Consider the following 72,089-nt stretch of genomic DNA (forward strand, 5'->3'; position numbering starts at 1 on the left):
TTTCCAGGGCATCCTCCCCACCATAAACCCTGGAAGTATTTCCATAAAGATGAGAAGATTGTGATTTCCAAGGGGTTTATAATGGAACAGAACAACCTGGAGATTGAATTTAGGGTTTATGGAGGAATCCAATGCATGCTTGAGATGAAAATCTGAAGCTACAAATGTTGGGTCACCCAGAACATATGTAGGAGTTTCTGAAAACTCTGTTAACAGATTTGGGACCAGTCGTCCAAGCACCCTGGGGTCACAATCAAAGGATAGGCGTATCTGATTCAGATCCCAAAGTGTCTAAAACATTGACCAATGATGTAGCCTCATAGAAGAGCCCACCTGGACAAGATTTCAGGCCACTTCTTACCCTCCACACATGGATGACAAAACTGAAAGCCAGACAGGATGAAGGAGATGCTCTGGTCTTACAGAGTCTGAACTAGAAACCAGGTCTCCTAACTCTCTAGCTAGTTCTTTCTTTGATCATAGTTCCTTGTTTCTAACTTGCTTGAAATCTACTAGCTTTCTTCCCACCAGCAACCTTTCCTAGTTTGCTTTTCTTAGTTCATCATTTCAACCACATTTTGGCCAACATATTACGGATGTGAGAATTTGACCATAAGGAAAACCAAGTGCTGAAGAATTGATGCTTTTGAACAGTGGCACTGAAGAAGACTCTTGAGAGTCCCTTGGACTGCAAGGATATCAAACCAATCAATCCTAAGGAAATCAACCCTGAATATTCATTGAAATGACTGATGTTGAAGCTTCATTACTTTGGCCACCTGATGTGAAGAGCCAGCTTGCTGGGAAGTATCCTGATGCTGGGAAAGATTGAAGGCAAGTGGAAAAGGGGGCGGCAGAGGATGAGTTGGTTGGATGGCATCATCGACTCAGTGGACAAGAGTTTGAGCAAACTCTGGGAGATGGTGATGGACAGGAAAGCCTGGTGTACTGCGGTCCACAGAGTCACAAAGAATCAGGCATGATTTAGCAACTGAACAACAACAATAAATAAGCTTTCTTGCACCTTTAGCTTGTCAATGCACTTGACTGACAAAACTCCAACCTTGGCTGAATCTTCCCTGCTATGCCTTGCTGCTATAAAAATAAAAACAAAACAGATGCTCTGGATGGTTGGCATCATCACTAGATCTTAATCATCCTCTCAATGTCTTAGTTGAGCCCAAATCACTGCTTGGCAATCCCATATACTCTGTACTTACTCTACACAAACATCATGACCTCCCTCCTCTCCTGAACCTTCAAAACATTCACTGTTGCCTCTAGGTAGATGATGCTGCCTCCACTTCTTGGGGCAGACAGTAGCTGTCAAGTGTAAAATGTTCCACTTCCCACCACCAAGTCTTCAAACCTATCCATGCCTGCAATTATCTTCTGTGACTTCCTGTGTTAGAGAAGGATCAGCTCTTTTTCTTTTCTAATGCCTCTCTACTCCTTTGCTCCAGACTCTTCTAGCTCCTACAAAATGTCATTGTAGCTTCCTGTACTTCTCATTGCACCATGCTTGCATTTGTTTTTCAATATCTGTCATCCTGGATCACTGACTCAATGGACATGAGTTTGAATAAGCTCTGAGAGATGGTGAAGAACAGGGAAGCCTGGTGTGCTGCAGTCCATGGGGTTGCAAATAGTTGGAGACAACTAAGCAACTGAACAACTACAGCCTAGATAGAATGAAATCTCAGTATTTGCTAGTTCACTGTTTATCCTCAGTGCCTACAATGCCTGACATCTTGTAAGGCCTCCAAAAAAAAAAAAAAAAAGCACATTTGCTCAGTGAATTAATGAGCTATTTGTGGTTGAGGCAAAGGTCTCCCTCCTTTCACTCCTGGAGAAAGAGTACCTTGGGAGGCCAGGTCAGTGCCAGGTAAATAGGTCAGATTTGGAGGCTGCTCCCAGGGTAGAGTCATTATTGCCAATCAGCCATAAGAGTTTGGCAGTGGAAGTCAGGCCTCTGGTTCTGGCTCTGCTACTCCTCCTGGGTTTCAAAGGAGACTGGACCTGTACATCTTCAAATGTGTGTTTTGCTCATTAGCATCAGACCTTCAAGGGCTTTTCCTGGTTTGCTATTGTCCCTGAACTTATTTCATCTGGGGTCGTGAGTGGTGGTGAACTTGATGAAGAAGGAGGAGAGGATGGCTAGTGTGTATGTGAGGATATGAAACACTGGGAGGTAAGACTCATGACAAGGAAGCAATTCCTTATATATTTAGTTCATCCCATTTAATAGAGGAAATTACTTAAGTCGTCTGGCTGTGACAAAGCAGAGTATTGTGTATATATGTGACTCTCGCTTAATCATTTCTCTCCTAGCTAAGAGTTTGAGCCACTGAAGCCCAGATCTGTGGGATGGGCAACATTATGCCCCTTCTCTGCATGGCCCCCACTAAAACATTACAAATAATTTTCAAAGGTTGAAAAACATTGTTCTATGGCATTGATCTAATATCATCAATGAACCATTGATTCAATCATGAAAAATTATTTATCCCAAAGAAAGTCCTTTCTAACCATAACTTGGAAATGATCATTTTAATGACATTAATTTGTTCACTGAGTACCTATTGGGTGCAGAGTTTTGTGAATTCACAAAAAATGTTAAGATACGTCTTTGCCCTTAAGGAATGATACAGGTGGGTTGATATGAGGGAAAGGAAGGGAATTGAGATTTATTCTTAACCTGTTGTCCGTCAAACTTGTTATTTTCATTATTCCAATACATTATCTCATTGAGTTTCTTGCTGTTAACCCCATGTTACAACATAAAATAAGACTGAAGCTCAAAAACAGAGTGGGAGTTAGGGGATGAGAGGGAAACTGAACACCTGCATAGGCACGAGATGTGAAAGGGCTTAATCTTTTCTGGAAACAGAGTGACCTTACTGTTGGATAAGAGCCAGAAGCAGGACACTAGCTGGACAGAAAGGAGGGGCGGGCCCGGAGCATCAAGAGAGTTACATACTGGGTTGTGTACTTTAGCCTATAGATTGAAAGTGAAAAGTGAAAGTGAAGTCGCTCGGTCGTGTCTGACTCTTTGCAACTCCATGGACTGTAGTCTACCAGGCTCCTCCATCCATGGGATTTTCCAGGCAAGAATACTGGAGTGGGTTGCCATTTCCTTCTCCAGGAGATCTTCCTGACCCAGGGATTGAATTCAGATCTCCCGCATTGTAGGCTGATGCTTTACCATCTGAGCCACTAGGGAACTCTATAGATTAATGGCTTCCAAAATCATATCCCTGGAAACTCTATTGCCTGGGAGGTTCAAACATCACCTCCTTGGAGGGCCACACCTGCAGACAGTATGAGTTGTTCTATCTTGGGTCACTTCCAGTCCTCCCTCCCTGCCACCACCATTGCTATTGTGTTAATTTCATGTCTTCGCGGGCATAGAAGCTGGAAGAAGATGGTTCTCAGGGTCAGGGCACTAGCCTTTGAATCATGGGTATGTTATTTACTGCTTTTGAGCCTCATCTCTTTTTCTTAACCTGCAAAATGAGGTTAATCTGTAAAATAAGAACCCTATAGAACTATTTACTGTGATAATGAGAGTAACGTTGAACAGGTAGTAGATTGAAAATACATTTTTGTTTCCTTCCTTTGCCTCACCATCTTACTGACAAGAGGATTCCTTGAAAACTTTGAGTCAGGTTTTGAAAGATTGTTTATCTTTAATTCTTGACTGTTTGGGCTATGTGGGGGCAGGGGTTCTGAGGAGACATCAGTCTGGACCTTCCACTTATCACTTGCTACAATCAAAGTCATTACACCTTTACCTGCTGTATATATTGGAGGTAAAAAATCAATTTCATCTGAAAACTAGATTATGCTGCCTAAAATAGTTTGACCTTTTTAAGAGACAAGTGGGCATCATTGACCATTTAAGCAAAGAAGGGACATGATGAGATTTACACTTTAGAAAGATTCTTCAGTTTAGGTGGCCTTAGGTGCCTTGACTTGATTACATGAGCTGATGTCTGTGGTAACAACCAGGCTACAAGTCTGACGTGAGGATCAGAGTGGGACTAGGGGGAGCTCTTTTGTTAATGAGCTTGTAGATAAAGGGACTGGTTGAAAGGTGATGGAAGGTCTTCCCTTGGCAGAGGCCTGTCTGGACTAGAGAATTTCTTGTGCATTTCTGGACTGTATTCTCATCTGCCCAAACACCTCCTCACCATCCTGCTTGCCTGAGGATGCAGGCATGCTTAGGATTCCTTCTGTCTTGGGTGTGCCCTTAATAGAAGGGTGAGGAAACAACCAGGCCAGCCCTGGCATGTGTGAGATTCTTATCAAGTTAATTCCTAAGAGATGAAATAAAGGAAAACAAGGATCTTCATTCTGACTGAGCAGTGAGATCTTGGAACCATCTTCCTATGGGGCAGAACACCAGCGGATGGGCAGACTGGTGGCTAACAGCCTAGGGAGAGGATTCACGGTCCTCTCAAGGGCAATGGGATTCACATTTGGACTGTTGAAGGACCCATGATGCTTGTGCTTGGCTTGGGATGGAAGCCATGAACTGCATTCAATGATGGCCCTGTGGGTCTGAACCCATCCCAATTAGGGGATAGAAGAAAGGGACATGATCTACTCAGCATAACACATCCCCAACTCTTGCTTCTGGGACTGACATGGCCTCAAATCCAGTCCCACTCCCCTGTCTGTACAGTGTGGACTAGAGACATAGGCCCACCTTGTCGTATAGGATGGTGGTTTGAAAGAAGAAAACATCACCGACATTGAGTGGGGTTCTGTGAGCTGTAGGTAGAGCATAAGCGCTATCATTCTTTATTACATTTTCCAGTGTTTGCCAGCTGTTGAGTCTTATTCCTGTGGGACCAGGGAACACACAGCAATGTCATCTGGTACTAACATGGCCCCTATTTTCTCTAGGCTCCCATTGTAGAAAACTCCCTTGGAATGAAGTAGCAGGTCATCCCTAGGGCACAGGCCCAGTCCAGTCCGGATGTTGACCAGCTGTGGGTCACTTCCCTCTTCCAGGCTGCAGTGTCTTCACTTGTAAAATGAGTGGTGTTGTTGTTCTTATCTTGATCTCTCAGGTAATTATGGGGGCTGCTTGATCTTATTAGGACCTGAGTGACTTTCTGATTTATCATCTTTGATGGTTGTGTTGGTAACAAATGTAAGCATCCTTCTTTGAATCCTGGGCTCCACCCTGACCCTGCAGTTGACCTCAGTGAGTCGAGGAATAACTAAGAACTTCTGAGTGTGTGCTCTATCACGCAGTTGTGTCTGAGTCTTTGCAACCTATGGACTATACAGCCTGCCAGGCTCCTCTTCCATGGGATTCTCCAGGCAAGAATACTGGAGAGGTTGCCATCTTCTCCTCCAGTGGATCTTCCTCACCCAGGAATTGAAAACTGCATCTCTTGCATCCCCTGCATTGGCAGGTGGATTCTTTACCACTGAGCCACTGGGAAGGCTGCTAAGACCTCTAGGGCTTACATTTACAAATGCCACCATCAAATGACACCTTGTAGTCCTAAGGTCAGAAAAGATACCTTGTAGTCCTAAGGTCAGAAAAGACACCTTGTAGTCCTAAGGTCAGAAAAGACACCTTGTAGTCCTAAGGTCAGAAAAGATACCTTGTAGTCCTAAGGTCAGAAAAGACACCTTGTAGTCCTAAGGTCAGAAAAGATACCTTGTAGTCCTAAGGTCAGAAAAGACACCTTGTAGTCCTAAGGTCAGAAAAGACACCTTGTAGTCCTAAGGTCAGAAAAGATTCACTTTGCTAACTCCCTTCCTCCAGGCAATGATACCAAGAAGATATTTCTGAATCTTCCAGAAAATGAGACACCACAGCCTATAGTGACAGGGCTTTCCTGCTCCTATATAGCTTCATCCCTCTCTTCTGATGCTCACCAAAGTGAAAAGAACAGATCTTTGACTCTGTCATCCTACCATTCTTAGAGATTTCTGTACTCATAATATCTCTGGTTCATCACAACCCCATGCAAAAGACTATACCATCATTCTCTCTACTGTGCCAAAGAGATAGAGTCCAGTAGATCGTATCCTTCAGCTTGCAATGAACACATCTTAAAAACATCCAGTACAATATTGTAAAGCCATTAACCTCCAATTAAAAATAAATAATTATTAAAAAAGAAGAAGAAAAAGGCAGGGATAGTGATACCACCCCTCCCCCAAAAAGTCAGCTTCAAGTTGGATCAGGAGGTTATCTTTACCTAGGAAGGCCTGTACTCTAAACTGTTAGATAGGGCTCAGACATTAAGAAGCCTTAGGCAAGTTGCTCAGAGTGTGGGGCCTGCCATTCTCCTCTGTGGCATTAGGACTTTCTGCTGTAGTTCTAAGCCATTCAAGGTTTAGGGAAGTAGTCCCATAAGGGAAGTCTGTCACATTCCTCCACATTTACACTATATTTCACCAGTTTTACTCTCTCCTCTGAACAATGCTATGAGTTTAGTGTTACTGGCTATGAAAAAACAGAATATTGGAAAGTTTATGTGTAGTGAAGATCATACAATTTTAGGTTTGTGAGCAAGAAGGCCAACCCAGCAAGGAATTTAATGAAGCAAGGAAAGATTTCTTTCATTCTTGCCCTTGGTGCTGTTACAGATCAGAGCGTTGAAACCTGGCTGTGCTTTTGAGCCATTTGTGGGAAGGACTTTTAAAACGCACATTCCCGGCTATGACCTATTGAGTTGTCTCTGAGAAGTGGGTCCTAAGCATTCTCACTGCTTAAATATTCTCTGGGTGATGCTGCTAGTTTGAGAAACATAGGTCTAAAGGGTCCTGGTAGTACCTTGGAATCAAAGTCAGCCCATGGAATATTCTGGCAAGACTACTACCTTTCTCCAAGCTCCTCCAGGGATCTTCGTAGGCTATTAAAAGATATAAGGAGCACAGGCAAATCACAAACCCATTCAGCCTTGGAGGAGTCTTAGCAAACATCTAGTTAGGTACCTACATCCTGTCTCCCATGTGCCTGATGCTGTGCTTTCTGGCCTCAAATAAAATGCTTACATTTGGATAACTCATTACCTCACAAACTAGGCCATTACTCTTCTGCTATTTTTGTTAGAAAATAACTCTACTTTTATAAGCCCATCAATATATCTGACTTGGCAAACCAAAAACTTACAGGTCCCTGCCTTTACTTACCATCTTGGAATCTACCAAATTGTGTTGTTTTTTCTCCCCAGTAAATATCAGTTGAATATACAAATAAAATTGGTAATGGGCTTCCCAGGTGACTCAGAGGTAAAGAATTCACCTGCCAATGCAGGAGATGCAAGTTTGATCTCTGGGTTGGGAGGATCCCCTGGAGAAGGAAATGGCAACCCACTCCAGTATTCTTGCCTGGAGAATTCTATGGACAGAGGACCCTGGTGGGCTACAGTCCCTGGGGTCACAAAAGTGTCAGACACAACTTAGCAACTAAAAAATGCAAAAAAAAAAAAGAAAGAAAGAAATAATGATAGTACCTCAAGAAGCAGTTCTTGATATATTAGTCAGTAGAATGAGGGAATTAATTACAAATAAAATATGTCATCTGACTTGGTTAAGTGTCTATATTTCACACCTGAGAGTTGGAGGACCAGATAAATCATTTCAGTGTTAAAATCGTGACAGAATTAGGATGAAGTTCAAGGTCAGTTGATTTTACCCAGTGTTCATGCTTGGGGTGGAGAGGTGCATGGGGTTGAGAGGGGAGCGCCGTCATTTAGAGAGCGTGGCACAGGGGCTAAATGTCCAGTATCTGCACTCAGACCACCCACCTTCGAATCTGGGTTTCCTCACTTAGTAGTTGTACAGTGTTAGGTTCGTCACTTCTCTGTAATATGATCACTCATTTGTAAAAGGATGATAAAATTACATCTGCTTCATAGAGCTGTGAAAAGTCACTCAAGTCAGGTCTGACTCTTTGTGATCCCATGGACTGTAGCCTGCCAGGCTCCTCTGTCCATAGAATTCTCCAACCAAGGGTTTGCAGGTGGATTCTTTACCAGCTGAGCCACCAGGGAAGCCCAAGAATACTGAGTGGTATTCCTTCTGCAGGATAACTTCCCCACCCAGCAATTGAACCTGCACTGCAGGTGGACTCTTTGCCAGCTGAGCTGCCAGGGATGTCTGGCATGCTGTACTCCACGGGGTCACAAGGAGTTGAACACCACTGAGCGACAGAAGAGCAATGGCATAGAGCTGTCTTTAGGATTAAGTAAATAATATGTGTACAGAGATTAGAAGTGTGCTTGTACATAGGAGGCTGTCTATAAACACAGATTGTTGCTGTTGCTTTTGGTGTTGCAGTTCTTATTATATTATTGTCTGGCTAGTCCAGTGTCCCTCAGTAATTACGATCTATATTTTTATTTCTCTAAAGATTTATAAATACTAGTGGATATCACAAGAACACGTCAGTGACTCGGAAAGGCTGGTTTCACAACATTCTTCCACAACCTCTAACAGGACCACCACCACCTCCTACAAATGTCCCCGTGAGTCATGCTTGGGTTGGGCTAGAGCCGTGACAGTGGACATTGGGTTGACTGGAGCCATATATTTGAAGACTCACTCTCGTAAAGCTATAATGAGGAAAGTTCCCTAAAAATCATTTGTCTGTGTTCTCTGAGAGCAAACTTCTTAACTCAGCACTAGAGAAATGAGTAGAGTTAGTGGTAGATCCAGGCAGACACTGAGTTTTCCTGGGGTTCAGAATGTGTCAATCCCTCCACTCCATGGGTAATCAAAGCAGGACAGAGAGAACTTGTCAGAGATAAGGGGAGAACTTCTAGGACCTCGATCAGAAGAAGAATGGAGACATCCAAAGGTCCATGTTGGGAGGGCATATTGAAGCTCCAGAGAGGATGATTGGGATCAGTGAGAATCTAAGGACTTGAAAGGACTGGCAGAGCTGCTGAAGACAGAGCAGTCTAGGAGTTAGACTCTGTGCTTGGGTATTAGATGATGCCTCAGCAGGATGGATAAAGGAGCAGAAACAATAACTCACTCCAGTATTCTTGCCTGGAAAACTCCATAGACAGAGGATTCTGGCAGATTACTGTCCATGGAGTCACAAAGAGTCGGACATGACTGGCATGCATGAACAAAAATGATTTATTTAGACCCCTTTATCTTTTTTGAGCATCATTTCACACCAGAATGAAGAACAAGGGTATTTTATTATCGGTATTTCACATATAGATGAATTATAATCCTTGTGAACCAAGCAATGACTAGACTTGTAAGACCTTCCTTTTTCAGGTTTCCTTACACTTTCCATTGACCCTCTGAGCATTTTGTTTTAATATGATTTGCTTTTCTCAGTGGGAGGTAAAACAATACTGGTTGTTATCCATCTATAATTTTGTTCTAGTAATGTTTTTAAGTGTATCACTGATCATTGCAAGCAATTTCTTTTAGACTCCATTGTTAGGAAGAACAAGCCTTCTCTTGAAGACTATGTCAGATAATTTGTATCTAGATTTTACCTGTTAAGAAGTTCAGAACTACCCACCATTCTGAGATATAGTAACTACTCAGGTCACAAGTTTAATACTTGTGTTCTTTTATCAACTCACAGGCTTTCCTGTATTGCTTTCTGATGTGCTATAATACTTGCAGTTTTATGACAGAGATGCTATGTCCTCTCCTGTTCTGGTTCATAGAGAGAATCCAGACTGGTCCTAACCCATGCCCAGGAATGGAACGAGGCTTTCTCATGCCCACAGTCCCACACAAGGTGTTCATGATCTCATGCTTCTTGCACAAGCCATGTGATGAACTTGTTCACGGAAAATGAGTATGCTAAGGTGGGATGCCAGGAGGAGGAAGCTGAGCCACCTATGTTTGGCAGATGATTTCTAGGGGTGGGGAGTGGAAGTCCTCGTGGAATGACAATCCATTTCAGTTTAGTGCCTTGGTTTTCAGGATGTCTGGTCTTTATCTTGACCCATACTTATCCAACTTCAAGGACTCTGGCTCACCATTCTTTCCTCTTTAATCAGTAGTTTATATAGTCTCCAGAGGCAAGAAAAAAAGTTTCTTACATAGCATGAACTTCCTCCTGGGCTTTCATAATTTTGTTTTCAAAACAGAATGCACACTATTCTTGCATACTAGGAATGAACAAATAAGTGAACGTGTGACAGAAGGTGGGAACTGGATTTCTCAGCGTTGGAGGAGAAGATTATAGATAAGCAAAAAATGAGGCTAGGACAAACCATGTGACACTGAATTAGAGTTGAAGACATAGGTATGAATATATATTCAGCTGAATATAGAGATAGATGGAAAACTAGTGAAAGAATTACAGACACATGACTATACACTTGTTAGTATACACATATATATTTCAAATCTCCATCCATTGAGAAGGATAAGAAGCAGTGATGTCCCAGTAGCACTGAACATAACCAACATTCAGATCTTAGTTTATAATATAATTTCCCAATAAAACAAACTAAGATTCACAAGACAAATAGATGAATCTAGGTCTGGGGTAAAGGATACACAAAATGAACCCGAATCATCTTAAAATGTCATAAAATAAGGAAGTGCTTAAAAAAGAGTCTGGTAGTTTGTTACCAAAGGAATGTTGAAGCTCACTGAAAAAGCTGCCAAATTTGAATGACAAATATGAACAACAAAATAAATAAATTGGCAATGGATTAGAACTCAAAGTATCATATAAATGGATGCCAGTGTCTGTGAGTACATACTGATACAAATAAATGATTGAATAAACTGGGGGAGGGTACTCTTCCTACAGAAAAATTCCAAAGAATTGGTGTAGATACTGACCCCTCAAGAAGATGAGCCGAACTCTCTACTCCTTTGAATGGGTTGCTTATAATGACATCCTTCCAGAGAAGAATACAGAAATGGAAGGAAAAAGAGTGACTTTAAAGTGGAGAAACCTGACAAACACTACGTCAGCTGGGTGATCAAGGTCATTGTCAACAGTGATGTCACATGGATAGTATCTACCCTGGATATGATGGGATGAGAATGGCATTTTACCCCTGCCTTATCCTCATTCCCCGAATCCATAATCTCATTCTAATCATGAGAAAAACACCACACAAATCCCAACTGAGAGACATCCTCCAAGAAGCCCGACTGGTACTCCTCACGACTGTACAGGTCATCCAGGATAAGGAGTCTGAGAAACCGTCACAGTGGAGAGGAGCCTAAGGAGACAAGACGAATGAATGTAGTGTGGTGTCCTGGATGGAATCCAGGAACGTGAAATAGACACTAGTTAAAAATTAAGGAAATCTGAATTCAGTAAGGACTTCAGTTAATAATAATGTATTGATACTGATTCTTTAATTGTAACAAAAGTACCATACTAATGTAAGATCTCAACAACAAAGGCAACTGTTACAGGGGACATGGACTCTCTGGACTGTCTTTGCAACTTTCTTATAAATCTAAAATTATTCTAAATACAAAGCCTATTTTAAGAAAAAAACAGACATAGAGAACAGACTTCTGAACACAATGGGGGAAGGAGAGAATGAGATGAATTGAGAGAGTAGCATGGAAACATATACATTACCATATGTAAAATAGATAACTAGTGGAAATTTGCTGTGTGTGTAGGGAGCTCAAATCAGATGGTCTGCGACAATCTAGATGGGTGGGATGGGATGGGAGGGAGATTCAGGAGGGAAGGGACATATGTGTACCTATGGCTGATTCAAGTTGATATTTGGCAGAGACCAACACAAAATTGTAAAGCAATTATCTTCCAATTAAACTAAATAAATTAAAAAATAGAGTATGCCCCAAATGTAAGGTACAGCTAACAATTGAGCTAAATGTGTCAAAACATGTTATCTGCAATATCACACATAACCCCCTCCACAGTTTCGGAAACAGATCCACTTATTTTACTTTATTTCTAAGTGAGGAAACTGAGGCACAGAAAAGTATAGAAATTTGAGTAAGATGACAGAGTTATTAGAGATTTGAAATGGGTTCCATCTGACCAAGAACTGAACTTACGCTTGGTCTGTTAACGAAGGTTTGACCTAGGACTCATACAAGGGTGTAGAAATGGGATGTGGTTTTATTGATTTTTAGAAAAAGTAATGTATTTAAGTAAAAATTAAAAACCAAGTTATTCAATAGCTTGTAATATGAAGAAATGTCTCATTCTAAATAACCTGTTTATACCTTACAGACATGTCTGTATACTTCCCCCAGTGAAACACAGTGAATAAAGCTCATGTTCATCAACCCTTTCCTCCCTCCTCCTTATTTAGACATGGTTTTATTTTTCAAGTACCCTGTACATTCGTGCTAAGTCACTTCAGTCGTGACTCTTTGCAACCCTATGGACTACAGCCAGCCAGGCTCCTCTGTCCATGGGATTCTCCTGGCAAGAAAACTGGAGTGGGTTGCCAGTCCTTCTCCAGGAGATCTTCCTGATCCAGGGATTAGACCTGCGTCTCTTGTGTCTTCTGCATCTGCAGGTGAGTTCTTTACCACTAGAGCCACCCTACCGCTGTAACTTTAAACATTATAACTAAAATTCTATCTCTTCACTTGCCAAGTTTAGACAGTATTTCTTGACTTCCTACTAAAGAAGAGAGAAAATTAGCACCCCATACTTTCTTTCACCATAGGATGATTTTATTTTGTTTTATTTGTGACAGTTTTATGGACAGAAACAAAAACAGCTTTTATTGCTGTTTTTGCTGAATCATGACATGTACAGTATCCAGTAATAAAATTTGGCCTGCAGATGTTGTAAACTAAGAGCTGTTTAAATCTCATTAGACTGAGGGAGTAGGCTTGGGCAGAGGAGCCTGGCAGGCTACAGACCATGGAGTCACAAAGTCAGACACAATTGAGCAGACACACATCACACCCGCTACAATACTGCGCTTGACACTTTGAAAATTAGATAAAAGAACATATTAAATTTCAAATGCTCTGCCAGCATAATTTTCTTCTAATTAGAAAGTACTTAAAATGTGTAAATGTTAAAACCATAAAGTTAGATACAGTCTAAAAAAAAAATGATGTTACCGCTTACTGATTTTTGCTGGCCCTATAAACTTGTTAAGATTTTGAATATACGACATTTTGCACAAAATGTGAAGTCTGTTTTTTGTTGTTACTATAAAATAAATACAATGTGTGTGGCTTCCCAGGTGGCTCAGTGGTGAAGACTCCACCTGCCAAAGCAGGAGATGTAGGAGGCCAGGGTTTGATTTCTGGGTCAGGAAGATCCCCTGGAGGAGGAAATGGCAACCCACTCCATATTCTGGCTTGAAAACCTGGTGGGCTACAGTCCATGGGGTCACAAAGAGTTGGACAAGCCTGAGCGACTGAGTATGGATGCACAATGAATGTACAATGTTAAAATGAATCAGTACTAAAGCCACATGACAAAGACATTCACAGTATTGGTATTTTCGATGTACAAACATTTGGAAAATGTGAAGATGCCAAATGTAGACCTTTACGAAGAAACAATATCAAATTACTAGTTTATTTTCAATGTAGTAATCTTGAAGTCAATTTGATACAGACTAAACAGTATGTCAAGAAAATATTATATAAATTGAACAATTAGCACAGGGAATCCAAGTACTGAATAGGGAAATCTGAATAGGGCAAAATATTAAGGATTACTCTTGTCAAAGGAAATTTGTTTCTGTTAAAACTTTAAAAAAGTCTTTTTTTTTTTTTTTTGGTTTGGAAAATGTCTGTTTTCAATAAAGAGCAGAAATAAAAAATAGAAAAAACATATTCTTAGATATTAAGCTTTACACAATCAACTAAGCATTAATATTTTGCTTTTTTTCCTAGGGAAAAATGAGATTTCATTTTCAGAAATCTTTCACACAAATGTAAATGAATATCTAAAGTAAAAAATATTTTAAAATCTATCAACTAAATATGAAAGTTTAAGCAATGGCATATCAAAATTTCTAAGACACTGCTCTATACAACATAAAGCACACTTTTTCCCTCAAAAGGAGAAAGCATCTAATCTTTTTCTGAGAATATGAATTTCATGACAGTAAAGTAGGTAGACACTTGTCAAGTTTCTCAAAAAGTGTTTCTTCACAAGACAGATTTTTTTCTGTAGCTAGGGTAATTTTTTAACATAGTACTCCTTGCTCCCAAACAAAAACATTCCCCAAAGTCATTTTCTTAAATGGAAGCATGGTAACTGCTAGCAAGATGCAGTTTTCATGGAGGGTCTGAAAGAAAAAAAAACTTCATAATTTCTGGCATTGAATGAACTATTTACAAAACAGAAAAAGACTCACAGACAGAAAACAAACTATGGTCACCAAAAGGGAAAGAGGATAGAGAAGGGATGAGTTAGAAGTTTGGGATTAACAGATACAAACTACATATAAAATAATTAACAGGGTTTTACTCTATACCATAGGGACCTATATTCAATATCTTGTAATGAGCCATAATGGAAAAGAATATAAAAAAGAATATAACATACATGTATGTAAATGCATCACTTTACTGTAGACTTGAAACTGACATAGCACTGTAATCACTGTACCTCAATAAAAAATTAAAGTAGAATTCCAATTCTAAAAATTTATCTTAGAAAAATTACTACTAACAATCACCAACAACAGTGTTTATTTTACTGCTGTTTAAACAGCAGAAGAGTGGAAACAACATAAGTGCCAGGTATCAAAGAACTAGTGGCACAAATTTATGGTGTATTTATCCAATAGAGTAAAATAGTGTTTATCAATATTTATGAGCATAGAAGGATATTATACATTAAAAAATGTTATAAAATATTCTGAAATAATCTTATTTTGTGATTTTTATAAAGTATGGAAATAGATCCATAAAATTATTAGCAGTGGTTGTTTTTAGGTGATAAGATTTTTGGTTGGTCTTAATCATTTTCCTTATCTACACTGACATATCTTGCATACATAAAAGTATATATTACTTGTTTAATGAGAAAAATATACATTTAAAATTATAATTATATGTAATTATGCTGTTGATGTTCTGTTGCTAAGTCATGTCCAACTCTTTGTGATCCCATGGACTGCAGTGTGCCAGGCTTCCCTGTCCTACACTATCTCTCGGAGTTTGCTCAAACTCATGTCCATTGAGTCGGTGATGCTATCTATATATCTAGGTATAGATGTTTCACAACAGAGGCAGAATTAGGTCCTAGCAATCGGGAAGATGGTTATACTCTGGAAATAAGCATCCTATTTATAGGAAATGATAGGATGATATTCTGCTCTGAGCCTGGGCAATATAGCCTACTGAGTTGGGTACCTGATTAAAAAACAGATGTTCAGCATCCCCCAGAAAATGAGAATCAGCTAAAATTTTCACATGAAACTTATATTGATATGCAACATGGTTGCTCCTCAAGGCCCTTCAGTCCTTTATACTTTACCTCAGGTACTCCCAGTCCCAGACTGAGAGACCCTGAGCTTGGGTACAATCTTTTGCTTGCTGGAGTTTTATATCTTAAGTTCAGCAAATTCAGCCAGGTTGAGTTTTCACCAGGAATTGGAGTTACGGACTGCCCCACATTATCATTTCACACCTGGCAATCCAGCCAAATTGAAAATCATGTCATTAGGAAATACTCCATTTACCTTGCATTTGGCATCTGTGCTGCATCCTCTCGAAAGAAGATTCTTCCTTCTCATCCCACCCCCAGCATCAAAGTCTGCTTATCTGTTTCTTTTTTTTTAAGATTTTTTTTTAATGTGGACTATGTTTAAAGTCTTTAATTTGTTACAATATTGCTTCTGTCTTTTGTTTCATTTTTTTTTTTTGCCAAGAAGCATGTGAGATCTTAGCTCCCTAAACCTGCTTGTGTGTGCATGCTCAGTCGTGTTCAATTCTGTGGGACCCCATGTACTGTAGCCCGCCAGGCTCTTCTGTCCATGGGATTATCCTGGCAAGAATACTAGAGTAGGTTGCAGTTGCCATTTCCTCCTCCAGGGGAGCTTCTGGTCCAGGGCTTGAATCTGCATCTCTTTGTGTCTCCTACACTGCAGGCAGATTCTATTCCATTCAGCCACCAAGGAAGCCCAGGGATCAAACACACACCCCCTGCATTGAAAGCGAAGTCTCAACCACTGAACCACCAGGAAAGTATCAAAGTATTCTCTTTAGGTGGTGGTAGTTTAGTCACTAAATCGAGTCCGACTCTTGTAACCCCATGGACTGTAGCCTGTTAGGCTCCTCTGTCCATGGGATTCTCCAGGCAAGAATACTGGAGTGGGTTGCCATTTCCAGGGACCTGTTTAAATGCTTCCTACCCCAGGAAGCCTGTTCTCTTCTCCCACAAGTGGTGTGCTCTGTTTTGAATTTTCCCTTCCGAGGTCCAGGAAGCCACCTTAGATTTACACCATCAGGATGAGCCTCCCCTGCTGTACTTGACCTTTCATACTATTTTTTCTCCTTTAAGTTCTTTTAGACACAAAGTAAGAAAAAAATAAGTATGTCAATCAATTTAAAATTATATTAATCCACCTATTTCCATCCGGAGTGTGCATTGCTTCTTCCAGTAGATTGTAAGATTCTCTAGAGCAGAGACAAATCTCCTACTTACATCTGTGAACACAGAGCCCAGTACACGGTAGGTTTTGAACACTTGTTTATTACACTGAAGCCTTCAAGGCTAGGATCGGGGGGTGACACAGGACAACGGCAGTGAGGATACTGAGAATTCAGACAGAAGTCTCAAACCACCTGTCTCTCTTAGGAGGAAAGCAGGAGAGGCAGCCTGCACCAGCAGGGGTGTTAGCATGTCTGAGCAGAAACCCCAGGTGTTCACAGCAGCTGGGGCTCCAGAGCAGCGGTGTCGGTGCTGAGCTGAAGGGGTGGGTGGAAGACGGAAGTAGAAGTACAGCTTAGCAGAGTTTCGCCTCCTAAGTGTAGGGGCGCCAGGAGCCCAAGCGAGAGGGAGGAGACTGTGCTTCCCGAAGAATGAGTGCAGGAGACCAGGGTGGGCCAGTCACCTTAACACTCCTTAACATTCCTCCTCCTTGATATGGTGGGTTGTGCCACCCCTGAGGCAGCGGGGCTTCCGGAGAGCCCTCCAAGAGCCAGCTGGGCTCTGATTCTGGGGCCTTTGGGAACCAGAACCACAGTGCCCTGCATAAGGAGGGCAAGGAGCAGAGCAGGAAACTGGGAAAGGACTTGGGCGTTGGGGAGGGGGAAATCTGAGAGCACTCGGAGACCCCTGATTTTGCTGATTCTGTTGTGACATGGCTTGGCTAGCCCGTGGAAGCTGGAAGGAAAAAGGACATTTGGTTAGATCAGGAACCCAGTGGCCTTGGGTGTCTGTTTCTCTGCTTCATGAGCTGGAGCTGTCGCATGGAGCCTAGCATTTACAACCTGCTAAAATCCACCCCAGGAGGGGAATAATGAATTTGAAAGGGGAGTGAATTGTGGTGAGAACTCTCAGGGGACCCTATAGGCAACAACCAAGCAAATCACCTACTCTTTATCTTAGACAAAAAAATAAAATAAAATAAACTGCAACCCAGTTGAGCTGGCAGTCCACATTTCCCAGGTCAATGTCCATAATGGTCAGGGGTTAAGGAGGTCCAAGTCTCTACCCATTCGTTACTCAGTCTTGCTTTACCCTGAAGTTCCTAAGCCTGCATATACCTTCCCTGCTCTTCTAGCTTCTGTGGCTTTCTTCCATCATGTGGGGTCTTTTAAAGGGATCTGTTTCCCTTCCCTTCTCCCTGCCCCAAACCTCTCGTTCCTGGTGTATCTATTCCCTTAGAAGAAACCAGAGAAGGAAATGGGGCTCCCTTAGTGACCTCTGAGTGAGGGACCTCCGTGCATCTCCCTACCCAGACGTAGCTTTGCTCTAGAGGAAGACGTGTGGACAACTTACCCCGGGAAGAGTCTCGAGGCTGTGGGGCTGGGAAGGAAGAGGTGTTTTATACCTACTCCAATCAAAGCCTCCGGGCTACTTGCTATTGGAGGGCAGCCATGGAGTGGTTTATTTATCCGGATGTTTCACAATTCCCAGGGCTGGATTCCTCAGCTACACACACGCAACTGGATCTACGTCAAAGGGATCTGCATGTCAGTGAGTAACCGAAGGTTGGGGCCTTCAGGTTGGCTTGAGTGGAGGTGTACACTGACCAAGTCTAGATGACATCCCTGGGGGCGTTGAATGGGGACATCAGTTCTATCTGGGATTGGATGTGGAAGGATCAAGTTCAATACCATCCAAGTGTGAGGACGATCCTCCTGTACACCCTGCTCCTATCACCTGTGACTTTCATCATCCAGCTCAGTGCCGTCGCCTCCATGGAGACTTGCCTGGTCTCCCAGCCACATGCAAGCCCTCCATCCTCTGAACTTCACAGATGCCTCTCACAGCATTTACAGCTGCTCATGGTCAAGATGACCTAAATTCTTGTCCTAAATCCACTATTAAACAGTTTCTTGATGACAGGGACCTTGTCTTTATCACATCTGCATTCCTAGAACCTGATGCTGTCCCTGATATAAAGAGGATACACATAAATATTTGTCAAATGAAATAATCTAAGTGCCATTAGCACAGACTTTGAGTTTTGGGAGAACAAAAGACAGGAGGAAAACAAGATCCTGCTCATGTTTACTTTGTGGATCAGATCTCAACTACTTGCATTGACATCCTTGCCTGATACTGTTTCATAATGAGTGCAGGGAACACTGTGGATAGACCACATCTTATAGAACAGGCTGAAAATAGTGTGGAGAGTGAAACACTAATACAGCCTGCCATCTCTTAAAGGCAAAAAGGGAGCTATTTATGTCATCATCAAGAGAATTTAGGGAAAAGTTGTCCAGAGGGAAAATTTTTTCTTCATCTTTCATGAAAATGTGTATCAGCACATGTTGTCTGTCCTTAGAGTGGGGACACTCTCACCTAAATACAGTCCCTAACTTCTGGATGCTTCCATCTCAGAATTACTGCTGACATGCACAGTTAAGTTAAAAAGGTCCTGATGAAATTCCTTGATCTTAGGGATGATGTTTTGCCTGACTCTGCATTTGCAATGCTTGACACCCAGTAGGGACTCAGGAAACTGTTGAGTAAAAGAAAAAGATGAGCAATTACAGAGGATATTCTGATTAAAGGAGCAGTCTTCAAAGGCTTCAGTCACATAGTAGGTAGGATTTAGATGTGGGGTGAGGGATTTGTACCTAACCAGAGTGGTAAACAGGACAAGAATAGGAGCAGCTGTTGGGACCCGAAGCTCAACAGGTCAGGATTGTCAGGGCTTACTTGCTTCATCTGAGAAGGCTCCCTGGAGGGGGCAGCCTTGATGTGTAGCTTGGATGAAGTAGAGAAAGGTCCTTGTGAGTAGGACAGAGAGAATGATTTGAAACCCATCCAATCTCATTAGAACAAGACCCTAGAGAGAGAGCTTCCCAGGTGCCACTAGTGGTAAAGAACCCGCCCGCCAATGCAGGTGATGTAAGAAATGCAGGTTCAATCCCTGGGCAGGGAAGATCTCCTGGAGGAGGGCTGGGTTGGGAAGATCTCCTGGAGGAGGGCATGGCAACCCACTCCAGTATTCTTGCCTGGAGAATCCCATGGACAGAGGAGTCTGGCGATCTACAGTCCATAGGATTGCAAAGAGTCAGACATGACTGAGCAACTTTCAGTTTCATTAGAGACAAGAGAGCACCTGGTTAATGGGGCCTTGGAGATTAGACCCTTCTTTCCTCACATCCTCCCTCTCTTCCTCTTTCTTCTTCTCTTACTCTTCTCCTTCCCCTCAGACATCAGAAAAAACCCAAACTGCTCTTCAGAAAGGCTGCAGACACACCAAACATTAGCAGGAGGGCAAAGGAATGCTGTCTCAGTTTACCAGTTGTTCCTTATCCCCACCCAGAACCCATCACGTAAACCTACACTCACAAATGAGTTTCCTTGAGGTCAACTAGAATCTGCCCAACCCCTATTGCCCCTCTGTAAGGGCTAAAGAGTCTTTCTGGGGCTCTGCCCTGGATGAGCTAGGCTTCCCTGTTACCTCTCCAGCACCCTGAGCCACTCCTCATAATTGCCCACAAGAGTCTCTAGGTACCATCATTTTCAGCACAATGAAATTTCATAACATGTGGGATGGTACCGGGGATTGACATCACCAGAATTGGCCTTTTCAATGGAGGAAATTAGCATCTAGCTTTGCTCATCCCCTTAAGGGAGCTTGCTTGAGGCCAGCAGAGCTGTCTCGTCCTCCAAGTAGACTTATAAGTCCAGTCAGTTCCAGGTCAAGACTCCAGAAAGTTGATGTTCTCCTTCTCTTTTCCTGGTTCAGATTGTATTTATGAGTTTGATATTTATTAAGACCTGAAGCCAAATCTGGCCTCTGTACCCCAACACAGAATTAAATCTCAGAGACAAGTTTGGGATGAAGTAGAAAATAATTTTCTTAGTTTTGGCTTTTCTTCAGTTTTGGCAGGCAAAGGGGGCCACAGTGGGCTAATGCCCTTATAACTGTGTGTCTCCACTTGGGGAGTGTAGTGAGTTTTATGCTAATGATTCAGAGAGGGAGTGATCATTTTGTCAATATTCTTCTGACCGGTTGGTGGTGGGCTAAGTGGGAGTTAGCATCATCAACCTTCAGCTTCCAACTGGTCTGGGGTCTTCACGCTTGAGGATAGCATGCCATCATTGATCTTCATTAATTTCTCCCACCTGAGGAGTTTCAATATCTGCAAAACAGCTCAAAGATATTGTTTTGTGTACACCTTGATGGGGAGTCAGGACCTTGCCCCAGGGCTGCACCATTGTTTCTCTTGACTGTTTGCTTCTCCCTGTCTCTCATCCTTCCCTTCCCTGATTAACAATTGTTTGAATCTGCACATTGGAACTCAGGGAAGGTCATAGAGGCTGAATGAAGGCTGTTTCCTGTAATCAAAGAAATGGGGGACACAGAAAGGCTTTGTGCCCAGGAGCCCCTTCGGGCCTTGCTTGGTATCAGCACCATATTCTGGATACAAACAGAATATAAGTCCCGTCTTATTCTTCAGAGTTTTCACTCTAGAGATAATATAGACACATTGGTATCTAACACAAGACAGTAAGTGAGAGACGGGCAAACAGAGAGAGGCAGGTGAATTCTGGTTATGAGTTGAGAATAGAAATGTACCACGTTAGAGTGATGGCATTTTGAGTAATGTGGTTCCCACTATTATTGGCATCCAGCCTTGTCTGGGGATAGGACAACCTGTTGCTGAGAATTACCCATTCCCTTCTCACTCCTTAATCCCTGCTTGTGACTCTATTTCTCTGGGCAATAGACATTTCCTTTCTTTCTCCCTCCCTCCCTCCCTTCTTCCCTTCTTCACTCTCTCTTTCCCCTTTTTCTTTCTTTCCTATCCCTTATTTTTCTTTCTTTCTCCCTCTCTTCCTTCCTCCCTCCCTCTCTTCTTTCCTTTGTTCCTTCCTATCTTTCTTTCTGCCTTTTTCTTTTGTTCTGAATCCTTTTCTGAGAGTTCCTTTTCTGTAATGGGCTCCCTGACAATACCTGATCAGGAAAATCTTCAGAATACTTATTGCTTGCCATGCATACAACTTATCACACACAATTGCTTTTATGTGAGAGTGTAAACATTTCAAGCACAGGCCTTAAAATATAGTCACAACCTAAAAGTTAAGAATTATGTTTTATGTGATGGGAATTTTTAGGACTTCAAGCCCAAGAGATAGCATCTCAAGTAACCCTGAGAGAACTACCCCAAGGAGATGGGAGGAGGAGTCAGGTTGCATAGAAGTTTGCAACAAAGGACAGGTAGTCTGAACATCAGAAGTATTTTGTGAATTAAAGAAAACCAGATATCCCAAGTTAAGGAATTAGCACTTTTCTATGTATGGGGATATGCAAGAGTCTGGGCTCACTGAAACCATTTCTTTCATATGCATCTCGGCTATCTGGGGCCAGCATCCTGTGTTTTTCACATCCTGAGTTCCTCAGTGCTCACAGTAGGGACCAGCTGCAGTCTAATGGCTGCCAGTTTGCACAAGTATTCTCCTTCCTGAATGCTCTTCGGGCTCAGGAATTCACATTTGGAGGACTGGAATGGCTGATGAATGTGAAATCCTTGTTTACTGATATGGCAGGAAATACTCCATTTCTCAGAGCTATGTCTCATACATCTTCCATCTCCTTCCAGGGTGCACAATGGTTAATTGCCATACTAGTTTAATAACTAGTTTCAAAAAATTTCTATCACAAACTTTTGCCAAAAGGAAAACAAAAAGATTTACCCAGAATGCATTTCAAATATTATGTCCTAAGTTGATTAGTTTCAGGTGAATATGAACTCAACCATGGCAAGATCAGACACAGTGAGGTGGGGTGGTCTGCATCACACTGTGAACACCTCAACTACATTTCCTGAATACTGTGATATTTTCACTTAGAATGTGTCAACAAATATAGTTTAGAGGGAGTGTTCGGGACATCTATCCTATGGCTCTCACAGTTACTTCTTATTTCAGAGCCCATCCATGTTCTTTTTTCCTAGAAAGAAAGGCTAGGAGATTTTCTGGTCCTAGAGTTTTCCTCCAAGTAGGACCATAGCCAAATCACCAATTATGCTGACTTGTACACAAGGCTATAATGTTATGAGGATTAGCTAGTTAATGGAGACCATAGGGTCTAAATGCTTGGTTTCAATTTTAGTAGAAGAAATTATTAGCAAAAAGTGAACTTAGTGTAAGCTTTCCTTCACCAGAGGGGTCAGTCTCTTTTCTTCTCCTTGCACCATCCAAGAAAGAAAGGAAAAGCTCCTAGGATTTAGAGAAAAAGAATTAAAGCTGTGCTCAGAGGTTAGATTGTTTAAACTCCTCATAAAATAACTTTTAAAGAATAAATTATTAAAGAAATGTATAAATACTTAAAATCTTGAGACACAGTCTTTTTAAACCTCAAAGGAAACCTAAATCAGATTAAACAAAAGACCTTAAAGGAAGGCTTCCAGAGCATGAAGAGCTCCATGGACCCTTCCCCCCTCCGAAAAACATTTGTAATTGTTGAAAATTACTTTCAAAAAGTATTTAAAGTCTATGTAAATTGTCCTGGAGACATACAACAAATGCAGAAACTTTTACTCAAGTGTGTGAGTGCATGCTTAGTCACTCAATTATGTTCAACTCTTAGCAACGCATTGGACTGTAGCATGCCAGGCTCCTCTGTCTATGGGATTTTTCAGGCAAGAATACTGGAGTGCGTTGCCGTTTCCTTCCGCGGGGGATCTTCCCAATCCAGGGATTGAACTTGTGTCTTCTGTGTCTCCCCGTGTCTTCTGTGTCTCCCCGTGTCTCCTGTATCTCCTGCTTTGCAGGTGGATTCTTTACCTGCTGAGCCATAGGGAAAGCAAGAAAATCTACTAAATCTCAGTCATAACAAAAAAAATCTACAACCCTAGAGTGCGACTGGTCTTAACTGGAATATTACACCTCTCAGAGAAATAAGATCCTCTTGTCTGAGAATTCCAGTTTTAGATAACATAGTAGTCATGTGTTCCTTTGGTCACCAATAAGCTCTGTGCTTATTAGTATGCTAGCTGGCTTTATTGGTGGCGTCCCACCAATATGTGTAATGTTTGATTTCTCTCTTTACTGAAACTAATGGGGATGCATCCCTCTTCTAGTTTCCTGGACTATCCAAGGGGGAAGTGCATGCTGAGGATCGGTGTACTGGATGACCCCTCTCTGGAATTTGATTCTTAAGTTTCAGACTAAAGACATAGGGACATCTAGAGGTCATGTTAATTACAGCAGTTGGGAGGCCTGAATCATATTATTCTTGTGATGTGTTCCTACTGTCTACTCTACCAGACACTTGTGTCTTTTAACAAATTAAAATACAAATTCAAGGTATTGGCTATTTATCCAGTTGATAATAAGACTATCAAGACACAATAAACTAGAAGTTAACAATGATTAAATCTCATGTGAAATTTGTAACTGAAAAAAAAATTATTGAAAATGCAAGATTTCCTTACAAAATTTAGAGTTGAAATATTTGACCTGAAAAATTGGACTTGGGATTCAAGGAAATAAAAGGGAGACTTGAGAGCTTTTGGAAAAGTCCTTGATTCCTCTTAAAGGCATTTTAAATTTTGTGATATTTGGGGCATGCTTTATGCATGTTCTTAGTTAGAATTAGCTAAGATTCCAGGTTTATTTGCAGAAAGTTCATATTTAACTTTCAAACAAATGTTTTGGTTAAAGGAGAAAAGAAAGTTGGGGGTGAGTTGGGGTAGTATCACAAAAGGTAGGAGGAGGAGGAGACCAATGAAGGGATGGAATGCATATCTGTCAAGTCTGTCTTGCTCCAGGGACCATTGGACCCAGAAGAAAACCTACAGTCCAAGGCTTCATCTTCATGAGAGACATTAGGACGTGTACTTAAGCAGAGCTGCATGGAATTCATCTGAGAAATGGTGCCAAAGTAAGAGGCAGGCTTCTCTGGTGTCTCAGCCATTAAGAATCCTCCTGCAACATAGGAGATGCAGGTTCGATCCCGCAGTCAGGCAGATCCCTTGGAGGAGGGCACCGGCAACCCACTCCAGTATTCTTGCCTGGAGAACCCCATGGACAGAGGAGCCTGGTGGGCTAGAGTCCATCGGGTCACAAAGAGCCAGACGCAACAGAAGGACTGAGCAGGCACACACAAGTAAGGGGCAGGGCCATTTTTCTTGCCCCTCCTCCCTTTCTTAACCGTATCATCCAGTACATATTTGATTCCCAAGGTCTCAAGCAGCAAGAGAATGGATGACAGTGAAAAGAATACTGGGGCACAAGCAGGCAAGGAAGAGTCCAGAACAAAATGGTGAGCAGATTTCTTGTTTTATTGTTTCATTTGAGGCTGCAGATGCAAGATTATCTGGGGAGTGAGTTAGAGTCTGTGGTTTGGGGATTCCAGGGCAGACATCCCAACTGGTGTCAGAGGTCAGCAGACAGATTCTTGGGAGCAGACTCAGGTTTCTGAATCCTGGGACAGAGAGTCACTCCAGCCCAGAGTTCAGAACCTCACCTGGGACCTCTCAGGCAATCTCACGAGGAGGAGGAGGAAGTGTTTGTCCATCTGTTGTCCCCAGGTCGGCTCTTCTTGGCTCAGGGTCCACTTCAGCAGCAGCCGCCTCCAGAGGACTGACCACTCCCCCCTCCGCAGCACCCGGAGCCCCCCGAGGGCTGGGGGCAGCAGTCAGACCTCTGGGGTCTGCAGTGGTGGGACCTGCGGCGCCTGTGGTGGCTCAGGCAGCAGCCCCCACACCCAGAGCTGCAGCAGCCCCCGGAGCTGGGGCCACAGCAGGAGACTGGGGGGCACTTCGGGGGGCATTTAGGGGTGGGGCACTTGGGGGCACACTTGGGAGGGGGCTGGCACTGCTGCTGGTTCTGCTGGCAGGACATCTTGGTGGGTGGGTTCAGGAGCTGAGGGAGAGACACACAGCAGGTCAGACCAGCACACAGAGACCTCCCTTACGGGCTTTCACCATCTTGTCTTTCCCCCACATTCTAAAAGCCTGGTCAAGTAACTCCTGGAGAAGTTCTCTCTAAAATATAGTTTTTCAAGTGCTTTTCACTATCTTATTTGAAATTTGGGAGCTTTTCACAAAACAGACATAGGTTGTCTTCTTTCAACAAAGCAAGACATAGATGTCAACTAACTAAATTGACAAACTTGCCCAAAGTCAAGGTCCTTTCTTTGGAGAAGGCAAAATTGACCTTCACAAAGTCTGACTCAAGCTCACTCTACACCACTCAGAACTCTGATAATGTCCAGTCTAGGAGAGAGTTTAGCACAGCAATGCTATCTGCTAAGGAAGAACTAGAGATTCCCTTCTGGAGGAACTTCCCAGATAGCTTTCCAGAGACACATATTATTATCAGCTCATATATCATATATAATTTCATAATTCTGCATATGTATTTGGGTTAACCAGTCCATATGTTGGCCCTTTGCAACTCTGTTTATATATTATCTATCTATACCTGTATTTATCTATGTATATGCTTGGCTTTCCAGGTGGCCCTAGTGGTAAAGAAACCCCCTACCAATTCAGGAGACATTAAAAGAAGCAGGTTTGATCCCTGGGCAGGGAAGATCCCCTGGAAGAGGAAAATGGTAAACCACTCCAGTATTCTTGTCTGGAAAATCCCATGGACAGAGGAGCCTAGTAGGCTCAAGTCTATAGGGTCGCAAAGAGTCAGACATGACTAAAGCGACTTAGCACACATAGCACGCATGCTTCTGTGCTATATGCAAGTATATATGTATATCTCTATATATACATATATAAAATGGAGTTACTAAATCATTTTAGAGAGAAGTGAGCCCCAAACCTAATCAAGGCAAGTATATATGTATATCTCTCTCTATATATGCAAGTATATATGTATATCTCTATATACACATATATAAAATGGAGTTACTGAATCATTTTAGAGAGAAGTGAGCCCCAAACCTAATCAAGGCAAGTATATATGTATATCTCTCTCTATATATGCAAGTATATATGTATATCTATATATATACATATATAAAATGGAGTTACTGAATCATTTTAGAGAGAAGTGAGCCCCAAACCTAATCAAGGCAAGTTGGATTTGAAACTAGGTTTTCTGGTCTAGTGAAACTAGGTTTGGTTATGCACCCTTTACAACACACAATCTCTTCCATTTTTTACTTCTTAGCAGGTAAATTTCACCTTGTTAATCATTATTCAACTCAGGAGCTTCTGGTACGGATGCCAGGCAGTGGTCCTGACCAAGTAAGTGACACTTGGTGAGGGTGAGGCCCTTGGATCTCTGTGTTTATCTGACCCCAAATATGCTGTCTCTGGTCTCCATTGTTTGAAAAATCACTCTGACCCTAGTGGAGGCTTTGGAGCAGGAACACAGCTGGCTTCTCCAAGGTAATAGTTCCTTACGAAAGTTTTGACTTATCTAAAACCTGAGAAACTCAAAAAGATACAGAACTAACTTAGAGCACAGAGCATAGACACACAAATGCCATCTCCTGCCTCACAGCTCATCCTTCATCAGGTTTCTAGATTTTTGCTCCCTCTCAGGATCCACCCTCATCCTTGCCATCCCCAAGGCCCTGCCCCCCGCCCTCCCCTCTAGTCTGAACATCCTCTGTGGAAGGCCCTGCTCTGGGTCCCAGTGGACACTTACCAGCGCCGAAGCAGCACGGGGTCTGTCAACACCTCAGGAGAGAAGTGGATGGAGGTGCTCTATCCCTAAGGCCTTTTATTCTGGCCTTGGGCTCTTCCCTCAGGTGTGAGACATGACCTGGGCATTTGAGGACCGCCTCCTGCCAGCTGTGTGGCTCCTGTGACAAGTGATGACTGGTAGCTCCTTCCTGCCTCTCTCAATGGGGCTCAGAAAAGCTGCTCCCAGCTAAAAATATGGTCAATAGAAATGGGATTGAATTCCTCCCATCATCTGCCACCTTATTATCCTTAGTGGTAACTGCCTTTCAGCCTCTTTCTTGGCGCTTGGGCCTCCAAACTTTCCTGTTTTTCCTTCTATGACCGTAATTCATTAGCTTCAGACCTTCTCACTTGCACAGAAAAACACTGATGTCTCCAAGGTTTTCACTTTGCTATTGGGAGTGAATGTAAGTGTACACCTGTGTGTCTATGTCTGCACTTGTTTTCTAAGTGCGGTATGTGTATTTGGTATGTGTTTTGTGGAGCTCACATTCCAAAATAGATTTACCTCTTAAAATCAACTTGAGCTTGGAAAAATTACTCAGAAGTTAGGTTTATATCTCTGGAACCAGACTTCCTGAGCATGAATTCTAGCTCCAACACTTACTATTTAGATATAATAACTTAGGGCAAATTGTTTAGCTTCTCTGCTTTTGTTTCCTTATCAATTTAGTGATTTTAATAGCTTTTACTTCATGAGTTTCTTAGGAGAATCAAAAAGCTCATAGAACTTTGCCTTGAATATTTCATACATACCAAAAGCTATCATCATTGTTATCATCAACATCATTTTCCTTAATTACCTTCTTAGACGCATGCTGTGGCAATCAATAGATATTCTTGTCACGTATGAAGCCAACATTTGCATAGGACTTTAGAGTTTCCAAATAGTTTTCTCATATGTCCATCAGCGTAAGGCCTGGAGCAAGCAGACATATGTATCCTGTGCAGACATAGGATACATCACTGTGTAAAAGTCTGGCCCTCTGCTGCCTGAGTATTACTCTCATCTTCCTGCTCAGGTTGTTACTCATAAGGGAATGATTGTAGTATCAATTCCTTGTCTATCACACAGAAGTCTTACTCAGGAGCAAAGCACTGATATTAAAATAATTGGCCTGAGGATTCGTATGGTCCCTGCCTCTAAAGATGTGGTACCCAAGCCATCAATCAATCTGGTTTAGATATGGGTGATAAGCAGGTTTATGATCCTTATGATAACCTCATAAGGATTGGTTTGCTTCCCTTGACTGTGTGATGTTGATGGAGTTCAACTCAATAAGAATGTTTTTATTAAGCAAATGATTGACTTTCTCAGCCTTCTGTTATCAAGGGATTGGGAGTAGACATGACTGAGTTTTAGATGCAAATAAAAGGCAGATCAAAAGTAATGCAATATGTTTCACATTGAAAAATTACTGAAATAACTCTAACAATTTCTTTTCCAATTTATTTTGACTATGTACAAGTATAATCTAGTAATTAACAAATTTTTTTAAGTGTTCAATTTTTCTAGAATCACCCTGAACTTCACACTGAGGGTTATTTTATTTTATGCACTAGAACCAGTGTCAAGTATGTTTATGGATTATTTTTTCACCCAACAATCTTTTCTTGTAACATACATAGTTAAATCATAGTCAAAATAACAAAGAAAAATATAGTTGATGGTTTTTTTATGCCTGGTAGTGCCAAAGCCATGATATAAAAAGAACTATGATGTTTACCCACTTCTAAATAAAACCATTTATGTGAACAAGAGCAATATTTAAGCAAATTTGAAAAAGATACGACCAACTGAGAAGAAAATTACAATATATATTCCAGGAATAAGACTAAAACAGTTGGTATGCAACTATATTTTACAAATTAATAAGGAAAAAATTCCAGTGAAAATAATAGTGAAAAGAGATAAACAGGCAATACAAAATGTTAGATTTATATATTACTAGTAAATGAATGAGAGCTTCCCAAGTGGGCTAGTGGAAGAACCTGCCTGCCAATGTAGGAGATAGAAGAGATACAGGTTCGATTCCTGAGTTGGGAAGATCCCCTGGAGAAGGAGATGGCAACCCACTCCAGTCTTCTTGCCTGGAGAGTCTCATGGAAAGAGAAGCCTGGCAGGCTACAGACCACAGGGTTGCAAAGAGTCAGAAACAACGAAGTGACTTAGCACGCACAAATGAATGAAAAGCTAGAAAAAAAGACATCTTTTATCTTCTTCTATCAAGTACATTTCTTCACATCAAATAGGCAAAGTTTTAAAAATTTTATAAACTAAGTGTAAATGTGGAGAGAAAAAGCCACTGTAAATGGAACATAAGTGTTACCTTTCTGAAAGGCAAATTGGTGGTCAATTCATTCATATTAATTTATTGATAAGTAAAATACTTTAGAATATACATATATTTTGATTAAACAACTCCAATTTGGGAATTTTATTCTATGGATATTACCACAAAAATGTGAAAATCTGAATATTCAATGATATAAACTGATATTTATAAGAGAAATTGGGAATATATTAATACATGTAATAAATTTTGACACATACATGTAAATACATATACAGTGATTAAAATTATTTATGGTTCTATGTTTAGGTATGAACAGATATCTCTTGACTGAAGTTGTCATATTATTTATTGACTGGCTATGTATTATAAAGTAGAAATATTGTACAAGAATAGAAAATAGAATTTAGAATTTAAAAATAGAACCATGTCTAGTAGCAGCAAAAATATGATATCTAATGATAAATATTTCAAATTTGCACAAATGGAGAAAATTAGATTCTTCTATCTAGTTGCATTCAATATTAGAGGAAAATTGAACCCCTATGTGAGACTGTATCCCTTTCCCCTAATCTTTATTCAGGGATCAGTAAATGCATTTGGAGAACTGGGAGAAAAGGACAAATATCAAGTGTGACACATGTGTAGAAGGACTGGGCTCCGTTTCCCTCTGTGATCCGCCAGCACACAGAAGCCATTAAATCAGGTTTGGTATTGTGACTTTCTCAGACCGGACATTCTAATTTCCAAACTGAAACCAGGTTTGTGATTTAAAAATGACATTACTTGGGAAGAGCTATAAAGTCACTAAGTCTTCCCAAGTTTTCATCTGGCATCAGAAGATCATCTCATTGAGTAAAATTTTAAGGACAATAGTATATAGTACAAATTATATTCTATAATCTCAGCTTGCTTAATAGGAGCATAGAGATAGATTGTTTAATATCACACCTGCTTGAGGAAACTCTTAGATGACTTCTTGGAAGGATGATATTTTGGGTGGGCCTTTAAGGAGGGACAGAACTCTGAAGGGGTCCAGATGGTGGAGAAGAAATTGAAGAGTACTTCAGATAGAGGGAAGAGCAGGTAATGCTGCTAGTAATAGCAGTAATCACAGTAATGTTAGTAGTAGTAACAGGAGTAGAGGTGGAAGCACTTATAAAATAACAGTAGAAACGCCTCTTTATGGAGAACTAAAACATTCTGGACACTGAACTAAAGACAGTAGCCTCTACTGCTTCCCAGATTAATAGACATCAAGATGGACAAGTTTAAGTTATATCTGGTAAGGGTGAGTTGTTCAGTATGGTGGGAACACAAGGTTCCATGAGGCAGTATGAACGGTGAACCTTAGAAATTAAGTTGGAAATATTTTCTGTTGAGCTTTAAACAGAGTAGTTAAGAAGAATGTGCATTATTCTGTAGAAAGCCACTGTTTTCCAGAAGTAGAGTGGCAAGTTCATAGATGCCACATAGAGAGCATGTTTGGGAAAAAAGGTGTAGAGAGTTTAATGAAGCTAAAAGAGGGAGAAAGAAGCAGGATTTGCTGAAAGGTTAGTATAAAAGTAGGCTCAGATGGTAAAGAATCTACCTGCAATGCAATAGACCTGGGTTTGATCCTTGGATTGGGAAGAATTCCATGGACAGAGGAACCTGGCAGACTGCAGTCCACGGGGTCACAAAGAATTGGACATGATTGAAGTGACTGAGCATGTAGCATGCACAATTCCTGGAACCAAACTGATTGAAGAAGGGGTGGATAAAAACCATGGGCTTTCAAAATGTGTTCAATTTGTCTTTTTTCTTTTATTCATTCATTTATTTTTGCTTCTCTTTTTCTTTCACGCAAGTATGTGCATGTGTAGGAGGAAGGATGCTTTGGTGGGGTGGGTCAAGAGTAGCAGAATGAGTGCATGGGAGAAGAGGAACATGGAAGAACATAGTATGGCTGGGTTAGGGCCCCAAAGGTGGCCAATAACCCAAGAAATCATGTTTACAAAAAAAGCACTTGAAACTTGGTCCATCAGTGATGCTTCAGGGCCCTGATGACATAAGAAAAAACAAGAGTTAGGAGCATTTGTCTCTTGCATCAGAGTGTCTCTCTGGCGCATGGGATTCAACACCACCAGCCAGAGAGGACAGGGTAGAGGAGAACAAAGGCAACTCAAGATCAAAATGCTGAGCAGATTCATTTTATTGTTTTACATCAGTCAGAGAGCACCCTTTAAGAGAATACCACGAGGAGTAACTTAGGGAATTTTTCCTAGGGAAGTGAGGGTAGATATAGAGACAGAATCCAAGGCCGTGGAAGGGGATTCAGAAGAAAATTTGAGTTTCTGAACCCCAGGGAGGGTTCATTGTCTTTGCAAGTTCAGAGTCTTCTGCAGGACCTCTCAGGCTCTGCAACCAATGAAGGAGGATAAAGATGACGTCTTCAGCAGTGTGCTGTCCCCAGGTTGGATCTTGTAGATTCAGGGTCCACTTCAGCAGCAGCCGCCTCCAGAGGACTGACCACTCCCCTCTCCACAGCACCCGGAGCCCCCCGAGGGCTGGGGGCAGCAGTCAGACCTCTGGGGTCTGTGGTGGTGGGACCTGCGGCGCCTGTGGTGGCTCAGGCAGCAGCCCCCACACCCAGAGCTGCAGCAGCCCCCGGAGCTGGGGCCACAGCAGCCCCCGGAGCTGGGGCCACAGCAGGAGACTGGGGGGCACTTCGGGGGGCATTTAGGAGTGTGGCATTTGGGGGCACACTTGGGAGGGGGCTGGCACTGCTGTTGGTTCTGCTGGCAGGACATCTTGGTGGGTGGGTTCAGGAGCTTAGGGAGAGACAGACAGCAGGTCAGATCAGCACACAGAGACCTCCCTGCCCCTTCCTGACTTTTCAACATCATTTCTAACATGTATGTTTAAATAACTTGCCTCAGTTATTATTTTAATGTCTTATCAACTACTCTCATAGCATCTCCTTTGAACCTCATCTTATCCTTTTTAAAGTAGGAAGGGGCTATAACCTATTTTACCAATTTGAAAACTGACATTAAATGATATTTAAAAAACAATTCTTTTCACTTATTCAAATACTGAAATTGCTCTATAGAGATGAACTTAGAACTGAAATATTTAATTAATGGAAAAAAGTCCTGTTAACACCCTAAATAATTTCACGTTTTGGACATTTACAACTTCAGATTAGAAAGGGCTCTGAGGATTTTCCTGGCTGGCTCACCTTGTTAGAGAGAACGATGGGAGTTCCCTTGACTCAGATCCTGACCTATAATGGCCTCAGAAACACCTCTTACACCATCCTTAGCCTAGAAATTATTAAACTTCTTGTGCTTTTCCACCTCTAGAAGTGTACAATGCATTCCCAGGCTCTATCCTCACCCACGTGTATAATAATCTCCCAGAGTGCCTCTAATCCTCTCCTCACTCTGAGAATTGCTCAAATCATACCAGGCAGAGGATACAGTATCTCTAGAAGGTAAACTCCATTTCTGAGACCTGTTCCAGAATATCAGAGCAGCCGCCAGTGGTTTCCTTCTTTCATCCTGGGAGTCCCCCCTCCACAAAGCTGCAGATCTTTGGGTCCCTCCCGGTGTCCTTAGCCATCACTAAACTCCTATCATTCTCCCTGTCTTCCTGCCTGCTCCTGGTTCCTTCTGTCCTTCCAGGGCTTGTCTCTCTCTCTCTAATACTGTGGGCCACATCCCCCAAGGCCCTGCTCCCTGCCCTCCCTCTGGTCTGAGCGTCCTCTGTGAAAGGCCCTGCTCCCACTCCCAGTGGACACTCACCGGTGCACACACAGCACAGAGTCGTCAGCACCTCAGGAGAGGAGTGGATGGAGGTGCTCTGGCCCCAAGGCCCTTTTATCCTGGCCTTGGGCTCTGCCCTCAGGTGTGAGCCAGGGCCTGGGCATGAGAGGACCGCCTCCTGCCACCCACATGGTTCCTGTGACAGGTGATGACTGGCAGCTCCTCCTTGCCTCCCTCCACGGGGCTCAGAGCATCCCCAGCACCAGTGCCCCCTAATTCTCCTTACAGCTTACTGTCCCTTACACCTTCCTCTTGGAATTTGGCCTCCCAAGCTCTCTTGTCCTAGTTCTCTGAAATGGTCTGCTTTGAACTAAGACTAATGGAGCCCCCAAGGGTCTCTGCTTATGTCCCAGCCCCCTAGGCCCATCCTGTGTGTGTGTGGATGTCCATGTCTGTGCTGTTCTTGTTAAAAGCCTGGATTGGGGTGAGACCCATCTGGGACAGAACACCTGGTCCTGACACTCAGCTATGTGATCTTATGAAAATCACCTAACCTTTCTCATTTTGTTTCCTAAACTTTAAAATGGTTGAGTAAAACTACTCTCAATGATGTCATGAGAGTCAACAGAACCATAGAAGCAAAATGTCTGCAAAAGGTCCAATAGCACACTGTGTATGCAATCTCAGTCATATCCGACTCTTTGCAATCCCATGGTCTATGGGCCACCAGACTCCTTTGTCCAAGGGATTATCTTAGCAAGAATACTGCAGTAGGTTGCCATTTTCCCCTCCAGCAGATCTTCCCGATCCAGGGATCAAACCTGTGACTCCTGTGGCTCCTGCATACATCGGATCCTCACAAATGAGCTATCTATCCATTGATAATTAAAAGTGAGAAAATTTATTTAAAAAGACAGCTCTTTTCTAGGATACATACATCTGAGTTTTTAAATGACCAACTTTTTCACCTGAGCTTTTTTGTGCATTTTCATAAAACAATATTCCCGTCAAGTAACTAGGGAGTAAATCTGCATTGCCTTACATAGTAGAATGAGAATCTGCTTTCCAAGAATCTTACACAGGGAAAACTGTGAGCTGGTGGACCAGAAAGCAGCAAGAAGAGACAGTGAGAGGGTTCAACCCTGGGGCACAGGTAGAGGGCTGGGACCCTACTGAAATGTGTGCCCCGGTGGAGGAAGCAGGAGGACCTAACAGAACAGGAGGGCTTGGGGTTCAGTAGGAATCTCCAGTGTTAATTCTTTGTTCCTGCAAGAACCCAAGGTGTTCCTTCAACATTTTTACAAGATTAAGATAAGGACTAATGTCAGTTTGGTAGGTAGCAGGTGAGCCTTCCAAATGTAGAAGGCAACATCACAAAACAACTAAACAAATTAATCAGATGAAAGGAAATCAGAGCTAGGATTAATTATGGGAAGAAAACCTTCTTTCCAGAAGTGTCCAAAATAATTTTTTAGAGTAGAATAAGATACATTGAGTCAATAATATCTATATCAAGGTAATAATGGATAAGAATAACCAATATCTGGTGAAATGTATACATGTGCACAGGCATAGGGGGTTTTAGATTGACTTAGATTGACTATATTTTAAAAATTGTGGTATAAAACCTTACAGACAGAGATAGAGATGCAGGTACAGATACAGCCTCAGATACAGATATAGGTGCAGAATCTACCCTCCCTATCATTCTCAGCACCAGATATGAAAAGGTGGATCGCCTCTGCTGATGAATCCCATCTGCTAGGATTTCTCCTTGACTCCAGTCTTCACTGGGATACAAGCATGTTCTCCTTCCACCATCCCATTACGTCTGCCCTTTAAGTAAGCCTCATTCAGGGCTCCACACTGTGTTCAGGATTGAAGTAATCATTTTTGACTGATATGCAAGGCTCTCTGTAATATGACTTTGTACAACTACTCCAATTTCTGTTTTTCTTCCCAAGATTTACTGTATGGCTGTACGGTAAGCATATCTTTCCTTACTCTACTTCTCTGCTTTGTTCTATATTTTCCTTTCTGAGATGATGAGTTCAAGTCTCATTTACTCCATATGCTTTATGTGACATATCTTACATATGAGATTTTAACAGACCATCTGACAACCTGTGCCTTATATTTCTGATTCTCCTTCAGCAACCGAGACAAGGTTATGCACACATATGTAGTTAATAGATTTTTAAGAATTCTTTCATTAGCATTAGCACTGTGTAGTTTACAAGTAGCTCATCCCTATGACTGGTCATCCTCCTAGAAGACCACACACTGAGATAGGCACAGTGAGCTGTGATGGCCACATCACCCTGCAGAGATTTGCCCCTGTCTCACCTGGCTATGACATTGGCCCAGATTGTTCCAATGAGCTTAGTTATGGGGAAGTGGAAAGGAATATCTGTGCATTGGCTCACAGATATGGGTTGTGAATCCAGCTCCTGATTCCTAGAATGATGGGGTGAAGAAGTCATATGGTCCACACCTCTGCCTCGAGGCAGGGCAACATCTGAGATATCAATCTGTTTGGACTTGGGTGATGAGTCAGAGTCATGATTGCAATCGTATCACTTGGACTGACTTTTTGGCCCTGGATATTAGAGTTGGTGATGGACAGGGAGGCCTGGCGTGCTGCGGTTCATGGGGTTGCAGAGTCAGACATGACTGAGCGACTGATCTAAACTGAACTGATGAGCTGTCAATGGCTTTGGCCTCATTCAGTAAGCATTTTGACTACCAAAGGCTTTCTGAGGTCACCTATTCATTCAAGAGTTCTATAACTCTTACGATCATTCTTGCATCTTCTCAAGGAGCAGGAGATCTAATGGGAAGTAATTCAAGCTGAGTTAATTTTCTTCTGTGCCCTCCCACTCTCCTCTATGTGAGCTGCAAAGTGGAACATTATCACATTTTCCCTTCATGCAAATCTTTCTTTGAAGTTATAAATGGTAATCAATAATCTAAAGAAATAGAATTTCTAAATGATTGTTTCTCAATTATTAAGGGAGTGAAGGTATTTTAAGAGTGGCATAAAATCCATAATATATAAAGGAAAGAATTGATAAATTACATAAAATAATTTCTATATAACATAAAGCACCACAGGTAAGATTTGTTGTTGTTCAGTCACTAAGTTGTGTCTGACTCTGTAACCCCCTGGGCTGCAGCACGCCAGGCTTCCCTGTCCTTCACCATCTCCCAGAGTGTGCTCAAACTCATGTCCATTGAGTCAGTTATGCCATCCAACCATCTCTTCCTCTGTCATTCCCATTTCTTCCTGCCTTTAATCTTTCCCAGCCTCAGGGTCTTTTCCAATGAGTTGGTTTTTTACATCAGGTGGCCAAAGTACTGGAGTTTCAGCTTCAGCATCAGTCCTTCCAATGAATATTCAGGGTTGATTTCCTTTAGGATTGACGGGTTTGATCTCCTTACTGTCCAAGGGACTCTCAAGTGTCTTCTCCAGCGCCACAGTTCAAAAGCCTCAATTCTTCAGCTCCCTGCCTTCGTTATGGTCCAGCTTTCATATCTGTACATGACTACTGGAAAAACCATACCTTTGACTATACAGAATTTGTGGGCAAAGTGATGTCTCTGCTTTGTAATATGCTGTCTATGTTCATCATAGATTTTCTTCCAAGAAGGAAACATCTTTTAATTTTATGGCTGTAGTCACCATCCACAGTGATTCTGGAGCCCAAGAAAATAAAGTAAGTCTGTCACAGTTTCTATTTTTTCCCTCTCTATTTGCCATGAAATGATAGGACCAGATGCCATGATCTTAGTTTTTAAAGTCAGCTTTTTTTCCTCCTATTTCACATTCATCAAAAGACTATTTCGTTCCTCCTCTCTTTCTGTGATTAGGATTGTATTATTTGCATATCTGAGGTTGTTGATATTTCTTTCTGCAATCTTGATGCCAGCTTGTGATTCAACCAGCATGGCTTTTTGCATGATGTACTCTGCATGTAAGTTAAATAGGCAGGGTGATAATACACAGCCTTGACGTACTCTTTCCCAATTTTGAACCAGTCCATTGTTCCATGACAAGGGTTCCAGTCCAGTTCCATTGCTTCTTGACCTGCATACAAGTTTCTCAGGATACAGGCAAGGTGGTCTGGTATTTCCATATCTTTAAGAATGTTCCACTGTTTGTTGTGATCCACACAATCAGGCCTTAGCATAGTCAATGAAGCAGAAGTAGATGTTTTTCTGGAATTGTCTTGCTTTTTCTATGATCCAATGGATGTTGTTAGTTTGATCTCTGGTTCCTCTGCCTTTTCTAAACCTAGCTTGAACATCTGGAAGCTCTCGGTTGAAAGCCTAGCTTGAAGGATTTTGAGCATGACCTTGCTAGCATGTGAAATGAGCACAGTTGTACAGTAGTTTGAGCATTCTTTGGCATTGCCCTTCTTTGGGATTGGAATGAAATTCTTTTCAAGGCCTATGTCCATTGCTGAGTTTTCCAAATTACCTGGCATACTGCGTGAAGCACTTTAATAGCATCATCTTTTAGGATTTTAAATCACTCAGCTGGAATTCCATCAACTCCACTAGCTTTGTTTGTAGTAATGCTTCCTAAGGCCCACTGGACTTCCCACTCCAAAAAAAAATTACAATACATACCTAATAAGGAATTGCTTTACTTAATATATATATTTATCTCATAAATCTAAAAACATATAAAACCATAATGGACAAAGGACATAGAGAGCCCTCATTTCTCATATGCATACACATTCACACATATTGTGTTAGTCAGGAATCTTCAGAGAAAGAGAACCCATAGACCATGAACATGCTTGTAATGAGATTTATTCCAAGGTACTGGCTCCCACAGTTGTGAGGGCTTGTAAGTTTCATTTCTGTAGAGTAAGCACAGGTTGAAGATTCATGAAAGAGTTGATGTTAGGGCCTGCATTCTGAGGGCTGTCTGTAGACAGAATTCCATCTTCTTTTAGAGTGCTAGTCTTTTCTCTTAAAGCTTTCAATTGATTGGATGAAGTCACTCACACTCTGGAGGGTTATCTATTTACTCAAAATCTACTGGTTTACACATTGTTGCTCAGTCACTCAGTCATAGCCAACTCTTTGCAGCCCCATGGACTGCAGCATGCCAAGCTTCCCTGTCCTTCACCATCTCCCAGAGCTTGCTCAAATTCATGTCCATTAAGTTGGTGATGCCATCCAACCATCTCATCCTCTGTCTTCCCCTTCTCCTCCTGCCTTCAATCTTTCCCAGCATCAGGGTCTTTTATAGTGAGTCAGTTCTTTGCATCAGGTGGCCAAAGGATTGGAGTTTCAGCTTTAGCATCAGTCCTTCCAATGAATATTCAGGGTTGATTTCCTTTAGGATTGACTGGTTTCACCTTGAAGTCCAAGGGACTCTCAAGAGTCTTCTCTAACACCACAGTTCAAAGACATCAATTCTTCGGGGCTCAGACTTCATTATGGTCCAATCCTCACATCCATACATGAGTACTGGGAAAACCATAGCTTTGACTATATGAACCTTTTATGATTTACATGTTAATCTCATGCAAAGAAACAGTTTCACAGCAACATCTAGACTGGTTTTTGACTTACAGTCTGGGTACCATGGCCTCACCGAGATAACACATAAAGGTAACCATCACAGTTCACCCCTTGTCAGCTTGGCACCTGTACACATCTCCTTACACCACATTTATTCTCCAAATAAAGACAATGACAAAGTCACACTTCCAGATAACACTATGCACAACTATGCTGTGAACAACAGAAAATGCACTAACCCTTCCCGCAGAAGAGGACACAAGTTCTTTGAGTGATGTTTACTCTTCTCCTTGATAGCCTTAACATTAATATTGTGATATAAAGTTGGACAATGCTTCAGTGCAATACATCTTATGTTATGTGAGCAGGATTAGAGAGGGAATAAAACAAAGGCCTTATAGATACACATACATACAAACATATTCATAACAAAATATGGAAGATATACTAGTAATAATTAATGTCTGGATTGTGGGTATCTTTTACCTAATGGGGTGACCCAACATTAACTCCTGAAGAGTCTGGACCATTAGTACTCCTGTCTGAAGTAGACCGTTGTAGTTTTCCATTATCTGTCATCAAAGGGTATGATAGTAATAAGATATGCCCTAAGTCATCTGTCATATTCCATATATATTCTTCACTACATCCATTCTGAAGTAGTATTCCAACTTCCTAATGGTAATCAGGCTCAATCACTCCATCAAGCACATTGACACCCTTCTTTGTCATTTGATTCAGAGGCATAAGGATGCCAAAGTAGCTGGGTGGCAGTCTTAACTTTCAGTTCAATGGAATTACTGGGAGTCCTGGTGGAAGCATTCCTCTCTCAGGAACTAAGACCTCTTGATCAGCATGAGATCACAGGGACAGGAAGCAAAAATTTTGCTAGTAAATCTCTAAGGGTAATAGTATATGTGGTGCCACTCTATTTCCAGCTTTGATTCCTCGACCTACATAGTCTGGTTATAGAAGAAACAGAATCATAATATTGATTGCTGATTTTGAGCATATGCAGCCTCTTAAAGAGCCTTGCCCCAACCCTGAAAGGTATTCCCACTATCCTGGTTCTGTAACTAGGTCTTCAAAAGGCCATTCCACAGTTTGATCAAGTCAGCTGCTTGAGGATGATGGGGAACATGGTAAGAAGAGTGAATTCCATGAGCAGACCCATTGCTTTGTTTTACTTGCCATATTTGTCAGTTTTCTCCAGAGAAACAGAAAAAATATTATTTTATACACATGTATATACATACATATGTGTATATATGTATATATATACATATATATGTGTGTGTGTGTATATATATATATACATATATATATATATATATGTATATTGATGCAGTGGTAAAGAATCTGCCTTCCAATGCAGAAGATGCAAGAGACTCAGGTTCAGTCCCTAGGTTGAGAAGATCCCCTGGAGGAGGAAATGGCAGTCTGCTCTGGTGTTCTTGCCTGGAAAATCCCATGGACAGAGAAGTCTGCCAGGCTACAGCTCATGGGGTCACAAAGAGTCCGACAGGACTGAACGACTTAACACTAGCACTGTGTATATAGATATTATGTATATAATGTGTATACATATATATGTGAGTATAATGTATATACATGTATATGTATATTATATAATATATATATGAAGATATATATATATTTTTAATGGGTTCACTTAATTAAGGATGCTAAGAAATCCATGATCTGCTATCTGTAAGTTGAAAACCCAGGAAAGCTGGTGGTGTAATTCAGTCCACATCTGAAGGCCCAAGAACCAGGGGAGCCAATGGTGTAGATTCCAGTCTGGGTCTGAAAGCCTGAGAATCAGAAAAACCAAAGAAAAGTTCAGCTTCAACTCAAGAAATCAGTCAAGAATTTTAAAAGGGCAAATTTTTCCATCCTCTGCCTTTTGTTCTTTTCCGGTTCTCAATAGATTGCATAATTCCAAACCTACAATGGGAAGAGTAGTCTATTTTAATGAATCCCCTGATACAAATACTAGCCTCATTCAGAAACACCATCACAGACATATCTAGAAATATCACATAGCCTGGGCATCCTATGGCCATTCAGACCAACACATAAAATTAAGTGTCAGAGAAACAGTGTCTTGTGAAGCACCATGATGATAAATAAGACATACTATAAGTCCTCAGATGAGAATTTTGACAGAAGAATTGCATGCAAGAAAGACAAATCCATATCCAGAGAAAGTCTTTATGCCAATAAGAACAAAACACTGTCATTTCCTGATATGTCCTGGCACAGTCAACCTGCCCCCAGGCAGCTGGTTCATCAACCCTGGTAAAAGTGTCTTACTTGAACTCAGTGTTGGTCTTTATAGACATGTCAGTCATGGTGAGTGAAAATTCATGCCACTGAGCCCATGTATATCCACAGTTACCCTGGTTAAAGATTGCAGGTCCCTTTGAGGAATATAGGGGGAAAGACTGACAGTATTTAACTCTTGAGCAGGGTACCAGGGTTTATCTTCAAAGGGAACAGGCCTCTCCTTCATTCAAAGAGTTCTGGGTTTTATAAACTAGCTCAAGACTAGAAATTGATTGGGGGAACATGATTCTCTCTTTTTATGATTCAGTTTTGTTCATTTGACTTAGAACTTTTAAATTTATATCTATCAAGTGAAAATTTAGTAGGCTTGACATTTACTTCACTTCTAAGTATGCAGAGATTAACTAGCAGTGACAGAGCTCTCTGGCAGTCAGAACACAGACTGCCGCATTGACCCTGTCATCCATTTCTGCAGCCGCACCCACTTTGCTATTGGTGACTAAGTGCTGACACTTGCTCCTACTGTTCTGGGATCCAATTATCCCTATTGTGTTTAGGTTTCTCAATTTGGTGACATCAGATTCCATTGTAGTTTTTGGCTTATAGAGAAGAACCATCACAGAACTCTTCAAGGATGCCAGGGCTCCCCTTACAATGGATTTCTCCTGGTCATTATAAAAGGGGAGTCCTCTGAACCCTTCTGGGGTGGACAAGCAGATCTTAAATGACAACTTCACCTTAGATTCCAATAACACCAAGCCTCCAGATCCCTTCCTCTGCAGTAAACTAAGGCAGTTTTGGTGTTTCACCTTCCTTTAGTGGAGACTGCCTTTGCTTCATGTTATAGCCAATCAACCATTTGTTAGAGCCCTTTCTAACCCCCAAAGTTACAATGTTAAATCTAGAATATCTACTTGGCTGATCTAAATCCATAAAATTGGCCTGATCCAACTTTAAGTCCCTTCCACGATTACCCCGCCCGTAATATCCATTCCACACATAAGTCCTGGGTTTGTATGTATATAAATCAGAAAATATCATGTGGAGTGTAGTACACTTGCTTGTGGGTCACACGTTATGCCTCGCCTTTTGAGGTCTACTGGGACTTCAGTCCACTTCTCTAGGAGCAAAGGGAGACAATGGGGTGGTCCAGGTGAGAACCAGCAGTCTCTCGCAAGGCTACTTCTTATGTCAAGGTCATTACCGTTTCCTGGGACAATACAGGTTTAATTTACTCAGATGGGGTAGAAAGGTCTGCTTCTACTACAAATAACAACAACAACAATGATAATAATAGACCTGAATCTAGAAATTCAATGTTTTGCCTTTTCAGAATCTTTCCAAATATTTGCATTCCAATTTTCAGAATCCCGGGAATGAGTCAGTTATACATCATGTGAGGCATGATATCAGGTTCTCATGTGCTACAGACATAGCATCACTTCTGTGGGATCCCTTACATAATTGCATAATCACATCTAGTTAAGAAGACCCCCAGACAAACCCCAACTGAGAGTTTGTCCTCCAAACCAAGAGCTCCTTAAATATGCCCAGGACATGAACAATAAAAAGCCTAAGGGCTGTCACAGATAGTAGGAGATTGAAGAATCATGGCAACTAAATGCAGTGTTGGCTCCTGGATTAGACTCTGAATCAATAAATTTTTTGTTTTGCTATAAAGGGCATTAGCAGCACAAGCGGCAAATTTGAACAAGGTCTGTAGATACTGAGGCTTTAGGGGAACCAGAAGTTGAGTACAGAGTATGAGAAAGATGATGTAGGAAGAAAAATATCAGTTCAGACAAGAAGGAATACAGATTTCTAGCTTTATTGTTTCACATCAGGCTGGTTTATGCAAAAAGAGAAGCTGCAGAGGGACACGGGGTCTGTGCTTTGGGATTCTCAGAGATTCCACGCATATGAAAAGGAGGTGAATAAATGGATTTGGGAGGGAGTTTGGGGCTCCTGGACCCAAGGAATAGGTATTCCCTGGACCAGAGCTCAAAGGCCTCACCCAGACCCCCAGCAACTGGGGCAGGCCCAGCAGGAGGGGCAGGAGAAGAGGAAGTATTTGTCCGTCTGTTGTCCCCAGGCCAGCTCTTCTTGGCTCAGGGTCCACTTCAGCAGCAGCCGCCTCCAGAGGACTGACCGCTTCCCCCTCCGCAGCACCCGGAGCCCCCCGAGGGCTGGGGGCAGCAGTCAGAGCTCTGGGGTCTGCAGTGGTGGGACCTGCGGCGCCTGTGGTGGCTCAGGCAGCAGCCCCCAGACCCAGAGCTGCAGCAGCCCCCGGAGCTGGGGCCACAGCAGGAGGAGACTGGGGGGCACTTCGGGGGACACTTTGGGGGGCATTTTGGAGTGGGGCACTTGGGGGTGCACTTGGGAGGGGGCTGGCACTGTTGTTGGTTCTGCTGGCAGGACATCTTGGTGGGCAGGCTCAGGAGCTGAGGGAGAATCAGAGAACAGATCAGACCAGCACACAGAGACTTCCCGGCCCCTTCCTGACCTTTCACCATCTTTCTATCCCCTTTCGTTTGACAAACTATTTAAGGCAGCCCTAGATAAATAAACACTGAAAGTTTCATTGTTCCCAGTGGTTGCTCAAATGCTCTCATAGCTTCTTTTTTTTAATGTCAAATGTTCTCCTGCTGTATAATTAGAAAAACTGAGATCAAATAATAAGAAAATGTTCTCAAACCCAAACATCCAGTATGTAGGAGAGCTACTATAATTATACTGTAAGAACCATGAAAAAATCCAAGAAGCAGTTTAGAAATGAAGTCATATCTTTAGGGAAAATAGTCATTCCCTCTTGGAAAATTTCCTAGATATTCTTGTCCTATAGGGATATAGATGTTCACAATCTCAAAGGATGTTGGAGATTGCCCAGGAGAAGTAGCTTTTTAATTAATATAAGCTGGGACTTGCACACAGGCCCTTGAGCTAGTCCAGTGCTCTGTATTCTCCATAGACACTCACCACAGACTAATACCTCAGCACCAAGCTTTGGGGTTTGCCTCTTCACTTCTGCAGACCCACTAATCTGAGAGTTTAAAAGAGGTCAGTCAGTTCTGATTTCCTCTCTCCTGGCTGAGTACTACTATCACCATCTCTGCTTTTCCAGGAGGACAGTTACGTTTTCAGAGATAAGCGTCCCTTTTTGAACACACCTGTAGGTTAGCATGATGATCAATGTTGCAAATCCTTCAGATCACTGACCAAAGAACACATCAGTTGGATTTCTCTAGAGCACTCAGTCACAACTCCACAACTCCTCCTACCCAGGTTCCCAGCCTCCTCATTGCCCCTTCCCTCAGCTTTCCCAAGACTTGTTATTTTGCTAAAAAAAAAAGACCAGTCTCATCCTCTTCTCACCCTCCCCATCTCAGCATACACACATAGGCATGCAGACACATTGCAAAGCCTCCACATGTCCTCCCCCCTGGTCTGAGCATCGTCTGTAGAAAGCCCTGCTCCAGGTCCCAGTGGACACTCACCAGTGCATACACAGCCCAGCGCTGTCAGCACCCAGGAGAGGAGTGGATGGAGGTGCTCTGGCCCCGAGGCCCTTTTATCCCAGCCTCGCGCTCTGCCCTCAGATGTGAGACACTACCTGGGCATGAGAAGACTGCTTCCTTCCACCCATGTGGTTCCTGTGACAGCCGGTGACTGGCAGTGCCTCGCCTCCCTGCACGTGGCTCAGGACATCTGTGACCACCAAGGTTACGGCTGCTCAGAAATGCAGGCAGGGAGGGAAAATCCTCTTGTCCTCCCCGACTTGTTCTTTCTGAAGGGCCCCTTTCTTGAGGACTCCTGCCTTTCCTTCTTGGAACCATCCTGCCTCCATCCCTACCCCTTGCTCTGCCCAACACTACCTTTTTCTTCCCAAATGTTATCAATGACTACATACAATCTGGTTTAAAGCACGTTTTAAAGATATTTGTTCATGTTTTATTCCATCTTCATAACCCTGACACTATATATATAGTTTCAACTTTATAGTAATGGCATCATACTTGAGTGACTCATCTGTAACTTTCTTCTTTACACAGGACTTTGTGAGTTACTCAAGCTGATTTGCGTAGCTATAGTTTCTTTCTACAATGTATAGTATCTATCTTATGATTAGAGTGTGAGAGCTTGATTTTATCCTTCCTCTTTTTTTAGATGAGCACTTAGATTGTTTGCTCTCTTTGCTGTATAAAGATTGCAGCTATGGAGATTTTTGTTTGCTTTCATATATATTGGGGAGATTCTCTAAGTTAAGCCCCTACAAGTGGGGCTGTTGTGTTTTAGATCATGTCCATCACTCTAATTTCCTCTTATCAATTTCTAGTTCTACTTGTGATATATTAATATAAGAATCACCCTTTCTACATGCTGTTACTGGACTTAAAATAATTGCCATTGGATGCATATGAATTGGTATACTATTGGAGTTTTAATGTGTCTTTTTGCTTAGTAATGATCATGAGCATCTTTTTATGTTGGTCATTTGGATTTTCTCTTCTACGAATTTTCTGTTTTTATTTTAAAACTATTTTTCTATTTTTAATTTCTTTTTGTTAGGATCTGTCAGTGTTCTTCACATATCCTGGTTACTAATGCACTATTCTTAAATGAGCTGTATCTTTCCTGAATAAATTGTTTTCCTGTTTGCCTTTTAATGCTGTCATTTAATTAGAAAGTGTTTTATTTTTAACATAACTGCATTTCTGCACCATTGTATTGTTTGCACTTTTCATGATTTTAAGACTTCTCAACCATTTATAAATTCAGAAATCTGTTCTTTTCAGTTTTCTTTGGAAAGTTGTAAAATGTTGCTTTCTTTCAGAAGTTAAGCGAGTTTGGGGCAGAATGGATTCATGCATATGCATGGCCCAATGGCTTTGCTGTGCCTGAAAAGATCACATTGTTAATTGGCTGTACACCAATATAAAGTAAGAAGTTTTTAAAAAGTTAAGGCCTTTATTCAACCTAGAAAGAATTTTTGTACAATTTCATATTTAACATTTTTTCCAAGTGGATAACAGTTATCTCCTTATCATAATCAAATATTTCACTTTCACCACTAATCTAAAATACCTACTCAGTCAAAACTGAATTTCCATATATGTGCACTTCTGTAGTTGGACTGATGATTATTTTCATTGTCAGTTTGTCCCTGTGAGAATATCCTGCTGCCTTCATTACTGTAGGTGTAAAATCAGTTGCACTATCTAATCATACAGGTTCCGTGATTTTGTTCTGCTCCCTAAGATTGTTTTAACAATTACTAGATCTCTCTTCTTTCTTATAAATTTTAGAGTCAGCTTGTCATGTCCCACAAATGGAAATGAAGAAAGACAAAACATCTTCAGAATTGTGATGAAAATTTCACACGATATTTTCATTAATCTGTGGAGTGACAAATTTTATAATTTTTCTTTCTATTCATTCATAAATACAATATAACTCTACTTATTTTGGTACTTTATAATTTATTTCAATAAAGTCTTCTCTTTTACCAAAAAATTTTACACAAGGACCATATTTTAGACTTTATATATTTTTTATACTTTAGCAAATTCTAAAGTTATATTTTTGAATTACTTTTTGCTGGTCAGTAAAAACATAATTTGTTATATATTCTGATACATCTTGCAACTTTTCTAACTTTTGTTTTTATTTTAATTTCCTGTAGCAATTATTCTTACACATATGATTTTTATATAATCGTTTTTCCTTAGGTTACATTCTTAGAAGTTAAATGCCTATTTTAAAGAGTATGTTCACCTTAAAGCTAATTTGTATACAAAGAGTAATTATGTGTTGAATAATGAATCACCAAGCTTCCATTCAGATGGCTAGGCCAATCTATATTTCTAACAACTTAAAATCCACTTCTGATCACCTTCAGCAATACTAAGCTTTGTTACCCCTTTTATATTTGTTCCAGTTCTGTATAAAGGAATAAATCTGATAGGCCTCATTCCTGAGAAGTCATTCTTATTTATTTGTACTTTGTGGTTACTTGCATGTACAAACATGAAACAATAAATTTCAAAATGCATTATTCATGTGAATTTCTCCCTAAGCTATTTGTTCTTGCATTTTGTCCATTAGTTTGTAAGTAGGTTTATTTATTTTCTATAAAATTATAATAAATTACTGTTTATTTTGAATTTTGACCTATTACTGATTTGTATATTTTGTTTTCTCTCAGGTGGTTGTTTCTAAAATTATGCATTGCCCCATATAGGTTTTTAATGTGGTGATATTTTATTAGTTACTTTATTTTAATTGGAGGATAATTGCTTTACAATATTGCGGCGGGTTTTGCCATACATTGACGTGACTCAGCCACGGATGCTCATGTGTCCCCAGACCTGAATCCCCTCCCTCTCCCCTCCCCACCCATCTCTCTGGGTTGTCCCAATGCACCAGCTTTCAGTGCCCCGCTTCATGCATCAAACTTCCACTGGTCACCTGTTTTACATAAGGTAATACACATGCTTCAGTGCCATTCTCTCAAATCATCCCACCTTCGCCTTCTCCCACAGATCCAAAAGTCTGTTCTTTACATCTGTCTCTTTTGCTGCCTTGCATATAGGGTCATCATTGCCATATTTCTAAATTCCATATATATATGCATTAATATACAGTATTTGTGTTTCTCATTCTGACTTACTTCACTCTATAGGATAAGCTCCCGTTTCACCCACCTCATTAAAACTGACTCAAATGTGTTTCTTTTTAGAGCTGAGTAATATTCCATTGTGTCAATATGTACCACACTTCCTGATCCATTCGTCTGCCGATGGACGTCTAGGTTGCTTCCATGTCCTAGCTATTGTAAACAGTTCTGCAATCAACATTGGGATACATGTGTCTCTCTCAATTAATGTGGTGGTATTTTTTGCCATGCTTAAAATATTTTACTTACAAAAAATCACTAGGTACATATTCTAGTAATTTTGAAGTATTGATTTATTGTTGTTAGTATAAGTAGATGTTTGGAGTAGAAGGAAATGAAAAAGAATCACTTATACATATAGTGTGGGATCTGGAAAACAGAGGAAAGTTCATCTGCGTTAATTCTCACTAGAGGCCAGCATTCTTCTCTCCTACCTCCTGAGATTATGAGAGCCTGACCACAGAAGAAACATGTTCTCTCAGAACATCAGTCCTTTACTAGCACACATTATTTATGTTAAAATGGCACCCAAGCCATTGAGATCTAAACCCAGTTGTAAAGATGTTACATCATGTTGCTAAACCCAAGTCAAGTTAACTGGTATTTTAGGGCACTGCCCTTTGTGGTGGCAGAGGCATGGACAGAATAATTTCCACAGTCCATCATCTTTGGAATGAATAGACTGGATTCCTGAATCAAAGCTGCCTGCATGAACAAAGCAGTCAAAATCTTGACTACATTCTAATTAAATATACTCTTTGAAACAGCATGAGCCATACCCAGGTATTCAAAGAGAAGATTTATGCAAGATGATAGGGTTTGTACACTGTAATGTGAACATCTCAGAGTAAGAATTCTGTTGATGATGGCTCAAGTCATCATCAAAGTAAAATTAGCACTAATATTAATGAATAAATTTTAAAACTCGTTACCCATTGAATGCACAGTCCTATATTAGGAGCTGATGAGGGAGATAGAAATATAAGACCCAAGCTGAGAATTCAAGGAGACTTTGTTTTAAACGTATTTCAGAGAAAAGACTCAAAAAGAATATCACAGCAAGTTATATTTGAACAAAACAGTTTCGGTAGAACATAAAACATGGAATAAACCATAGGAGTTTGACAAGCAGAAACAAATTACAGTAGGAAAAAAGTGAGCCATTTCAGCTTAAGAAGAATATTTCTAAGTGGAAGTAGCAAAGTCTATACTGGAGATGTATCCAAGGTCTACAAAGCCCTCAACAATCCATCAGCAGAGACTGGCTCATTGTAGACCCCAAGGTGACACCTCCTTAGTGGTCCAGGAAACTTACTTCTGAAGGTGAGGGATGGAACCTAGTGAAGAATAGAATTCAGTGAAGGAATTGAAACCCAATGAGGGATGGGGCAAAGGAGAGATAAGTCATGTTAGAGGCAGAACAATTTAGAGATGGCTGAGCACCAGGCAATTCCAGATGCAGAGAGAATCATGATGAGATATATACATGTGTGTATGGGTGTAGATGTGTATACATCCACATGCATACATATCGTCTCATATTTAGCCTCTCTCATAATCTCTGTGATATTTCTAAGTAGCAGTGTATTCAAGTACATACAGACTATATATCTCAGCACTGTAGGGTTCATACTGCACAAAGGGACCTAGATATTATCAAATCAATATCTATTCTGGGTCTAAGGAATTCCTGAGTTCTTCCCCAAGTCTGAGGAAAGTAGACTTTCTTTCTATAATTATCTCTAACTCCAATTCTTCTTCATCTGATAAATTAGTCTAGTTGTTTAATAATCTTGTAATATCATAGATAGGGCTCTTGTTATCTGGCTTACTATCAACCCAAATGCAAGCTCTGGCCCTTTCCCTTACTCTCCTACAAATGTGAAAATACCAATATTCCTATGAAGAAAAGCCTGTGTTCATATAGATAACTGAGTTGAAGTCCTAAAAGAGTAGAAATTGGAAGACACTCATAAAACAGAAAGAGACAAAAAAAAATTCTATGAAGTATTAGACATTCCTGTCTTAGGCTTCCCTGGTGGTTCAGCTGGTAAAGAATCCTCCTGCAATGAGGGAGACCTGGGTTCAATCCCTGGGTTGGGAAGATTCCCTGGAGAAGGAAACAGCTACTCACTCCAGTATTTTGGCCTGGAGAATTCCGTGGACCATATAGTCCATGGGGTTGCAAAGAGTCAGACACGACTCAGCGACTGTCACTCACTCAAATATTCTCCGGCCTCCACTTCACTAGGAATGTCTGTTTCTTGACTAATTTACATCAGGCCATGCCCAGCCTTACACAGTTTCACCATCTCTTCACTACCTTTCCTCCCTCTTGGCTGTAGACTTCATTCAAGCCTCCCATACAACCATGGGGAATCTGAATTCTCACTCTAATTAACAAATTAAGTCATCTCTCTCTGCCTCCTCCACAAAACTTCATTCCTGGCTCATATTTTCTTGTTAAAACCTAGCAACAACCTCAACATAATGAAAGGGTCTTTTATTTTCTAACCATATCAACTCTCTTTAGAAAGCAGCTGTAAATTATAAAAGATGAATATGTTGGCATTTGTAACAATATATACAGAGAAGCCTGGCGGGCTACAGTCCATAGGGTCGCACAGAGTTGGACAAGACTAAAGCGACTTAGCACCCACACAGCACACACTTAAACTCTCTACCAGAAATGTATGTTGCTTTAGTTCACTGACTCTCACAAATTACTGGACAGTTATTTTGATATTATCTCCTTTGTAAACTGACAAAACTGAGAAGAAGGATGTGATAGTTTTCAGAGTTGTGCAGCCAATAGGTGGCAGAATGATTCTCTCAGGTCTCTATGACTCTTTAAATGAGGTTCTCAGTTGTTGTGGTACATATACATATGCAAACAAACCCAAACTCATGCTCCTGAGGGTGCACACACACACACTCTCTCTCTCTATCTCACAAAAAATAATAGAGCTCGAAGATTCTGTGAAACTTGATTTAAAGCAGATTGCTCAGGACCCTTGAATTAAGATTTGGGAGACAAGAAAAAAGTTGGGAGTTGGGAATTCAGGGTCTAAAATTAATCAAGGTGGCTATCTTCCAGGGAGAGAGAGTGGGGAGGAATTACAGGTAGGGATTTTCTTCCCTGTCACCTTTTCTAAGCAGTCATATTCCTGGTTGGGAGCAGATGCCCGGAGCTTCATGGAGGGAGGCAGAGAGGAGCTGCCAGTCATCACCTGTCATTGGTCACAGGAGCCACATGGGTGGCAGGAGGTGGTCTTCTCATGCCCAGGTCATGTCTCACACCTGAGGGCAGAGCCCAAGACCAAGCTTAAAGGGCCCTGGGGCCAGAGCACCTCCATCCACTCCTCTCCTGGGGTGCTGACAGCCCTGTGCTGTGTGTACCCTAGTGAGTGTCCCCTGGGAGTGGAAGCAGGAGCTTCCACAGAGGATGCTCAGAGCAGAAGGGAGGGTGGGGGGCAGGGCCTTGGGGATGGCAAGAATGAGGGGAGCTAGAGAGAAAATCTAGAAATCTGATGAAGGCTGAGCTGTGAGGTAGGGGGTGGCATTTGTGTATCTATGCTCTGTGCTCTAAGTTAGTTCTATATCTTTTTGAGTTTCTCAGACTTAGATAAGCTAGAACTTTCAGAATGAAAATCTTACCCTGGAGAAATCAGCTGTGTTTCTTCTACACAGCCTCTACTAGGGTCACAGTGATTTTCAAACAGTGGAGACCAGAGGCAACATATTTGGGGTTTGATAAACAGAGAGATCCATGGGCCTCAGCCTCATGAAGCATCATTGAGTTGGTCAGGAGTGCTGCCTAGTCATCTGTATCAGAAACTCAAAAGTTGAATGAGTAACACGTTGAAATTCACCTGCTAAAGTGTGGAAAAAATGGTTCTGTGTTACAAAGGGTTTATAACCAAGACTAGATTCACTAGACCAGAAACCCTAGGTTCACATTCAGCTTGCCTTGATTGGTTTGGGACTCTCTTCTCTATTTCTAAAATGATTTGGTGACTCTATTTTATATACACATAGAAATAGATGTATACCTGTACACATAGGTATAGATATATACAAGTATGAACATAGATAAATACAGATACAGATAGATAATATATAAACAGAATTTCAGAGGGTCAACATATGGGCTGGTTAACCAAATACATATGTACAATTATGAAATTATATATCATACATATGATAACAATATGTGTCTCTGGAAAGCTCTGTGGGAAATTCCTCCAGCAGGGAATTCTTAGTTCTTCCTTAGCAGAGAGCACAGCTGCTCCAAACTGGCTCCTCAGTCAGTCAGATCAGTTGCTTAGTCATGTCTGACCCTTTGTGACCCCATGGACTGCTGCATGCCAGGCTTCCCTGTCCATCACCAACTCTTGGACCTTGCTCAAACTCATGTCCATTGAGTCAGTGATGCCAACTGGCTCCTAAAGTGGACATTTTCAGAATTCTGAGTGGTGTAGAGTGAACTTGAGTCCGATTTTGTGAAGGCTGATTTTGCCTTCTCTAGTGAAAGTATCCTGACTTCGGGCAACTTTGTTAATTCAGTTGTCCTCTATGTCTTGCTTTGTTGAAAGAAGGCAACCTATGTCTGTTTTACAAAAAGCTCTCAAATTGCAAATGAGATAGTGGGAAAGCATTTGAAAAACTATATTGTAGATAAAATTTCTCTGTGACTTACTTTGCCAGGCTTTTAGAATGTCAGAGAAAGACAAGATGGCAAAAGTCCATAAAGGAAGTCTCTGTGTGCTGGTCTGGCCTGTTCTCTGACTCCCCCTCAGCTCCTGAACACGCCCACCAAGATGTCCTGTCAGCAGAGCCAACAGCAATGCCAGCCCCCTCCCAAGGGCCCCACCCTGAAATGCCCCCCAAAGTGTCCCCCGCAGTGCCCCCCAGTCTCCTCCTGCTGTGGCTCCAGCTCCGGGGGCTGCTGCACTCTTTTTCCTTTTTAAGACATATTTTTATATTAGGGATATTAAATCCTTACCTGGCACATGTGTTGTATTTCTCCGTGGTTGATTACTTGTCCTTTTGCCTTTGCAACCTGCAATTAAATTTGTATATAATTTATCCACCTTTTCCTTACATATTATGAGATTTGTGCCATTCTTATTTTCCGGCCACTTAATAATGAAGTAACAATCACCTACTCTATTTCCTTTATAGTATTGTCTCATCATTTAAAATTTAAAAGAAAGTTTTTCAAGAATGGGAAAAAGGCTAAAATGTGTTAATGTACCAGTTTGTAGCTTAAAAGGGAGGAGAGTGAGAAGGTACAGCAAAAAGAATACAGTCTGAATTACTTCACATTAACTCTCAGCAGTGCCTCCTCCAACTCCCTGAGAAGAGGACAGAATGAAAAAGTAAGAAAAAGAAACCTTGCATTAATGCATGGCCTCAGAAAGCCTTTGGTCACCAAACTGTTTATTGAATGAGGCCAAAGCCATTGACAGCTAATATCCAAGGCCAGAGGGTCAGTCCAAGTGATATGGTTATAATCGTATTTCTGACTCATCACTCAAGTCCAAGTAGATTGATATTTGGGCTCTGCCCTACCTCAAGGAAGAGGTGTGGACCAGATGACCTCTTTACCCCATCATTCTAGGAATCAGGAGCTGGGATCCCGTGTGAGCCAGTGCGCAGATATCCTGTCCACTCCCCCATAACTAAGCTAATAGGAACAAGCTGGGCCAATGTCATAACCAGGTGAGACAGAGGCAGATCTCTGCAGGGTGATGTGGCCATCACAACTCACTGTGCCTGTCTCAGAGTGTGGTCTCCTAGGAGCGTAACCTGTCATAGAGAAGAGCAAACCTCAATATCAGTGCTAATGCTAATGAAAGGATTTTTAAGAATCTCTGAACCACCTGTGTGTGTGTAACCTTGTACAGTTGCTGAAGGGAATCAGAAATATAAGACCCAAGTTGTATTGTCAGAGGATCTATTAAAATTTCATTCATGAGAAATGTCACATAAAAGCTATGGAGTAAGCAGGACTTGAAGTCCCTGACTCAGAAAGGAAAACATCATGGAATAAAGCATAGGACTAGGATAGGGAGATGGTGAAGGACAGGGAAGCCTGGCATGCTGCAGTCCATGCGGTCGCAAAGAGTCGGACACAACTGAGCAACTGAACAACAAAAGGATAGGGAGAGACATGTTTCCAGTACAACCAATATGTCAGTTCGTTCAGGGAAGCAAATCAGAAATTGAATTAGTTGTACTAAGTCATATTGCAGAGAGCCTTGGATGTCAGTCAAAGTGCTGCCCATGCTCTGGAGCCCTGGATGAGACTTCCTTAAAGTGTGGGGGTAATGATTCCTAGGGTGTGGGATGATGGAGAGAGAACACGCCTGTATCCCAGTGAAGATTGGCATCAAGGATAAATCCTAACACATGGAGGCAATGAAACATCAGAGGAGGCTGTGCATCTTGAGATATCTTGTGCTGAGAACATAGACAAGGTGGATTCTGTATCCATATCTATGTCTGTATTATATATACTGTTAAACAATTTAAAATACAATTATGTCCACACATACAGCTCACCAAAGGTCCGTCTAGTCAAGGCTATGGTTCTTCCAGTGGTCATGTATGGATGTGAGAGTTGGACTATAAAAAAAGCTGAGCACCGAAGAAGCTCCTTGCAGTCCAAGGAGATCCAACCAGTCCATCTTAAAGAAGATCAGTCTTGGGTGTTCACTGGTAGGACTGATGTTGAAGCTGAAACTCCAATAACTTGGCCACCTGATGTGAAGAGCTGACTCATTTGAAAAGACCCTGATGCTGGGAGATTGAGGGCAGGAGGAGAAGAGGACAATAGAGGATGAGATGGTTGGATGGCATCACTGACTCAGTGGACTTGGGTTTGGGTGGACTCTGGGTTTGGGTGGAATCTGGAGTCCCTCTGGTGAGGGACAGGGAGGCCTGGGGTGCTGTGGTTCATGGGGTCGCAAAGAGTCGGACACGACTAATCAACTAAACTGAACTAAGTATAGCTCACCAGATACTGATTCTCCTTGCCCGACAGACTTAGGCGTAGATACTACTGTTACGTCTTTGTGTGTGTGCTAAGTCGTGTCATACTCTTTGGGACTCCATGGACTATAGCCTGCCAGACTTTTCTGTCCATGGAATTTTCCAGGCAAGAATACTGGAGTGAGTTGCCATTTCCTCCTCCAGGGAATCTTCCTGACCCAGGGATCAAACTCCTGTCTCTTGCATCTCCTGCATTGGCAGGGGGGTTCCTTACCACTGCGCCACCTGGGAAGACTGAGTTCTGTCTACCTCCTCTCAAACTCTAGAGAGTTATTTTGGACACTTATGGAGGGAGCGCTTTCTTTTCATAGCTAACTCCTAGGTCTAATTTGCCTTCATCTAATTAATTTGATGATTTTTTAAAATACTACTGCTCTGTAGGCAAGGGAGGACACAAACAAAATTAACATCAGCCAATATATTAATCTCCATAAAACGTTCGAAGGTTTAAAAAAAAAGTCCTTGAAGGAACACTTGTGTGGAAGTCTTCCTATTCTGTCAGGTCCTCCTGCCTCTTCCAGCTGGAGGCTTATTTCCACAGCATCCTCCTCTACAAAGGCCTCAGGACTGAATTCTGTCATTGTCTCTCCCTGCTACTTTCTGGTCCACAGGCTCAGCCTCTTTCCTCATGTAAGGTCCTTGGAAGGCAAATTCTCATTCTACCATAGAAGTCAATGCATATTTACTCTCTAGCTCCTCTGCATGGATATCATTTTATGAAAATGTACAAAAGAACTCAGTTGAAAAAAAAAATGTTCATTTAAAAAGTTAGATGTACTTATCCTAGAAAGTAACTTACCTAAAAAAAAAGCTACTCATTTTTAATTATCAGTGAGTAGATAGCTCATATGAGGGTCCATTGTGTTATAGGGCCTTTTGCAGGAAGAAAAACATCTTTGTTCCATGATTCTGTTGACCCTCAGGATACTATTGAGAGTGATTCTTAGCAACTAATTTAAAGCTGAGGAAACTAAGAATGCGAAAAGTTGGGTGATTTTTCACAAGATCACACAGCTGAGTGTCAGGACCGGGATTCTGTCCCTTGTGTGTTTCACACCCAATCCAGGCTTTGAACTGGACTGGTACAGACACACACAGGCACACACACATGATGGGCCTGGGGGGCTGGGACACAGCAGAGACACTTGGAGACTTCATGAATCTCAGTTCAAAGCAGACCATCAGGGAATTAGGACAGGAGTGCTTGGGAGGCCAAACACTAAGACGAAGGTGTGAGGGACAGACAGATGTAAGGAGAATGAGGTGGCACTGATGCTGGCGATGCCCTGAGCCCCATGGAGGGAGGCAGGGAGGAGCTGTCCAGTCATCACCTGTCACAGGAGCCACGTGGGTGGCAGGAGGCGGTCCTCTGATGCTCAGGCCCTGTCTCACACCTGAGTGCTGAGGCCAAGGCTGGGATAAAAGGACCTCGGGGCCAGACCACCTCCATCCACTCCTCTCCTGAGGTGCTGACAGACCCTGAGCTGCTTGTACTCTGGTGAGTGTCCACTGGGAAGGAGATAGGGCCTTGGGGGCCGTGGTCCGTATTATTAGAGAGAGACAAGGCCTGGAAGGACGGAAGGAGCCAGGAACTGGCAGGAAGAGTGAGAGAACCATAGGAGTTTAGTGATGACTAGGGACACTCTGAGGGAACCAAAGATGCTGTATAGGACTCCCAGGATGAAAGGAAACCATTGGCTGCTCTGACATTCTGGAACAGGTCTCAGAAATGGAGTTTACCTTCAAGAGATACTGTATTCCCTGCAAAGTACGATCTGGGGACAGCAATTCTCAGAGTGAGGCAAGGATCAGAGGCACTCTGGGAGATTGCTGCATACGTGGGTCAGGATAGAGCCTGGGAATGCATTGCACAAGTTCTAGAGGGGAAAAAGCACAAGAAGTTTAAAGCTCTCTAGGTCAAGGATAGTGTAAGAGGTGTCTCTGAGGCCATCAGAAGCCAGGTTCTGATAAGGGACGTCTTATCTTTCTCTCTAACAAGGTGAACCAGCCAGGAAATTGCTAAGACTCCTTCCAATCTAATGTTGTAAATATCTAAAATGTTCAATTATTTGCAATGTTAACAAAATATTTTTTCCATAAAGAAAATATTTTGGTAATATTTGGATGACATAAGTGAAAAAATTATGTTTTAGTGAATATCATTTGGTCTCAGTCTTCAAATTAATGAAACAATTGATGACCTCGTTTTACTTTAAAATGATAAGCTGAGGTTCAGAGGAGATGCTGTCAGAGTGGTTGATAAGACATTAAAATGATAAAAGGGTCAGGTTATTTAAATGCATGTATTAGAAATGATTCTAAAAGTTCAGGAAGGGGCAGGGAGGTCTCTGTGTGCTGGTCTGACCTGCTGTCTGTCTCTCCCTCAGCTCCTGAACCCACCCACCAAGATGTCCTGCCAGCAGAACCAGCAGCAGTGCCAGCCCCCTCCCAAGTGTGCCCCCAAGTGCCCCACCCCTAAATGCCCGCCAAAGTGCCCCCCAGTCTCCTCTTGCTGTGGCCCCAGCTCCGGGGGCTGCTGTGGCCCCAGCTCCGGGGGCTGCTGCGGCTCTGGGTGTGGGGGCTGCTGCCTGAGCCACCACAGGCGCCGCAGGTCCCACCACCGCAGACCCCAGAGGTCTGACTGCTGCCCCCAGCCCTCGGGGGGCTCCGGGTGCTGCGGAGGGGGAAGCGGTCAGTCCTCTGGAGGCGGGTGCTGCTGAAGTGGACCCTGAGCCAAGAAGAGCCGACCTGGGCACGACAGACGGACAAACACTTCCTCCTCCTCCTCACCTCTTGCTGGGCCTGCCCCTGTCCCTGGGCATTTGGGTGAGGCCTTTGAGCTCTGGTCCAGGGGATCCCTGTGCCTTGGGGTCCAGGACCCCCAAACCTCTCCCCCAAACCCATTTATTCACCTCCTTTCCCACATGTGTGGCAGCCTTGGAAACCCCAAAGCACAGACCCCATGTCCCTCTGCAACTTCTCTTTTTGCATAAATCAGGCTGATGTGAAACAATAAAACTAGAAATCTGTATTTCTTGTCCGATTGATTTTCTCTTCCTACCTCATCTTTCTCATACTCTGTCCTCAACTCCTAGTTCCCTTAATGTGTATCTATAGGCTTGTTCAGATTCACCTCTTGTGCTACTAATGTTTCTTATAGCAAAACAAAATTTTGTTGATTCAGAATCGAATTCAGGGTCTAATATTGCATTTAGTTGCATGTTTCTTCAGTTCCCTCCTGTTTGTGACAGTCCTTCAGGCTTTTTGTCTTTCATGACCTGGACATTTTTTTATGAACTGTTGGTTTTGTGGACAAACACTCAGTGGGGTTTGTCTGAGGTTTCTTCTTGACTAGATGTGATTATGCATATTTATAATGGTTCCCACAGAAGTGATGCTATGTCCTTCATAGAGTCAGAAGTTATGCCTCACATGATGTGTAATTGACTCATTCCTGGGATCCTGAAAATTGCAATGCAAATATTTGGGAAGATTCTGAAAAAGTGAGACATTAAATTTCTGACTTCTTTTCAATTGCCTTTTTTTTTTTTTTTGGTAGTAGAAGCAGCCTTCCCACCCCACTTAAGTAAATTAATCCTGTATTGCCCCAGCAAATTATAACAACTTTGCCTGAAGTAGTTACCTTGCAGGAGATTGGTGGTTCTCACCTGGACCCACTCGCACCATCTCCCTTTGCTCTTAGATGTATAAGTGAACTCAAGTTCAAGTAGGCCTGAAAAGCTGAGACATGAATTGTGACCAACAAACAGTTGGATTATAGTCCAAAAGAACTACATGATTTTTTCCCTGATTTATACAGACACAAACCCAGCGGTATGTGTAGAATGCATATTAGGAGCATGGGATAATTATGAAAGGAACTTAAAGTTGCTTCAGGCCAAATTTATTGATATGATCAGGCAAGTAGATGTTCCTAGACTCAACATTCTAACATTGTGGGTTAGACAAGGCTTTAACAGTTTGGCTGATTGGTTACCATGAAGAAAAAGTCAGTCTCCACTAAATGAAGGTTAAATGCAAGAACTTCCTTGGTATACTGCAGAGGAAGGGATCCAGAAGCTTGGGTTGATTAGAATGTTAGAGTGAAGTTATCATTTATATCCACTTGTCCATCCCAGAAAGGTCCAGAGGACTTACTTCTTACCACAACCAGGAGAGATCAACTGGTAAGGAGAGCCCTGGCATCCTTAACTAACTCTGCAATTGTGCATCTCTCTAAGTCAAAAACTACAGTGGAATCTGATGTCACTAAATTGGGAAACCAAAATGCAATAGTGATAATTGGATCCAGGATAGCAGGGCCAAGTGGCAGCACTTAGTCATCAAGAGCAAAGTGGGTGTGGCGACTGTAATGGACCTCAACATCAAAGTAGCAGTCAGGATGTTCTGACTCCCAGAGAGCTATGTCTCTGGTAGAGTTCATCACGCTGTACTTAGAAGTGAAGTAGATTGGAAGTCCACTAAATTCTCAGTTGATCCGTATAAGTGGAAGAGTTCTAAGACATGTGAATAAAACTCTGACAAGAAAGAACATGCTCCCCAATCAACTTCTAGTCTTGAGCTAGTTAACAGACCCAGAACTTTTTGAATTAAGGAGAGGGCAAGTCCCCTTAAAGAAGGATTCCAGTACTCTGCCCAAAAGTTATGCTGTCAATCTTTCCCCCAACCTTCCTCAAAGGGACCTTGGACCTTTGACCAGGGTGATTATGGTTATTTATGGATTCAGCAGGATTTTTACTCATAAGGGCTGATGTGTCTATAAAGACCAACACTGAGTTCACAATAAGACACTATTACTTGGGTTGATGAGCCAACTACCTGGTGGCAGGCTGACTGCATCAGGGCACTCACATCATGAAAGGGCAGTGCTTTGTTCTTATTGGAATAAGGATTTCCTCTGGACACAGATTTGCCTTCTTTGCATGCAATTCTTCTGCCAAAGCATTCATCTGAATGAGCCTTAATATGAATGGATAAGATGGATAAGAGTGCCTTATCCATCATCATGGTATTCCATGTGGCACTGCTTTTATGATAGTTAATTTTATTTTTTGGCCCCAGGGGTGCCCAGGCTAAACAATATTTCTGGATACATCTGTGAGGGTATTTCTGGATGAGATTAGTATTTGAATCATCGATTCAGTGGATTACTATCCCCAGTGTGGGTTGGGAATAATACAATTTGTTGACAGCCTAAATAGAACAAGGAGCACAGGATGGAAGATTTTGCCCTTTTAAAATTTTTGCCTAATTTTGTGGGGACACTGACCTTCTCCTGCTCTTGGCACTGCTGTTTCTTGGCTTTCTGGCCCAGACTGGCATCTACACCATTAGCTCCCCTGATTCTCAGGCCTTTAGACTTGGACTGAAGTACAACATCAGCTTTTTGTGGGACTTTACTGCATCCTTTATTGCATTAGCCCAATTTAAAAAATAAATCTCTTCATGCATACATATATATAATCATTCTTCTGTTATAGAATTCACTGTTCTTACCATGTTCCCTATCATCCTCAAGCAGCTAGATGATCAAACTGTGGAATGGCCTTTTAAAGACCTAGTTTCTGAACCAGCATAGTGGGAATACCTTGAGACTGGGGCAAGGCTCTTTAGGAGGCTACATGCTACATGCTCAAAATCAGCAATCAATATTATGGTTCTGTTTCTTCTACAGTCAGATGATATATGTCCAGGAGTAAAAGGTGGAAATAGAGTGGCACCTCTCACTACTACTTTTAGAGATCTCCTAGCAAAAGCTTTGCCTCTTGTCCCTATGACCTTATGCTGTTCAAGAGGGTCCTTAGGTTCAAGAGGTTCCTAAGGGAGGAAAGCGTCCACCAGGACACACAATGACTCCACTGAACTGGAAGTTAAGACTGTCACTCAGCCACTTTGGCCTCCTTATGCCTCTGAATCAACAGGCAAAAAAGGGAGTTACTGTGCTTGTTGAGTGATCAAGTCCAATTGCCATGAAGAATTTGGACTATTGCTTCAGAATGGAAGTAGAGAAGGACATATTTGAATATGAAAGATCACTTAGGGCATACCTTAGTACTACCATACTCTTTCATTAAAGGCAATGGAAAAACTACAACAGTCTAATTCAAACAGGACTACTAATGGTCCAGACTCTCCAGGAATTAATGTTGGGTCACTCCACCAGGTAAAGAAGAACCACAACTAGGACTTTAACTATTATTATAGTATTTCCTCCATATTTTGCTATGAATATGTTTGTGTGTATGTGTGAATAGAGAGTCTTTATTTCATTTCTAATCTCCTTATCAATAAGGGGTATGGACCACTGTATTTAAGTGTGGTTCGACTGTGTATCACAATATTAAAGTTAAGGCTATCAAGGAGAAGAGTAAACATTACTTAAGGATGCTGCATCTTCTTCTGGGGAAAAAGTTAGTGCGTTTTTTGATGTACACAGCATGGTTGTATTATGTTAGCTGGAAATGTGGCCTTGTCATTATCTTTATTTAGGGAATAAATATGATGTAAGGAGATGTATGGGGTTTCACTGGTGGCTCAGTGGTAAAGAATCTGCCTGCAATGCAGGAGGCCTAGGTTTGATCCCAGGGTCAGGAAGATCCCCTGGAGGAAGGCATGGCAACCCACTCCAGTATTCTTGCCTGGAGAATTCTGTGGACAGAGGAGCCTGGCGGGCTACAGTCCATGGGGTCAAAAAGACACAATTGAAGTGACTGAGCACACACGCATGTAAGGAGATGTGTACAAGTGCCAAGTTGACAAGTGCTGAACTGTGATGGTTAACGTTACGTGTTAAGTTGATGAAACCATGGTACCCAAATTGTAAGTTAAACAGCAGTCTAGATGTCACTGTTTAGATTTTTTTACATGTTATTAACATTTGAATCAGTAGACTTTGAGTAAACAAATCATCCTCCATAGTGTGGGTGGACCTCATGCCATCAACTGAAAGCCTTAAAAGACTGAGCACTCTGAAAGAAGAAGGAATTCTGCCTACAGACTGCAGGCTGTAACATCAACACTTCCATGAATCTTCAACCTGCCAACTTACTCTTCAGATATCAAGCTTACCTACCCCTTCAACTATGAGAGCCAATTCCTTAAAATAAATTCCATTAGATACATGCACATGTCCTGTTCTGTTTCTCTGAAGAATTCTGACTAATACAATATGTATGAATATGTGTGTGAATGTGTGTGAATATGTGTTTGTATGAGTAATAAGGGCTCTCTGTTTTTTTCTCCATTACATTTTTGTATGTTTATTAATTTTTGGATTTATAAGATATATTTGTATGTTAAGTAAAGTAATTCTTTATCAGGTATGTATTGTGTTTTTCTTTTGTTGATTATTTATCTTTTTATCTCATATATGGCATTTTATGCTATAAAATTATATTTTTGTATTTATTTCCATTACTCTAGAAGGTGGGTCATAAAGGATCTTGCTGTGATTTATGTCAAAGAGTGTTCTGCCTATGTTTTCTTCCAAGAGTTTTATAGTTTCTAGTCTTACATTTAGGTTTTTAATCAATTTTGAGTTTATTTTTGTGTATGGTGTTGGGAAGTATTCTAATTTCATTCTGTTACACGTTGCTGCCCAGTTATCCCAGCACCACTTACAGAAGAGACTGTCTTTTCTCTACTGTATATCGTTACTTTCTTTGTCAGAACTGAGGTGCTCATTTGTGCATAGATTTGTTTCTAGGCTCTCCGTTTTGTTCCGTTGGTCTATATATCCTCTTTTGTGCCAGTACCACACCATGTTGATGACTGTAGTTTTGTAGTATATTCTGAAGTTAGGGTAGTTGATTCCTCCAGCTCCATTCTTCTTTCCCAAGGTTACTTTGACTCTTCAGGATCTTTTGTGTTTCCATACAAATTGTGAAATTATTTGTTCTAGTTCTGTGAAAAATAATTTAAGAGGGCATCCCAGGTGGCTCAGTGGTAAAGAGCCTGCCTACCAATACAACAGACTCAGGAGACGTGAGTTTGATCCCTGGGTCAGGAAGATCCCTGCAGGAGGAAATAGCAACCCACTCTAGTTTTCTTGCCTGGAAAATCCCATGGACAGAGGAGCCTGGCAGGCTGCAGCCCATGGGGCCACAAGGAATCAGACATGAATGAGCATGCATGCACAGAGCCACGCAGCTAAGCTGATCCTGTACTCCTGACCAACAGAAATTGTGACAATTTGATAGGGATTGCATTGGATCTATAGATTGCTATGGGTAGTATAGTCATTTTCACAATATTGGTTTTTCCAAGCCAAGAACGTGGTATATCTCTCCATCAATTTGTTTCACCTTTAATTTCTTTCATCAGTGTCTTATAGTTTTCTGCACACAGGACCTAATTAAACTTAAAAAATTTACACAATGAAGTAAACTATAAACAAGGTGAAGACAGAACCTTCAGAATGGGAGAAAATAATAGCAAATGAAACAGCTGACAAAAGACTAATCCCCAAATATACAAGCATGAGTTCATGAAGCTCAAAAGTAGAAAAACAGACAACCCAAAGAAAAAGTGGGCAGAAGACTTAAACAGACACTTCTCCAAAGAAGATATACAGATGGTTAATAAACACAAGAAAAGATGCTTAGTATTATTGATTATTAGAGAGATGCAAATCAAAACTACAATGAAGTATCATCTCACACTGATCAGAATTGTTGTTGCTCAGTTGCTCAGTCATGTCTGACTCTTTGCAACCCCATGGCTGCAGCATGCCAGGCTTCCCTATCCTTCATCCTCTCCTGGAGCTTTCTCAAACTCGTGTCCACTGAGTCAGTGATGCCATCCAACCATTCGGCCTCTGTCATCCCTTTTCCTCCTGTCTTCAATCTCTCCCAGCACCAGGGTCTTTTCAAATGAGTCAGTTCTTTGCATCAGGTGGCCAAAGTATTGGTGTTTCAGCTTCAGCATCAGTCCTTCCAATGAATATTCAGGACTGATTTCCTTTAGGATGGACTGGTTTGATCTCTTTGCAGTCCAAGGGACTCTCAAGAAGCTTCTCCAACACCACAGTTCAAAAGCCTCAATTCTTCAGTGCTCAGTTTTCTTTATGGGCCAACTCTCACATCCATACATGACTACTGGAAAAACCATAGCTTTGACTAGACCAATCTTTGTCAGCAAAGTAATGTTTCTGCTTTTCAATATGCTGTCTAGGTTGCTCATAGCTTTTCTTCCAGGGAGCAAGTGTCTTTAATTTTATGGCTGCAGTCATCATCTGCAATGATTTTGGAGCCCCCCAAAATTAAGTCTGTCACTGTTTCCATTGTTTACCCATCTATTTGCCATGAAGTGATGGGACTGGATGCCATGATCTTAGTTTTTTGAATGTTGAGTTTTAAGCCAAATTTTTGCCCCTCTCTTTCACCTTCATCAAGAGGTTCTTTAGTTACTCTTCGCTTTCTGCCATAAGGGTGGTGTCATCTGCATATCTGAGGTTATTGATATTTCTCCCAGCAATCTGGATTCCAGCTTGTGCTTCATTCAGCCCCACATTTCACATGACATACTCTGCATATAACTTAAATAAACAAGGTGACAATATACAGCTTTGATGGACTTGTTTCCCAATTTGGAACCAGTCTGTTTTTCCACATCTAGTTCTAAGTGTTGCTTCTTGATCTACATACAATTTTCTCAGGAAACAGGCAAAGTGGTCTGGTATTCCCATATCTTTAAGAATTTTCCACCCTTTGTTGTGATCCACACAGTCAAAGGCTTTAGTGTAGTCAATGAAGCAGAAGTAGATATTTTTCTGGAACTCTCTTGCTTTTTCTATGATTCAACATACGTTGGCAATTTAATATCTGGTTCCTCTGCCTTTTCTAAATCCAGCTTGAACATCTGGAGTTTCATGGTTCATGTACTGTTGAAGCCTGGCTTGAAGAATTTTTATCATTATTTTGCTAGCATGTGAGATGAGTGCAATTGTGCAATAGTTTGAACATTCTTTGGCATTGCTTTTATTTGGGATTTGAATGAAAACTGACTTTTCCAGTACTGTGGCCACTAGTGAGTTTTCCAAATTTGCTGGCATATAGAGTGCAGCACTTTCACAACATCATCTTTTAGTATTTGAAATAGCTCAGCTGGAATTCCATCACCTCTACTTGCTTTGTTTGTAGTGATGCTTCCTAAGGCCCACTAGACTTCACACTCCAGGATGTCTGGCTCTATGTGAGTGATCACATCATCATGGTTGTCTGAGTTATTGTGGTTATCTGCCATATAATGCCACCCAAGATAGACATGTCATGGTGGAGAGTTCTGACAAAACATAGTCCACTGGAGAAGGGAACAGCAAACCACGTCAGCCCTCTTGCCTTGAGAACCCCATGAACAGTATGAAAAGGCAAAAAGATATGACATTGAAAAATGAACTCCCCAGGTCTGTAGGTGCCCAACATCCTACTGGAGAAGAGTGGAGAACTATCTTCAGAAGGAATGAAGAGGCTGAGCCAAAGTGGAAACAACACTCAGTTGTTAGATGTGTCCGGTGGTGAAAGTAAAGTCCGTCAGAATGGCCATCATCTGAAAGTCTACAAACAATAAGTGCTGGAGAGGATGTGGAGAAAAGGGAACACTCTTGCACTGTTGGTAGAAATTAAAATTGATACAGCCACTCTGGAGAACAGTATGGAGATTTCTTTAAAAAATTAGGAATAAATCTACCATATGACCCAGCAATCCTACTACCGGTCATATACTCTGAGGAAACCAGAATTTAAAAAGACACATGTGCTCCAGTGTTCATTGCAGCACTATTTACAATAGCTAGGACATGGAAGCAACCTAGATGTCTATTGACAGATGACTAGATAAAGAAGCCATGGTACATGTACACAGTGGAATATTACTGAGGTATAAAACAGAATGTATTTGAGTTGGTTTCAGTGAGGTGGACAAACCTAGAGCCTAGTACACTGAGTGAAGTAAGTCAGAAAGAGAAAGACAAATATTGTATATTAATGCATACACTTGGAGTTCAGAATGATGGTACTGATGAGCCTATCTACAGGGCAGCAGTGGAGATTGCAGACACAGAGAAAAGACTTTTGGACACAGTAGGGGAGAGAGAAGTAGAATGATTTGAGAGAGTAGCATTGAAACATATACATTACCATATGTAAAATAGATAGCCAGTGGGGGTTTGCTATATAACACAGGGAACCAAAGCTGGTGCTCTGTGCCAACATAGAGCAGTGGGTTGGAGTGGGAGATGAGAGGGAGGTTAAAGAAAGATGGGTGTATACCTATGGTTGATTCATGTTGGTGTATGGCAGAATCCATCACAATATTTTAAAGTAATTATCCTCCAATTAAAAATAAAATAACTTTTAATGGTATTTTAAAATTTAGTTTATTAATTTTTTCCTTTATAAATTATGGGTTTGTGCCACTTTTAAAATATCTTCTCCTCCTTATTAATTAAGCAACAATCATTTATATTTTCTATTTCTTTAGAGTGTTGTTTCATTGTTTATAACTTGAAGATTTACATGAAGGGAAAATTTGCTAATGTTTTCCTTTGTAGTTCAGATGGAATGAGAGTGGGAGGGCATAGAGGAAAATTAACTTAGCCTGATTTACTTTCCGTTAGATCTTCAGTTTCTTGAGAACTTGAGGGAATGATGTAGAGATAGAATCCTTGGATGAATTGGTGACCTCAGAAAGTCTTTGTTCGTGAAAATGGTACCAGAGCCACTGACAGCTAATATCCAAACCAAAGAGTCAGTTCAAGAGATATGGTTGTAATCATAACTCTGACTCATCACTTAAGTCCAAACAGATTAATATTTCAGGCTGCCCTGCCTTGAGGCAGAGATGTGGACCCTATGACCTCTTCATCCTATCATTCTAGGAATCAGGAGCCAGCTCCTGTGTGAGTCAAGGCGTGGATATCCTGGCCACTCCCCATAACTAAGATCACTGGAACAACCTGGGCCAGTGTCATAGCCAGGTGAGACAGGGGCAGAACTCTGCAGGATGACATGGTCATCACAGCTCATGGTGCCTATCTCAGAGTGAGGTCTCCTAGGAGGATGATCTAAGTCACAGGGAAGAGCTGTTTATAAACTGCAGAATCAGTGCTTTGCTGTATGTTGTTTAGTTGCTAAGTCTTCTCTAACTCTTTGCAACACCATGGACTGCAGCAGGCCAGGTCCCCCTGTCCTCCACTATCTCCCAGTTCAGTTGAGTTCAGTTCAATTGCTCACTCGTGTCTGACTCTTTGCAAACCCATGGACTGCAGCATGCCAGGCTTCCCTGTCCATCACCAACTCATAGAGCTTGCTCAAACTCATGTCTATTGAGTCAGTGATGCCATCCAACCATTTCATCCTTTGTTGTCCCCTTCTCCTCCTACCTTCAGTCATTCCCAGCATTAGGGTCTTTTCCAATGAATTGACTCTTCACATCAGATGGCCAAAGTGTCAGAGCTTCAGCATCAGTCCTTTCAATGAATATTCAGGGATGATTTCTTTTAGGATTGACTGGTTTGATGTCCTTGCAAGGGACTCTAAGAGTTTTCCCCAGCACCACACTTCGAAAGCATCAATTCTTTGGCACTCAACCTTCATTATGGCCCAACTCTTACATCTGTACAAGACTGCTGGAAAAACCATAGCTTTGACTATCTGGATCTTTGTTGACAAAGTGATATCTTTGCTTTTTAATATGCTGTCTAGGTTAGTCATAGCTTTCCTTCCAAGGAGCAAGCTTCTTTTTTAATTTCATGGCTTCCGTCACCATCTACAGTGATTTTGGAGCCCAAGAAAATAAAATCTGTCATTACTCCCATTTTCCCCCCTTCTATTTGCCATGAAGTGATGGGGCTGAATGCCATGATTTTAAATTTTTGAAGGCTGAATTTTAAGCCAGCTTTTTCACTCTCTTCTTTTACCTTCATCAAGAGGCTCTAGTCTTCTTCATTTTCTGCCATTAGAGTGTTATCATCTGCATATCTGAGGTTATTGATATTTCTCCCAGCAATCTTGATTCCATCTTGTGATTCATCCAGCCCAGCATCTTGCATGATGTACTCTGCATATAAGTTAAATAAACAGAGTGACAATATACAGCCTTTTTGTACTCCTTTCCCAATTTTGAACCAGTCCATTGTTCCATGTAAGGTTCTAACTGTTGTTTCTTGACCCACATACAGGTTTCTCAGGAGACAGAGGGACAATCTGGTATTCCCCATCTCTAAGAATTTTCCAGTCTGTTATGATCCACAAGTCAAAGGCTTTAGCATAGTTTATGAAGCAGAAGTAGACTGTGTTTTTTTTTTTGTTTGTTTGGAATTCTTTTGCTTTTTCTATGACCCAACGAATGTTGGCAATTTGATCTTTGGTTCCTCTCCCTTTTCTAAACCCAACTTGTACATCTGGAAGCTCTTGGCTTATGTACTGCTGAAGCTTAGCTTGAAGAATTTGAAACATTACCTTATTAGCATTCAAAATGAGTGCAATTGTTCAGTAATCTGAATATTCTTTGGCACTGCCCTTCTTTGAGATAGGAACGAAAACTGACCTTTCCTGGTCCTGTGGCCACTGCTAAGTTTTCCAAATTTGCTGATGTATTGAGTGCAGCACTTTAATAACATCATCATTTAGGATTTTAAATAGTTCTACTGGAATTAATTAATGTACCCCAATAAATATTCATTGAATGAATGCCCTGAATCATTAGGCTAATTTGCATTCCCAGTAACAAGGCTTTTTGAGGGACCATTTGCACACAACCCACCAACAATAGTTTTAGGAACATTTCTTTCATTTTAAAAAAATATTCACTTATTTATTTATTTGGTTGGTTTTGTTGGGTCTTTGTTGCAACACACGAGAGATCTTCATTGTGTCATGCAGGACCTTTCATTGCAATGCACAGGCTCTCTACTTGTAGCACCTGGGTTCTAGAACTTGGGCTAGGCAATTGTGGTAATTAGGCTTAGTTGCCCCGTGGCATGTGCGATCTTAGTTCCGTAACCAGGGATCAAACCTGGGTCTGATGCATTGCAAGATGAATTCTTAGCCACTGGATTACTAGGGAAGTCCTTTAGGAGTCTTTTTAATTTCTGACAATGTATTATGAATCTAAGAGCTCCCTCCTGAAGAAACAAGTTCTATTCTTTATTAGTGAGGTGGAATTTTTTTTCTAATATAATTTTAGTGGAAACTAGAATTTTTTTTTCATTTCTTTCTTCCTTCTTTTGGTATTGATCATTTATGACTCTTCCAAATCTTTTATAAAAATGTTTACTTGTTTATTCTTAATTATTATGAAACCTATGTTATCTAGGGATATTGATACTATAACTATCATATGTAGTCTATTTCCCAAGTTAATTATTTTTATTAAAACATTTTTTAGAGCAATTTTAGGTTCATAGAAAAACTGGGGAGAAGGCACTGAAATTTCCTGTATACTTCCTCTCCCAATACCTGCCTAGCTTCCTCCATTGTCAACATCCCCCACCAGACATGTACATTTGCTACACTTGATGAAGCTCCCACTTCTACATCATTATCGTACAAAGTCTATAGTTTACATTACCATGTATTCTTAGTGTTCCACATTTTATAGGTTTGGACAAATGTGTAATGACATGTATCCATCAGTGTGGTATCATACAGAGTATTTTCACTATCCTAAAAATGCCCTGCCTATACATCCCTCTCCCACCCCAACAACTCTTGGCAATCACTGATCTTTTTTTTTAACAAGTCTTATCTATTTATTTATATTAACTTTTGGCCATACTCTGGAGCATGTGGGATCTTATTAATAGTCCCCTGATCAGAGATCAAACTTACACCCCCTGCATTGGAAGAAGGAATCTTAACTACTGGACTGCTGTGGAAGTCCCAATCACTGATCTTTTTATTTTTGCCACCATTTTGCCTTTTCCATGATGTCATATAGTTGGAACCCATACAATATGTAGCCTTTTCATATTGGCTTCTTTCACTTAATAATATGTATTTAATCTTCCTCTCTGTCTTTTCATGGCATGATAGATCATTTCTTCATAGTGTTTAATAATATTCCATGGTCTGGATCTACCACAGTTTATTTATTCACCTCCTAAAGGATATCTTGATTGTTTCCAAGATTTTGACAATTATGAAAAAGCTGCTCTGAACATCTGTCTATAGATTTTTGTATGGATGTAAGTTTTCAACAATTTTGGGTGAATACCAAGAAATGTGATTGCTAGATCACGTGGTAAGAGAACATTTGGTTTTATAAGAAATTGTCTTCCAAAGTTGTTGGAAAATTTTGCATTTCCATTAGCAGTGAGTTAACACTCCTATTGTTCCGCATCCTCACCAGTGTTTGATGTTGTCAAAATTCAATATTTTAGCTGTTATGACAGGTGTGTAGTGGTATCTCATTGCTGTAATTTGCATTCCCCATGGCATAGGACATGAAGCATCTTTTCATATGCTTATTTGCCATCTGTATATCTTCACTAGTGAGGTATCAGGCCCTTTGTCTATTTTTTAGTTGGGTTTTTTTTCTTTTTGTTTAGTTTTAAGAGCTCTTTGAATGTTTTGGATTGTACTCCTTTATAGTAGAAAATATTCTTTCCAGTCTGTGGCTTATTTTATCAGTCTTAACATTGTCTTTTGCAAAGCAGAAGTTTTTAATTCAATGCAACCTAGCTCATCAGTTATTTATTTCATGTATCATGACTTTGGTGTTGCATCTAAAATGTCACTGCCATACCCAAGATCAACTAGGTTTGCCTCTCTTCTTCTAGGAATGCTATAATTCTCATTTACATTTAAGTCTGTGATCCATTTTCAGTTTTTTTGTTAAGAATATAAGTTCTGTGTCTAGATTCATTTTTTCACATGTTGATGTCGAGCCCTATTACATGAAAAGACTATCTTTGTTCCATTATATTGTTTCTTTTTTCCCCCCAAGTACCAGTTGACTATAGGTTAGGGGAAGGTTATTTCTGGGGTTTCTATTCTGTTTCATTGATCCATTACCTATTGTTTTGCCAATACCAAACTGCGTTGATTATGTAACTTACTTGTAGTAAGTCTTGAAGTCAGGTAATGTCAATCCTTATGAGCTGATTCTCCTTCAGTATTGTATTGGCTGTTCTGGGTCATATATGAAAATCATATAATCTTTAGAATCAGCTTGGTGATACCCACAAAATAATTCCTGGAATTTTGATTGGGAGTGCATTGGATTTATAGAACAGATTGGGAAGAATCAACATCTTGATAATATTGTGTCTTTCTATCCATAAACATGGAATATCTCTCCATTTTTTAAGTTCTATGATTTCATTTATCAGAGTCTTATAGTTTTCCTAAAATAGATTTTATACATAATTTATTAGATTTATACCTAAGTAATTAATCTTGGGGGTGCTATTATAAATGGCATTGCATTTTAAAATTTCAAATTTCATTTGCTCATTTCTGGTTTATAAGAACACAATTGACACTTGCTTAACTTTGTACCTTCACCTTGCTATAACTCTTTATCACTATCTTAAATTTTCTACAGAGATAATAATGTTATTTGTGAACAGTTTATTTCTTCCTTCCCAATCAGTATATCTTTAACTTATTTTTCTTGGCTAATTGCATTAGCTAGAACATCCAGTACCACCATGTGGAAAAGGAGTCGTGAGAGGGCACATTCTTGCCTTGTACCTGATCTCAGAAGGAAAACTTTGAGTTTCTCATCAATTTTGTATTCCTCCACCTTTTTATTGGTATTTTCTACCATTTAGAATTTAATTTTTCCATATTTAACCATGTAGATTACATGTATCTATATTTTCCTTTATATATTATGGATCTTACGTTATTCTTAATTAAAAATAATTAACTACCAACTACATTTTAAAGGTGTTGACTGTATTTGCAGTTATATGACTACATATATTTGACAAAACATTGAATTGTATATTAAAATTAGCAAATTTTATTGCATGTAAATTACACAGAAATAAAAGTGAGTTTTTAATTTAAAATAAATTAAATTTATATTTTTGTATGTATGTATTTTGTATATTTAAACTGATGGAGGAGTCAAGTAGAGATTGTCAGGAGAAGGGTGAGGGATGCGGAGCACAGGAGTGAAGAATGACAGTGGGAAGAGACAGGAAGAAGCAGCTGTCTGTCCCCTGGTCATGTCTGAGGGCACAGCTAGATATATGAAGGCAGGAAGGGAGCCAGCAGTTGAAGAAGC

General features: G+C 41.2%; 1 protein-coding gene and 1 long non-coding RNA gene across 2 annotated transcripts; both read right to left on the minus strand.

The window, feature by feature from the left end:
- Positions 1-24,846: 24,846 nt before the first annotated feature.
- Positions 24,847-27,243, minus strand: LOC122427337 (late cornified envelope protein 1D-like). The gene is made up of 2 exons (XM_043446745.1): positions 27,194-27,243; positions 24,847-25,447 (listed from the first exon to the last, which is right to left on the minus strand). The coding sequence occupies exon 2, from the start codon at positions 25,424-25,426 to the stop codon at positions 25,142-25,144; it is 285 nt and encodes a 94-aa protein (XP_043302680.1). The 5' UTR covers positions 25,427-25,447; positions 27,194-27,243; the 3' UTR covers positions 24,847-25,141.
- A 4,458-nt stretch (positions 27,244-31,701) lies between these two features.
- On the minus strand, positions 31,702-33,362 carry LOC122427341. Its single transcript, XR_006265397.1, has 2 exons — positions 33,314-33,362; positions 31,702-32,338 (listed from the first exon to the last, which is right to left on the minus strand). It is a non-coding gene; the product is annotated as an uncharacterized LOC122427341 (long non-coding RNA).
- Positions 33,363-72,089: the final 38,727 nt, after the last annotated feature.

The sequence above is a fragment of the Cervus canadensis genome, chromosome 2 (assembly GCF_019320065.1).
Source record: "Cervus canadensis isolate Bull #8, Minnesota chromosome 2, ASM1932006v1, whole genome shotgun sequence".
NCBI classification, from domain to species: Eukaryota; Metazoa; Chordata; class Mammalia; order Artiodactyla; family Cervidae; genus Cervus; species Cervus canadensis.

What these genes read in the sequence shown, in the direction of transcription:
- LOC122427337 (XM_043446745.1), bottom strand. Translation starts at nt 25,426, where the DNA reads ATGTCCTGCCAGCAGAACCAGCAGCAGTGCCAGCCCCCTCCCAAGTGT.